Source organism: Phacochoerus africanus, chromosome 2 (assembly GCF_016906955.1).
Source record: "Phacochoerus africanus isolate WHEZ1 chromosome 2, ROS_Pafr_v1, whole genome shotgun sequence".
Classification (NCBI taxonomy): domain Eukaryota; kingdom Metazoa; phylum Chordata; class Mammalia; order Artiodactyla; family Suidae; genus Phacochoerus; species Phacochoerus africanus.
In genome coordinates this window covers 118,970,876-119,042,964 of record NC_062545.1, presented here as the reverse complement: position 1 = coordinate 119,042,964, position 72,089 = coordinate 118,970,876, and positions in this window count along the sequence as shown.

Here is a 72,089-nt window from a genome sequence, read left to right as displayed (position 1 = left end):
TTCTTCGTCCTTCTATTTCATTCAATGGCAATAGTACCTATATTAGCTATTAGTATTACTATTGATTTATTGAGAACACCTACCCCTCATTTTTCCCTTCATATCATTAGATAATAATTTCCACTGAATTTAGACCTCAGGACTCTCACAAATAATTAGACACACACATATATATACACATATATGATGTAAAATCACCATGAATGCTATTATCTGACACAAATATATTAATAGATTGTCTTTATCTGTTTAACTTGTGTTTACTATGTTTCCCACTTTTTGAGTCACCCCCAAATTTCATACCTACTCCTTTTTTTCTGAAAGTCTGGAAAACAACTATTTATTCCCAAGAATTAAGCTCTTACTTGTTTCCTTTGATCATAGGAAATAGGTAAGGATGATAGAAGTTCTGTGGTCCTCCTATATCTATCTGTATCACTCACAGTCTGACTAAGCACAAGAAAGGGAGCAATACCCTCCCTGGCATGCATCTACTGTTCTGAGCTCAGTGTTTCCAGGTCTCCTGTCCACTCTTCACCACAAATAACTATTGCTTTTCCTATGGGACTTAAGGAGAAAATTCACATTGCACTCATAAATAAACTTGAGTACACATGGATAATTAGATCTAGTAAATGATGAGAGCATATAAATTCCAAATCCATAATGGCATAGTGGAGGAAAAAAAAACACATGAGACTTGTCCTAAGATCCTGTTACATGTCCAGTTATCACCATTGGATGACTGCATGACTGCTGGCAAATCATCTAACCATACTACAATGCCCAGTACTTACTTAGTAAATACTCAAAAAATACTACCTATTAGTATTATGACTGCAATAGTCATAAAAACCCCTGAACCTCAATTTCACCTTACTGAAAATAAAAGGGGGAGGAAAGATACCTCCTACACCCAATTCCCAGAACTTTGGCAAAAATCAAATAAAACTGAACATGTGAAAGCACCTTGAACATGGTAGAACTCATGCAAATGTGAGATATTAATATATTGCATAAAAATAAACATCCCTAGTGTTTTTTTTTTTACATTGTAATTCAAACATAGTATTATAACAACTTGGCTGTAAGAAATTTTACACATTCATCTACTTACACATCACCTAAGTACAAAGTCTCAAAATTACTTGATGAGATAGGCAGGGGAGTCATTAACAGAGTCATATTCCCAAACATGTTGATGGACAAACTGAAGCCATGAGCGGACAGCAAATGCCCAAAAGAAGCCAGTTCTCTGATTTTAGTGCAGTGTACCCCTGCATCACATGAACTTCCATGAACTATTTATGGCCAATTATTTGCAGATTTATAACAATTCACTGAGATTTTCTATGAGTGTGCATAATTTTTAAAATACATTTGCTTAATTCTCTTTCCAAAATTAGAATAGATGAAACTCTTTCCCCTGGCTCTTTTAAGTTTTGATTCATGAGGCTTGTTGTGTGCTAACCAGTTAGGTAGAAAATATTTAAAGCACATCATTAGTAATAAGAAATTCCATCAATACTGAACCCATGGAAGATTTCCAAGTTAATAGGGAATATAGTATTTTATATATCATGTTAAATCATAATAGATGAATATATATGTTTTATTCATTTTGAAATAAATATTTTCATTTATTTGCACTCAAATCTGCTCATTTTTTCTCACCATTAACTGAATGAATCAAATAAAATTATGCATAATATCACTTCTCAACCACCATTCTTAAAAAATTGAAAATATTTTATATACAGTTTTAGATTATCTGAATAAATTTTAAAATGAAAATATATTAATTCTATAAGCTACTATGTAATTCTTATTAACAAATTAAGACAATGCAGAGAAAAATAAATCCTGCTGTAGTCTTACATAGAGATAAAAAATGTGAAACTTTGCTATATATCCTCCCAGAGTGTTTTCCTAAAGTTACTTAACATGATTTTACTTTTCTATTCTAGAAGGAAAATGTTGAAAATTATATCAGCATAGTTTTGACAAGTTCTGAAGAGGAAGCAAAAATTCAAGCACAAAAGAAAATTTCATAGCTAAAAATAAAACCAGGTTGGGCTGTGTTTAGGAAATCATGAGGTAATTTATGAAAATAACACCGGTGTCTCATTGGACACAAATGCAGGGATGTAGGTGGCCCACAAGACTGGAGGCAGCAGCTGGAAAGTAAGAGGAACCCAGGTGAACTTCACTTGATATCTCTAGTCTCCGTATGTCCATTTCACTAGCTCTTTTAAACACCAGCTTTCTCTCTTTCTAGGTTTATTCACATAGTGTAAAGTGACTCCATAACAAAAATTCTCTTATGACTGCTATTTAAGAAACCAAATCTGGAACTTAGGCTTGAACCTTAGTTCTAAGTGCAAATGAATAGAGCACTCTGTATCATTCAGGGTCCCAACAGAAAACAAAAGGGTTACTATGGAGGCTGTTATTTCTCAGCAGAAATTAATTAAGGGCATTTAAGGGTGTATTTCATAAGAAAAATTAAAAGAACCAATAATGGAGTTTAAGGCACCCCAGATCTAGCAACAGGAGGAGGTTTTTATCACCACTAGGTCTAAGGGAGCAATGGGGTTTAAGGTTTCCCCCAAAAGAACTCTAGTTAAAACAGACACCTCAAATGTATGAACCAAAGTGATTAGACAGAAAGAGAACAGGGTAAAGTCCAGACCTCTGTCTCCATACTCCAGATCTACTGGAAGCCAGAGGTCAGAGCCCCCAGTAACACAATTTATAGTCACCAGTACAATGGCCACAGAGCAGGGAAGGGAAGGATAAAGAAGGAACAGAATTGCAGGGTGGAGAATTGTAGGATGGAGAGATAAGTGGCAAAAGCAGAATGATAGCATAAATTCTAGTGATCTACGTGACTGGGATTCCTTCTTTCCCCATTCAACCAGTTATGACCAAGAGGTTAGATCACTAAAGAGTGACTCAAGAGTGCTCTTTTAACATCCTGCACTTTTTTCATAGCAGTTATCCCATTTGATGTACAGTTCTTACTGTTACTATTTGCTTAATGTCTGCTTCCCACCATGCATTTTCCCTCAGGACATGACCATATTACTTCTTTTCACTACAGTATCTCCACTGTCTAAGCTTAGAGCCAATCTCTTGTGCTCGCTCGACAAATATTTGGAAATGGATGAATAAATGAAAATGTTGGGCAAAATTATCCCTTCTTTAATATCTTCACAGTTCAACTTATTCAATTATTTTATAGGTTTTCAACATTTTATTTGGAAATAATCTCAAATATAGAAATAATTTCAAAATACAGAAAAGTTACAAAAATAAGAACCAACTCGTATACCTTTTACTCCAATTCATCTGTTGATAACATTTTACACCAATTAATTTACTATTTGTGTCTTTGTGGTTAGGTATGCACTTTTTTCTGAGCCACTTGATGCTAAGTTACGCACATCATGTCTTTCTACCCATACATAGTTTAAATTTCATTTCCAGAGTTACTTTGTGACACAATGGGTTAAGCATCTGGCATTGTTATCATAGTGGCTTGGGTTGCTGCTTGGTGTGAGTTCAATCCCTGGCCCAGGAAATTCCACATGCCATGGGTACGACCAAAATAAGTTAAATGCATTTCCTAAGCATAGAGATATTAAATGGCCATGGCACAGTCACTGGCTGGAATAAATTTAATATTGATAGGATAATTTACCACTCAAATTCCATTTGTGTACATTGACCCCTTTTTTTTCCCTCTAGTACAGGATTCAATCTAGGTTCAGGAATTACATTTAGTTTTCCTCTTTCAGTTAACCTCCATTAATTTGAAACATTCACACAGACTCTTGTTGTTGTTCTTTTGTATTTAACAATATTAACATTTAAAAATAAGACAATTCTTTTCTCTTTTAATGGGAAGTTCCTAACTATTGGTTTGACTGATGTTTATCCATGATCACATTCAGATTAGACATTCTAACTCAGAATACTATATAGAGATGTGTCCTCAAAGTATTAAAACTGGAGGCTCAGGATGACCATCTGTCCTGTATTAGTGATAATTACATTTTGACCACCTAGTTAAGAGTTTGACCAAATTCACCATGGTATAGTTGCTATTTTTCCCTTGGAACAAATAAGAATTCTTTGAGGGGGAGCACTTTAAGAGTAAACAAATATGCTGCAGCCCATCATCTGGACAAAACTACAATTGAAAAAAAAAAAGATACATGCACACACAGATTCATTGCAGCACTATTCACAATAGCCAAGACATGAAAACAACCTAAATGTCCATAAACAATGAACGGATAAATAAGCTGTGGTACATAGTATAATAGAATACTACACGCCATAAAAAGAATGGAATAATGCCATTTGCAGCAACATGGATGGAACTAGAGAATCTCATACTAAGTCATAAAGAAAAAGGCAAATACCATATTAGATCACTTATTTTTGAAATCTAACGTATGGCACAAATAAGCCTATCTACAGAAAAGAAACAAACTTACAGAAACAGAAAACACACAAGGGGGAGGGGAAAGGAAGTGGGATGAATTGGGTGTTTGGGCTTAGCCTATGCAGGCTATTACATTTAAAATGATTAAGCAATGAGGTCTTATTTTACAGCACAAGGAACTATACCTGGTCTCTTCAGATAGACCATGAAGGAAGCAAGGGAACATGTGTATCTGTGTGTGTATGACTCTGTCACTTTGCTATGCAGCAGAAAATGACACCACATTGTAAATCAATTATGATAAAAAAAGTTCTTCCTAGATTTAGCATTTCTCTTAGTAAAAGTGAAATTTACAATATTTTTATGTGCTTAAAGATCAATTTTTCTTTTTGTGAATTTATGGATTTTGCCCATTTTTCTCTCAGATTTTCAGTTTGTTACTCCTCTATTTTTAAAAGATATGTGTTTTTATCTCTATAATAAAGGCCTTTTGTATAGGTTTTTTTTTATTTCTTTTTCCAATGTATTTTGAACTGAGAGTGTTATTTCTAATACTTCTACTTATTACATATTTCTACGTTTAGTAATGTTTCTTTGCCTTTGTGTGATTAATTTTGTGAAAGTTCTGTATGTTAGAAAAGAAATAATATTTTTTAGTATTTGGGTTCAATCTATATGCAATAGATCTTATGTCATTGAGAAGTTTTATAACCTTACATGTTTGTGTACTTTACCTGTCCTACTGAAAATGATATTAGTATCAACGGCTACTATGTTTCTATTTATTTCTCCTTGAAACTTTTGGGCAATTTTGTTTTATGTAGGTGTTTTTACATTATTTTGTGCCGAGATATTCATTGCTATTGCATTTTATTTTTATAAGTCTTATTAAGGTCAGGTCAGGATTGCAATAATTTTTTTTTCCACTTACCTGGTAAATCTTTGCCAACTCATAGTTTGACCTTTATGATTCACTGCTCTTTGGGTATATCTAATGTCTAATATAGATTTTTTTCTAATAAATCAATTTGAAAATCTGTTTTTAATAGGCAAATTAAATGTATTAACACTAACTTCTACAGTTGTGTCAGTTTTATCAAATTATCTTATGTTGTAATTATTATAGGTATTGTGTAGTATTTATTGAGTTTTGTCTCTATTTGTTGTGTCCTCTTCTTTAAAAAAATATCTTGTTACAATTCTATTTTTATTATTCTTATTACCTTATTTAATACCTTTTTCTCTTATCCTTTTGCTGATATAACAGTTACAGATGGTATCATTTGATTCCATCTGTCATCTATATAACATTTAATGATCCTTATCTCCTCCTTTTTTCTCTTTTCTCATTTTGCCATAACATGCAATATTTATATAGTATTCTATTCACAACCACACCCTTAGCTCTACAACTAAATATATGAAATACTATCAGTGCTTTGGTCAAAGTTTTTCTGATTCAATGAAGCTAATATAATTTTCTGGAAGGCACATGTGCACAATATTCCCTGAGTTCTGACACCATAAAATTAAATGTATATATGATTAAAGGAAATGGAAAGATACCCCATGTTCTTGAATTCTAAGAATTAATATTGTTAAAATGGTTATACTACCCAAAGCAATTTAAAGTTATAATGTTATTCCTAAAAAAATTACTTAGGACATTTTTACACAGAACTAGAAAAAATAATCTTAAAATTTATATGAAAATAAAAAAAGACCCAAAATTTCCAAAGCAATCCTGGGAAAAAGAATAAAGCAGAAGCATAACCTTCCTAGACTTTAGACAACACTACAAAGTTACAGTAATCAAAATCGGATGGTATTAGCATGAAAATAGACATACAGATCAATGAAAAGAATTGAGAGCCAGAAATAAACCCAAATACCTACAGTTAATCTTTAACAAAGGAGGCAAGAATAGATAATAGGAAAGAGTCTCTTTAGCAAAGGGTGTTGGGAAAATTGGACAGCTGCATGTAAATTAGTGAAATTAGAACACACCCTCATGCCATGCACAAAACTAAACTCAAAATAGCTTAAAGACTTAAACAAAAGATAGCACCATAAACTTCCTAGAATGGAACATAGGCAAAACATTCTCTGACATCAACCATACCAATGTTTTCTTAGGTCAGTCTCCCAAGGCAATAGAAACAAAACCTAAAATAAACCAATAGGACCTAATCAAACCTACAAGCTTTTGCATAGCAAAGGAAGCCATTAAAAAAAAAAAAAAGGCAATCTATGAACTAGGAGAAAACAGTTGCCAAAGATTATGGAAATTAAGTACTTGTTGGTCTCCTAATATACAAATAGCTCATACAACTCAACAACAATGACAACAACAAAAACCAAACAACCCAATAGAAAAATGGGCAGTAACCTAAATAGATATTTCTCCAAAGAAGACCTATGATGGCCAGCAGGTACATGGCCAACATCTTAATTATTAGAGAAATGCAGTGAGGTACTGCTTCACACTGGTCAGAATGGCCATCATTAAGAAGTCTACACATTGCAAATGCTGGAGAGGGTGTGGAGAAAAGGGAACCCTCTTACCCTGTTGGTTGGAATATAAATTAGTACAGCCACATGGAGAACAGCATGGAAATTCCTCAAAAAACTAAAAGTAGAATGGCCATATGATCTAGCAATCCTACTCCTGGGTATATATCCAGAAAAAAATATATACTTCAAAAATATACTTGCACCCCTATATTTATAGCAGCACTATTCATAATAGCCAAGACATGGAAACAACCTAAATGTCCACTGACAGATGAATGGATAAAGCAGCTATGGTACATGTATACAAGGGAATACTACTCAGCTATAAAGAAGAATGAAATAATGTCATTTGTAGCAACAAAGTCAAGACTTAGAGATTCTCATACTAAGTGAAGTGAGTCAGAAAGAGAAAGACAAATGCTGTATATTACTTATAAGTGGAATCTAAAATATGACATAGATGAACTTTGAAACAGAAACAGACATACAGACATAGAGAACAAACTTGTGGTTGTCAAAGGCAAGGGTTGGGGGGAGAGCAATAGACTGGGTGTTTGGGGTTAGCAGATATAAGCTTTTATGTATAGAATGGATAAACAACAATGTCCTATTTTATAGCACAGGGAGTCATATTCAAAATTCTGATAAACCATAATGGAAAAGAATTTTAAAAAATTAACTGTCTGTAGTTTTTAACTTTGAAGAATATCTTAGATGTTTAGTTCACTTGGTTTCTTTAAGTATGCTTTAACTTTAACTCCATTTATTCCTCCCTATGCTATTGATGATTATTGCCATGTATTTTAATTTGTTATATTTTCATGCATTTCAGGTACTTGTTTATGTTTAGTAATTTTAAATTAATCTGCAAATTTACTTTTTATCATTTCTCTTTATTATTTCCTGTATCTTGGAACTTTAATCTGTTCTCATTTTTCTTCTGCCTGAATAACTTCCATTAGTATATATTTTAGTATGGCCCTGTTAAAAGTTTGTCTAACAATATGTTTACTTTCTTGTAATTTTTGAAAATGAAATGAGCATTGAACTGTATAGAACTCTAGGTTGCCTGTTATTCCCTCTCAATAATTTCAAGATATTCCATCTTCCTATGGCTTCCGTCTGTTTTAGAAATCTACTATCATTCTTATTGCTATTCCTTTGTGGTTATTTTGTCTGTTTCTCCAGTAACTTTAGAGATAATGTGCCACAACTAAAATTTCTTTTTATTTAAAGTACTTGGGGCTTGAATCTGTGGTCTCATGTATTTACTCAATTCTATCATTTTTTTCTTCATGTATTTCTTCTGCCCTACTCCTTTCTCTGATACTTTAATTTTGCATATGTTATATCTTTTAACTATATGATATGTCTCATAATTTTTGTATTTTGTACAGTTGGATGAAAACATCTATGAATTTTTGCTTATGATTTATTTTTTATTTCACTATTTCCTTCTTCAGTTGCATCTAATATATAGTACAATTATTCATGGAGTTATTCATTTCAATTATGTTTTTAGTTCTAGGCTTTTAATTTAGTCTTTGTCATGTCTTTCATTTTTGTAAAAATTGTCCCCTAAAGCTCTTCATTTAATCTTTTAATTTATTGAACATGTTAATCAAAAATCCTCTTCAAATTTTACCTGAAAACTTCATTTTATGGAGTCTGTTTCAGTTACCTACTATGTCTCATGCGTTTCAATATTTTGTCTTCTGTTATATCTAATTATTCTTTATGGAACCCTACACATTACAAATGAAAATCAGTAGAGGTGGTTTAAGTCTGCATGATATAAGTTATTTTCTGACAGAGAAGACTTAATTCTGTTAGAGATATCATAATCTAAGATGATATTAATTCAATTAGAAAGTGATAGGATATGAAGCTTGGCTTCAGGCCTGTGAAGACTGAACTATTACTGGGTTCACTATTATTCCTATGAAAGAGCATTTCAAAATTTTATGAGTTTGGGATATTTGTCAGAGACCACTCCCTGTCAAGCCCTAAACAATTATTGTTTTCTCTCTAGGTCTAACTTCACCATGTCTTCTCTGTTAAATGCTGAATTTTTCTCAGAAAGCTAATAAATCACTTCTGATCCCCACTAGGATCACACTTACCAACAAACTTTATTTCTAAGCAATCTCCAACCTCCACTCCCTTAAACAAATATCTACTGGAGCAGTTATATGGGAATCAAATAATTCTTAATATTTACTTTTCGAGCCACAGAAAAGAGCAGATTATGATTCTACTACTCATAAGTTTAAGAAGTAGATTTTGAAACTTTCCCCACACAATTTTCTACATAAGAATGAGAACCAGTGAGTGATATCTAAATTTTTTATTTTAAATACTAGATTCAAACTGAAATTGCAGTTTCATGATTCAAAGGTTTAACTTACTCAAATAGAGAAAAAAATCATCAGGGATGGAGAAAAGTTATGCTTAGTTTTATCATGTTTTTTTCTCACAATTAATTGAACTAAAATCTTTAAAACTGGGAAGAGATTTTACTGTTATCATTGCTTAAATCATCATCATAATTACATTCATCACCACCGATTGAGAATTTTAAATATATAATCATAATCTGACGATTAAGACTGTACACAAAATCTATTTTTAAAAATCACGACACAAAATAAAAACTAATTGCAGCTTGCATGCTCCATTAACTTATCACTCATGTTATTGTCTTTAAGTGCTAATAAGAAGTTAATCAACAGATACTTATTAGGTACCTATGCACCAAGGACAGTTTGATGCTCAGAGTATACAGTGGTGAGCTCAAAGTTTCATCCCTTATGGAACTTACATTCTCATTAAGAAGGGCAGGCAATGAATAAACACAAAGATAGATACAAAATACATTTTATCAGAGGATGGCCAAGGCTATAGAGAAATAAAAGGTAGAAGGGATTCAGAAGAATAGGCAAGGAGTGATAAGGCTTTATTGTCCAGCTGATAGAGGGACATTTGAAAAAGACCTGAAGGAACTGAGAAAGTGAGCTATGCAGACATCTGAGGGAAGAGCACTCAGGGCAGAGAAAAAGCGAATGCAAATGCCCTAAGGGGGGAGCATGCCTGGGAACAGTATGTAAACTAAAACATAGGTGCTCTATCTGAGGTTAGAATAGAATGCATGCAGCTATAATATTTTGTGCCTCAGAGTCTATTACAAAGACTTGGACTTTCACCCCGGATTACTGGAAGGCACTGAGAAGTTTTAAGCAGGTAAGTGAACTGATCTGCCTCATACTGTTAAAAGCCCAATCTGATTTCCATGTTGAAAGTAAAAGGCAGGAGACCACCTTTGGGGCTATTGCAACACTAAGAAATGATGGTGCTTGAATTGAAGTATTGACATAATAATGGTGACAGGTGGTCAGATACTAAATTTTTCTGAAGATAGAGCCGATAGCTTTTGCTTAATGGAACATGGGGATAATAGATGACTTCATCATTTTTGGCTTAGGCGAGAAGAATGAAAAAGTTATCAATTGAGATGTGAAATACAAGGCTGACTAAAACTACATATGGTGTAGCTGGATCCCTTTCTAGAAATGGTATATTTTAACAGCTATTAGACATTTGCAGGATGATGTTGAACGCAACATAAAATAAATGAATCTGTCTTCCAGGAAAAATTTGAGACATAAATTTGGAAGTCTTCAGAAAATTGATAATATTTAAAGTCTTTACAGTTGGATAAGATCACATTGTTAGGGAGTATTAAAACAGAACAGCAGAGGTCTGATGACTAAACCTTGGGATACTCCAGTATTGAGAGGTTTTGGAAATTCGGAAAAGGTAAATTGACAATTAACCACCAGTGAAGTAGGAAAACCTGAAGCTGGTATCTTGAAAGCCAAGTGAAAAATATTTTAAAGAAAACAGAATGATCCAGTGATCAAATAAGGCTGATAAATTAAGTAAGATAAATCCTAGGAATTGACCATTGTGTTTAACAACATAGTAGTACCTTTTGAGACTTCTTTAGAACAGTAGACATGAGGCCTGATTAAAGTGAATTCAAACAGGAATGGGAAAAACAAGACTATACATATTGAGACAGCAAGTATAGACTACTATTCTGAGTATTTTTCTGAAAACAGCTTAGAGAAATAGAACAAGATATGAGGGGATGTGAGGTTGTAAGATTTATTTTTAATTGAGAATATTACTGCTCATTTGAATAAACCAGTAAAGGGGGAAATGAATGAATCAAAAGAGGCAGGCAGGACTATCACTTGAATTGTGTCCTTGAGAAGGGATGGGATAGAGTGTAAAAGGGTTGACCTTCATTAGAGGAACAGACATTTCACCAATAACAAATAAAAAGCAGTGTATACAGATACCAAAGCAGTCAACATTGTTTTAGCTCTATGGAATAGGAAGATAACTGGATTTAGCCAATTTTCTGAATTATCTGGAAGCACAAAATATAGGAAGAAAGAGGCCATGAAGGCACATGCAACACAGTGATTATGATAATGGACCATAAACTCTATGTGAAAGTAGAAGTGAGGACGTGGGGTGTGTGGAAATATTACAAAACTACTAAAATCAGTGGGTTGCTGAGGCTGGTAGTGTTTAGGAATGGAGTGAGCTAGAAAAAATGGAGTGGTGTTTGGAGAATATGATGCTTAAAATGAAGATTATAGAGTATAATGACTGGTAATGTTATGACTGTAGATGTGAGGGCCTGAGAGAAGATTATGGAAATGATCACCACAGGAGAGGAGGTTAGGGAACTGAGATGGCAGATATTTAGACAGTGAAATTGCTTAGTATCTAGCAAATCCATTCCCTCTCTACATACACAAAATTTATATATATATATATATATATATATATATATATATATATATATATATAATTACACACGTCATACACACATTGGATAGAGAGATTGAGAGAAAGAAAGAGAACAGAATGAATATGGGAAATTTGCTAGACAGTAAGAGTTTGAAGGAATGTAGGGAGAATGAGACCTGAAGGTCTATAGATTCTTGCAGCAAGGTGAATAAATGAACAGCATAATCGGATAGCTTGAACCTTAATCTGAGTAGTTTATTAAGGAGAATTGGTCTGAAAGTTACCAAGAGAATAGCTAACTTCGGGCCCAATGGAAGAAAACTACAGAGGAAGAAACAAACACTCCCAGATTAAAAGGACTCATGGGAAGAAGTTTGTTGAGAGAGATTCACGTCTCAGAGATGAAGGTGAAAAAAATGTGTGGCAAATAGGTTAAAAATTCAGAGAGTTTTGCTAATAATAGAGAGTCAAGAGTATTCATTGGAAAGTTTGGGGAGTAAGAAGGGAGAAAGAGCCTTTTTGGAATAAGGAATTAATACGGATGATGGAGCATGACTGGAAATATTGGGGTTCACAGAGTAATTGTAGCAATTAGAATGAAGGACACAATCTGACTAGTTCTGGATAGAGAGGCAGTGAATATTGGTGAGAAGGGAGAAGAAGTTCTGAGCAAGAGTATCTAAAGCCCTGAGATGCCCTCTCCAGTCTGACAGATGACAGTGTCAATGCTAAAGAAGCCTCATTTGATATACACAGAAAAAATGTTAAAGTACTTAATGCAGCTCAGTTTGAGCCAAAGTATCATAGGGTCTATGGAAAATCTACTATTAAAATTTTGGTTGAATATATATGCATAACTAGGTCACTTTGCTGTACAGCACAAATTGGCAAAACAATGTAAATCAGGTATAATTTTAAAAAATTAAAAAATTTTAGTTGAAAAATACAAAGATAAAAGAGGAATGGATAAACAAGGTCCTATAGTATAGCACAGGGAACAATATTCGATATCCCTTAATAAAGTGTAATGGAAAAGAATATAAAAAAGAATGTGTATATATGTATGTGTATATATATATATAAAACTGAATTATTTTGCTGAATATCAGAAATTAACACAACATTATAAATTAACTATACTTCAGTAAAATAAATTTTTTGACTGCACCCTTGGCATGCAGAAGTTCCTGGGCCAGGGATTGAACCTGTGCAACCACAGAAACTCAAGCCACTGCAGTGACAATGCTGCATACTTAACCTACTGCACCACAGGAGAACTCTAGAATTTTGGGGGGGAGGAGGTTAACAAAGATAAAAAAGGCATTTTGCCCTCACTAGCATTGAGAAAATAAACTGGTCTCAATTTTCACTTCATTGTCAGGCTCTCCACCTGTTGACTGGGTACTTAAATACAATAAACACATTTTTTGATCATCGGCATAAAATACCCACAATGCAAACACACGGAGAATCCAACTTTGAATTGAAGATAATTCTTAAAAACATTTAGCATTATAGAATACTCATCAATCCAGACATCAGTCTTAAACTCTGCATCCCATATGACACTTGAAACAGACTTGTGATACATACTACTGATTTTTCAGAAAAAATTCGGACATAGAGAAATAAACCTGTCTTAGGTCATACAGTGAGTAAATATTTGAAGGAGGGTGTGTCTGTGTAGAGATCACTATTTGAAAACAAGATCTCTTCCCAACATTATGTCACATGATCCCCATGTTCTCCTTCACCAGGGTGTTAATATGTGTGTCTAAAAAACTGCTCACAATCTCTTCTATCCAGTGTTGGGACTCATGAGTTCAGCCATCTTATACTATTTAGGACTATGGATCCCTCTTCTGCCAAGTTGAATAGGAGGTGATCAGAATAGTATATAAATACTGTTTAAAGCCAATGAGCTAGGTTAAGTCACAAGGTATAAATTTTAAAAAGAAAAGAAGGCCTGGCAATGAAGTATAGTAATGATCCATCAGGAAAAGCTGAAGAGTATCTTGAGAAGTAAGAGGAAAATCTTGGGAAGTACCTTGAAAAATAAGAGTTACCAGCATGGCTCAGCAGAAATGAATCCAACTAGGATCAATGAGGATATGGGTTCAAATCTCAGCCGTGCTCTGTGGGTTAAGGATCTGGTGTTGCTGTAAGTGTGATATAGGTCGCAGATGTGGCGCAGATCTGATGTTGCTGTGGCTGCAGTGTAGGCTGGCAGCTGCAGCTCTGATTTGACAGTTGGCCAGGGAACCTCCATATACTGCAGATGCAGACCTAAAAAAAGGTAAACTGCAGAGTATGGCAGCCAAAGGAAAGAATATGTCAAGGAGAGACTATGCCAAGAAGGGGATAGGTCAAGAAGAGGGTTTTAAAAATACTTTTAACACTATCATAAAAGTTAAAAGATTATAATTTGTTAATGGATACACAATACAAAACCCAAATAAACAAAATAAGAAATGAAAAAGGAGAAATCACAATGGATACTGCAGAAATACAAAAAACCATAAGAGAATACTACAAACAATTGTAGGCCAACACATTTGACAATTGAGAAGAAATGGACAACTTTCTAGAGACTTAAAGCCTGGAAAAACTGAATCAAGAAGAAACAGATCAACTGAACAGACCAATCACTAGAAACGAAATTGAATATGTCGTAAAAACACTCCCTACAAATAAAAGTCCAGGACCAGATGGCTTCACAGGCAAACTCAACCAAACATACAAGAGGAACTTATACTCATCCTCCTTAAAATTTTCCAAAAGGTCGAAGAAGAAGGAAAATTCCCAGAAACATTCTACAACACCACCATCACACTAATACCAAAATCAGGCAATGATACCACCAAAAAAGAAAACTATAGGCCAATATCTTTGATGAATATAGATGCAAAAATTCTCAACAAAATTTTAGCCAACTGAATTCAACAACATTTTAAAAAGATTATATACCATGACCAATTGGGATTCATCCCAGGTTCACAAGGATGGCTCAACATATGCAAATAAATCAACGTCATACATCACATTAACAAAAGAAAAGTCAAAAACCACATGATCATCTCAAGAGATGCAGAAAAAGCATGTAACTAATTCTAACATCCATTCATAATAAAAATTCTTACCAAAGTGGGTATACAGGGAGCATACTTTAACATAATAAAAGCCATTTATAACAAATCCACAGCAAACACAATACTCCATGGAGAAAAGCTGAAAGCCTTCCCACTAAAATCTGCAACAAGATAAGAACACACATTCTCACCACTGTTATTCAACAGAATACTGGAAATCCTAGCCACAGAAATCAGACAAACACAAGAAATAAGAGGCATCCAATGGGAAGAGAAGAGGTAAAATTGTTACTGTGTACAGATGACGTGATACTATATATAGAAAACCCTACGGACTCAACCCCAAAACTATGTGAACTGACCAACAAGTTCAGCAAAGTAGCAGGATATAAGATTACCATTCAGAAATCAGTCACACTTCTGTGTACTAACAATGAAATACTAGAAAAGGAAGACAAAAATACAATACCTTTTAAAATTGCACCCCAAAAAATCAAATACCTGGGAATACACCTGACCAAGGAGGTAAAAGACTTATATGTTGAGAACTATAAAACATTAATCAAGGAAATTAAAGAGGATACAAAGAAATAGAAACATACTTCATGCTCCTGGGTTGGAAAAAAATATATTGTAAAAATGGCCATATTACCCAAAGCAATCTACACATTCAATGCAATCCCTATCAAATTACCCATGACAGTTTCACAGAACTAGAACAAACAATCCAAAAATTTATGTGGAACTATAAAAGACCCAGAATTTCCAAAGCAATCCTGAGGAACAAAAACCAAGCAGGCAGCATAACTCTCCCAGACTTCAGGCACTATTACAAAGCCACAGTCATCAAGGAAGTGTGGTACTAGTACCAAAACAGACAGACAGACCAATGGAACAGAATAGAGAAATGAGAAATAAACCCAGATACCTGTGGCCAATTAATCTTTGACAAGGGAGGCAAGAACAGAAAATGGGAAAAAGACAGTCTTTTCAGTATGTGGTGCTGGGAAAACTGGACAGCTGCATGCAAATCAATGAAACTAGAACACACCCTCACACCGTGCACAAAAATAAACTCAAAATGGCTTAAAGACTTAAATACAAGACAAGACAGCATTAAATTCCTAGAAGAGAACATAGGCAAAACATTCTCTGATATCAACCTTACAAATATTTTCTCAAGTCAGTCTCCCAAAACAACAGAAATAAAAGCAAAAATAAACCAATGGGATATAATCAAACTGACAAGCTTTCTTGCACAGCAAAGGAAACCATAAAAAAAAGAAAAAAACAAAAAGACAACTTACAGAATGGGAGAAAATAGTTTCAAATGATGCAACTGACAAGAGCTTAATCTCTAGAATATACAAGCAACTTAGACAACTCAACAGCAAAAAAGCAAACAACCCAATTGAAAAATGGGCAAAAGACCTGAATAGACATTTCTCCACAAAAGATAAACAGATGGCCAACAAGCACTTGAAACAATGCTCAACATCACTGATTATTAGAGAAATGCAAATCAAAAATACCATGAGATACCACCTCACACCAGTCAGAATGGCCATCATTAATAAGTCCACAAATAAATGCTAGAGAGGGTGTGGAGAAAAGGGAAACCTGCACTGTTGGTGGGATTGTAAATTGGTACAACCACAATGGAAAACAGTATAGAGGTACTTTAGAAATCTATACATAGAACTACCATATGACTCAGCAATCCCACTCTTGGGCATACATCTGGACAAAAATTTCCTTAAAAAAGACACATGCATCTGCATGTTCACTGCAGCATTATTCACTATAGTCAAGACATGGAAACAACCTAAATGTCCATCAACAGATGACTGGATTAAGAAGAAGTGGTATATATACACAATGGAATACTACTCAGCCATAAAAAAATAACAAAATAATGCCATTGGCAGCAACCTGATGGAACTAGCGACTATCATACTAAGTGAAGTAAGTCAGAAAGACAAATACAATATGATATCACATATCCAGAACATAACATATGGCAAAAATGAACCTTTCCACAGAAAAGAAACTCACGGACATGGAGAACAGACTTATGGTTGCTGAGGGAGAGGGGGAAGGGGAGGATGGACTGGGAGTCTGGGATTAATAGATGCAAACTATTGCATTTGGAGTGGATAAGCAATGAGATCCTGCTGTAGAGCACAGGGAACTATATCCAGTCACTTATGATTGAACATGATGGAGGATAATGTGAGAAAAAGAATGTATATGTATATGTGTGACTTGGTTACTTTGCTGTACAGTAGAAATTGACAGAACACTGTAAACCAACTATAATGGAAAAAATAAAAATCATTAAAAAATTAAAAGTCACAAAATAATAAAGAAAGATAGCAATAGGAGAAGAGAAGGATTATAAAACAAACAGAAAACAATAAACAAAATGGTGATGTCTTCACCTATCAATAATTACTTTAATTGTAAATGAATTTAAAAAAAACAGTGATATACTATTAGAGACTCATTTTACTTTTAGAAACACATAGGCTGAAAGTTGAATGGAAAAATATATCTCATGAAAACAGCAAGAAAGCTAGAATGGCTATACTTACATCAGACAAAACAGACTTAAAACTCTCTGTGGAGACCAAAAAGATCATTACATAATGATAAAAGGCTTAATTCAACAGTAACTGTAGCAATTATCAATATGTATGCACCCAATATCAGAGCACCTAAATATATTAAACAAACATTGACAGATCTGAAGAGAGAAATTGACAATACAATAATAGGAACAGAATTCAATATCAACTTCCAATAATGGATAAAAATTTAGACAGAAAATAAATTAGCTGATCTGAATAACATATAAATCAAATGGACCTTAGCAGACATATACAGAACTTTATACTCAATAGAAAAATAGTACACATGTTTCTCAAGCACTCACAAGACGCCTCCAAGAAAGACATTAGTTTACAAGTCCTAACAAATTTAAGAATATCAAAATCATTGCATATATGTGTGTGTGTGTGTGTGTATCCCTAAAGATTCAACAAGAAAAAAGTGCTGGAATAAACTAATTCAGTAAAGTTGGAGGCACAAATCAACATACAAAAGTTAATCACATTTCCATACACCAATAACAAAGTAACCAAAAAGAAAATTAAGAAAACACTCCTATTCACAAGAGAATAAAAAAATGTAGACAATTAAAATACTCAAGGATCAATTTAACCAAAGAATTCAAAGACTAGTACATCAAAAATTACAAAATGCTGATGAAGGAAATTTAAGAAGACAACAGATAAAGACATACAATATTCGTGGCTCAGAAGAATTAGTATTTTTTTTTGAATTTTTTTAAAACTTTTTTTTACAGAATACGTATATTTAAACATGACTACATTCACACATTATTATATTATGGATCTTAAGAAACAGATTAAGTGACTCCCTTTGGAGAAGTGGAATGGAAAATATGCTGAGACAAATAGGAAGTTTATTCTATGCTTTACCCCATTTTGTATGGCTTTCATCTTTACTATTTAGTATTATCTATTACATTTCAATTTTTCCTTAAAAATTAGCATTATATTAAAATTGTCATATTATGTAACTAAAATTTATAAAGAAAGACTTCTATATCATCAAATATTTTATATAGCATAATAAAAAGAATAACTGGTAAGAATAACAAAAATAACACACCCTCTGAAAATAAGTAAAATAAAAAATGCATAAATTGGTTAAAAAACAGTGTAACTATATAAATATGTCCTCATAATTTGTTACATCTTATTGATTCTTCAATATAGGCATTACACCATTCTAGGTGATGTGATAAACAAGACATTATAGACCTTACATTGTACCATGGAGAGAAATGGTTATTAATAATACAATTGTAGAACTGTATTATTTAATTGTACAGTGGCATTATTTAATTATAATTATCACAAATTCTTTGATGGAGAGGAAATCAGAATCAGATCTAAGAAGACTCCAGCATTCCAAGAATGATGTCAAATTATCCCCTTCATGGTAGATTATGCACTTATTTACTATGAGATATATTTCTTCTCCAGAGATTCCTTGTTTGTGTATCAATTGTAGATTTTTGGTTTGCAGTTATTCTGAAGTTTTGATATGAGTCTATATGTATATGAGATTGTTTTAAGTTGTTGTTCTCTTAATTGCAAGTTCATCTCCAGTGTCTGCATTTGTACCCACCTCTTCTCATGAGTTCTGATTTTGGTGGTATAATTGTGCATGGACGATTTCATATCTTTACTATATATATACCTTTACTGGTGAGCCTTGTCATTTGTGGAATTTTTGTTTCCTGTTGCTGTCTTTTCTCTTCTGCCTAGAGAAGTTCCTTTGGTATTTGTTGTAAGGCCAGTTTAGTGCTGCTGAATTCTCTCATCTGTGAAGGTTTTGATTTCTCCTTCAAATCTGAATGAGAGACTTGCTGGGTAAAGTAATCTTGGTTGGAGGTTTTTTTCCTTTCATCATGTTAAGTATATCATGCCACTCCCTTCTGACTTGCAGAGTTTCTGCTGAAAAATCTGCCAATAACCTTATTGGGGTTCCCTTGTATGTTACTTGTTTCTTTTCCCTAGCTGCTTTCAAGATTTTCTCTTTGTCTTTAATTTTGGTCAGTTTGATTAACATGTATCTCTGTGTATTCCTCCTCAGGTTTATTTTATATGGTATTCATTGTGCTTCCTGGATTTGAGTGAGTGGTTCCTTTCCCATGTTAGGGACGTTTTCTGCTATTATCTCTTGGAATATTTTTTCTGTCTCCTTCTCTCTCTCTTCTCCTTCTGGCACCCCTATAATATGGATGTTGGTGCATTTAACATTGTCCAAGAGTTCTCTGAGACTTTCTTCATTTGTTTTCAATCTTTTTCTCTTTTCTGTTCTGCACTCATAATTTCCACTAATCTTTCCTCCACCTTGCTTATTCATTCTTCTGCCTCCTGTATTCTGCTATTAGCTGCTTCTAATGAATTTTTTTATAGTTATTGTATTTTGCATCTCTTCTTGTTTAAGTTTTATATCTTGTATCTCTTTGGTCAGTGTTTCCTGTAAGTTATCTTTTTCCTGGAGGCTGAGAATCTCCTCATCACTTAGCTGTTTTTATGGGGTTTTTCCTTTCTCCCTCATCTGAGTTACAGTTCTCTGTCTTTTCATTTTTATATGTTTTTGGTATGGTGATCTTTTTACAGATAATAGAGCTGTAGCCTCTCTTCCTTCTGGTGTCTGCCCCCCTTATGGCTGAAGTCTGTATGGGGGCTTGCTGTAGGCTTCCTGATGGGAGGGGCAGATGCCTGCCCACTGGTAGGTAGAGCTGATTCTAATCCCTCTGGTGGGTGGGGCTTAGTCTCTGGATGGGATTAGAGGCAGCTGTGTGTCTGAGGGTTCTTTAGGTAGCCTGTTTACTGAAGGGTGGGGCTGTGATCCCACCTGGATTGTTGTTTGGCCTGGGGCTTCCCAGTGCTAACTGATTGGTGGGGCCAGACTTTCCCAAAATGGCCACCTCCAGAGAAAGGCACACTGCTGAATATTCCTAAGAGCTTTGCTTTCAAAGTCCTTCCCTCACAACAAGCCACATTCACCCCTGTTTTCCCAGGAGGTCCTCCAAGACCTGAAGTCAGGTTTGACCCAGATTCCTATGGAGACCTTGCTCTGCCTTGGGACCCAGTGCACGTGAAAGTCCATGTGTGCCTTTTAAGAATGGGGTCTCCGTTTCCTCCAGTCCTGTGGAGCTCCTGCACACAAGCCCCGCTGGCCTTCAATGCCAGATGCTCCAGGGGCTCTTTCTCCCAGTGACAGATCCCAGCATGTGAGGGCTTTGATGTGGGGCTCAGAACTCTCATTCCTGTAGGTGAGTCTCTGTGAACTGGTTAGTTTTCAGTCTGTGGAGCTTCCCACCCTGGAGGTATGGGGTTGTTTATATCATGAAATCGCCCCTCCTACCTCTTGATGTGGCCTCCTCTTTTTCTTCTGGAGTAGGGTATCTTTTTTAAGGTTTCTGGTCCATTTGAGTGGAGATTGTTCAGCCTTTAGTTGTGAATTTTGTTGTTTTTAGGAGAGAAGTTTGACCTCCAGTCCTTCTATTCCACCATATTATTTTTTTTTTAAGAATTAGTATTCTTAAAATGTGTATTCTATCCAAAGTGATCTAGAGATTCAGTGCAAGTCCTATAAAATACCCAGTAGCATTCTTCACAGAAATAGTAAAAGCAATCCTAAAGTTCCTATGTAACCCCAAAGATCCTGAATAGTCAAAGCCATCTTGAGAAAGAACAAACCTGGATACATCATACTTCCTGATTGCAAAATACAAAAGCACATAATAAAAACAGTATAGTACTGGTATAAATATGGATATATTTACTCATGAAACAGAATAGAGAGCCCAGAAATAAATCCATATATATAAAGTCACATAATCTTTGAAAAAGTGTCAAGAACACAAACTGAAGGAAGGATAACCTCTTCAGCAAATGGTTCTGGGAAAACTACATACTTAAATGAAGAAGAATGAAATCGAACCCTTATAATACACAAAAATAAATTCAAACTGCATCAAAGATATAAACTTTAAGTCCTAAAACTGGAAAATTACAAGAAGAAAACACTTCTTGATACTGATCTGGGAAATAATTGTTTTTTAATATGACATCAAAAACACCAACAACAAAAGCAAAAATAGATAAGTGGGATTGCTGCAAATTTAAACGCTTATGCACAGCCAAAAAAAAAGCTATCAACAAAATTAAAAGTTAACCTATGCAATGGGAAAAAATACTTACAAACCATGTATTTTTTTAAGAGGTTAGTATCCATAATATACAAGAAAAATCCAAAACACAATAGCAAAAGCAAAACAAAAACACAAATAATCCAGCATTAATCTCAATCAAAAAATGGTCAAAGGCCTTGAACGGAGATTTCTTAAAAAGAATACATACAAATGGCCAACCGAGATAAGAAAAGGTTTTCAATATCATTAACTGTTAGGGAAATAAAAAATGAAAACACCTAATACCTGCTAAAATTTCTATCAAAAAAATCAAAGGTAAGTATTGCTGAGAATGTAAAGAAAAGGAAACCATAGTACAGTGTTATGAGAATGTAAGTTGGTACAGTCATTATGCAATAGAGATTTTCCTCAAAAAATTAAAAGCAAAACTACCTTATAAGCCAGTAATGCCACTTCTGGGTATATACACAAATTAAATGAAATCAGTATCTCAAAGAGATATCTGCACAGCAATGTTCACTACAGCATTATTTACAATAGCCAGGACATGGACAAAACCTAAATATCCATCAATGGATGATGGATAAAGACAGACACACACACATACACACACACAATTTATTATTATTCAGACTTAAAGAAAGAAAATTCTGCTATGGGGGGTTTCTGGAGGACACTATGCTAAGTGAAATAAGCCAAACATAGAAAGACAATGCATTATGATTTCTCACAGGTACAATCTAAAACAATCAAACTTATACAAGCAGAGAGTATAATGATGGTTGCCTGGGATTGGGGTAGGAAAAAACTGAGAGGTATTTGGAAAGGGATGCAGAGGTTTTTTTTTTTTTTTTTTTTTTTTTAATGAAAAAAGACTCTGTTCTGGAGACCTAATGTAGAACAACACAATTATCACTTACAATACTGTACTATATACTTGAAATTTGCTGAGAAAGTAAATCTTAAGTGTTCTTAGCAGAAAAAAAAAGCTAACTATGTGATGTGATGGATATTAGATGATTATGGTGATGATTTTGCAATATATACATGTATCAATCCATAAAATTTGGTGTCTTAAATATATAAAATTTTATTTGTCAAAAAACTTCACTCAGTTGCATTTAGTAATATTGAAGTCATTGGTGAACAAGGCAAAAAAAAAGGGAGTATTAGAGCTGAAATTAAATTGAAATGAACTGAAGAGTGAATGAGATATGAGGTTTTGAAGATATAAAACACTTTTAGAATTTTAGTGAAAAGGGGGAACAGAGAAATAGGTCACTAGGCAGAAATTTAGAATCAAGGGAAGAAGTTTATTTGAATTCTGATAAGAATAATCCAATAGGGAAAAGGTTTGATAATGCTAGAGAAAGAAGGGATATCCAATAAAAGGAAGTCCTTAAAGGGCAAGGTGGAATAAAATACATTTGCAGAGAATGGTCTTTGAAAAGAGTAGGAACTCATCGTGCCTGTGATTGGAAGGAAAAAAAATATGAGTGTGAATCCTGGTATTTTCTAGATTTGATATTAGAAGGAAGAGAGAGTTCTTTTCTGGAGGCTTCTATCTTCCCACTGAAGTTGAGGAAATTATAGCAGCAACTCAGAGCAGGAGTTTGAGGACAGAGAAAGCAGTATAAAAGGGTACATGTGGATTATTTCAAGTTTTGCTATTGTCAATAGTGTTGCTATGAATATAGGGGTGCACATATTATTTTGAATTGTCATTTTGTTCAGATATATGCCCAGGAGTGGAACTGACTGATCATATGGTATTTTTGTTTGTTTGTTTTCTAAGGAAGCTCCATATTGTCTTCCATAATGGTTGCATCAAAAATAATATATATATATGTGAAATACTACTCAGCTATAAAAAATAATTTGCAGCAACATGGATACAATTACAGATTACAATATTAAGTAAAGTAAGTCAGAAATAGACAAATATCATATGATATCACTTATATGTTGAATCTAAATTATGGTACAAATGAACTTATGTCTGAAACAGAAACAGACCCACAGACATAGAGAACAGGCTTTTGTTTGCTAAGGGAGAGAGAGGTGGGAGAGGGATGGAGTAGGATTTTGGGGTTACAGATACAAGCTATTAGAAAAAATAACCAACAAGATCCTACTAGATAGCACAGGGAACTATATCCAGTATCCTGGGATAGACCATGATGGAGAAGAATATTTTTAAAAGAATGCATATATGTGTGTAACTGAGTAACTTTGCTGTACAGCAGAAATTAGCACAATATAGCATACCAACTATAATTTTTTTTAAAAAAAGAGTTCATGTGGAGATGGATCCCATTTGAAAATCATGGCAAATTTCAAAAGTTAGTGATTCTCAATTAAATCAGTCATTAATTGCCTGTAAGCTACAAATATCACAATAATTGTTACTATTTCATAAACATCTACTATCACTTCACATATATCATCTCTTTTCATTTAGACTTTAAAGAACTTTATGATGTTGAAATCATTTTCTGTACTTTATATGTAAGGAATTTAAAGTTTAGAAAGCTGTGTAATACATCAAGTTAGTAAGTTTCAGGGCAGTGAAATAAATTCAGCTTTACTTAATGTGAGCTATAGCACACCATAACAATGTAAGTTATAACACACTATAACAGTGTTTCTCATACTTCAGTAATGCAGACAGTACTTAAAGGGAAACAATCCTCACAGACTCCTAACATTTACTGAAATATTTTATTTAAATATGTACAAATATAAAATGATAATACTCTACTCACAGCTCTTATGAAACTAGGAAACCATATAAAATTTATGATCTGCAACAACAAAACTATTAGACCAATAAAATTACAAGTACCAACATTATTTCAAAGTGATACATGTTAAAACAGATTCATTTGTAATAAATTTAATAGTAAAGTAATATTTTGTATAGTGTTTAATCTTTGTGAATCTTTTTATTTTGAACATAATAGACTATCACTTAAGATGCTATCAGTATCATTTTTCTTTTCTAATGATACTCATTCCTAATTATCAATCATTACTTTTTATTTATAATGATGGGTTCATTTCTAACTACCAACTATTATTTCTAACACTGAATTCTTTAGTAGAGCACATAAAAATACAATAGTGAAAAAAGTTTTTAAAAATCTTCATTGCGTATTTACTATGCTTACAGCTAACAAGTAATTTTAAGATAATGCTTTTCAAGGTGATATATGTTTATAATTTTCAGATATGATCCTGACTACCTTAGTGGAGGTACAGCTTAATGAACTAATTTTCCCATTGACACAATCCTCAATCCCAATACTCTGCTTTCAGTTCATTTGGTCATCCCCTGACACCAGAGCATTTGTAAACTAAAATACAAGTATGCAGGCACTGAAATTGTTTAAAAACACCATTTATAAGGTAGCTATTCAAATGCGCTAAAGTTTGTGGTATTAAGCCATTTCTCTCATCCAAGCTCAAATGCAAATCCTTCTCTTAACAAGATAATCACTATACCCCCTCAAGTGGGTACTCGGATTTGTGCTTAGTATTTTAAATTAAGGCAATGAAAATATTCGTTTGAGAGAATACAAATTTCCTGTAGCAGAGAGGGAACTTCCTAAATCTAATGTCTTTACTCATCACAAAACTACCACAGAGAGAAACGAAGAAATCAAATAAAAACCACCCATAAAACATGTCAAAGCATCAACTGTGAGAAACAAGAATGCAGTATAATTCAATATACATGTAGGTAAGGCAGATACCTGAAACTAATAGTCAGTTTTGAACTCCACTTGAGTTGAGAGTGAGGTAGAGATGGCAAAGAATAGAGGAGTGGGCAGTGGAGGTTTAACCCTGGTGGAATACAGATAAAACCAACCCTAGAGGAAGTCACATGTTTAATGAGGGAAACCCCTAAGAACAAGTCTTAGACTTTGAGGATCAGAGTGCTAGTCCCACCATGTGGGACGAATGGCAGCAATCTTGTGGAGGGGTGTTTCCTAGGGCTTGTGAAGAAGAACTGAACAGTAGAAACATGGTTTATAAAGAAACAAAAGACAATCACAAAATTAAAAGACATGTCATCCCCTTATTTCATCATCCCTCCTTCAAAGAAGATCTACTAGAGATTTTACATAATAGAAAGAAGAGGGTGTTCTTAACTAAGACATCTAGAACAACATCCAGATTTCAGAGCAACAGCAAGAAGCATTTATTACTGCTACTCCAGGAAATGTAATGTTTAAAATAAATGACAAATGTTGAGGTAGGTTCCCTCTATGCCCACTTTATGAAGGGTTTTTATCAGAAATGGGTATTCCAGAGAAAACCATGACTCACAGACACATGTATTCTGATGTTTATTGCAGCACTATTTTCAATAGCCAAGGCATGGAAAATGCCTAAGTGTCCTAAATGTCCATTGACAGAGGAGTGGATCAAGAAGATGTGGTACATATACACAATGGAATGTTACTCAGCCATTAAAAAGAACAAAATACCAGCATTCTTAGAAACATGGATGGACCTAAAAACTATCACGCTAAGTGAAGTCAGCCATACAATGAGACACCAACATCAAATGCTTTCACTGACATGTGGAGTCTAAAAAACGGACAGACTGAATTTCTTTGCAGAACAGTTACTGACTCACAGACTTTGAAAAACTTATGGTCTCCAAAGGAGACAGTTTGGGGGGTGGGAGGATGTGCTGGGGTTGTGGGATGGAAATCCTATAAAATTGGATTATGATGATCATTGTACAACTACAAATGTAATAAATTCATTGAGTAAAAAAAATTAATTAATTAAAAAATAAATGACAAATGGTAGAAGCCATTCCTACAAAGCTATTCTATGAAAAAAAAATTTCACTGATAAAAATCTCCTTTAAATGTGTAAACACAAAGCACCAAAAGGTTGAAATGAAATAATTTAATAAACACAATAATTTAAGTAATTTAAATGAGTCCAGACTTATCTGGATCTTCCCATTCATAGGAAAGCACTAAAATGATGATCTTGAGATATTTGGGGTTTTTTGTGATTAGCCATAAACTTTTGATGTTTGCCCACTTTTTTTTTGTCTTTTTGCTTTTCTAGGGCTGCTCCCTGCAGCATATGGAGGTTCCCAGGCTAGGGGTCTAATCGGAGCTGTAGCCGCCGACCTACACCACAGCCATAGCAACACAGGATCCGAGCCGCATCTGCAATCTACACCACAGCTCACAGTAATGCCGGATTCTTAACCCACTGAGCAAGGCCAAGGATGGAACCTGCAACCTCATGGTTCCTAGTTGGATTCATTAACCACTGCGCCACGACGGTAACTCCTGGTCACATTTTTTTTCAGCAGAAATTCCTATATATCCTCGATCCTCCCTTACCTACTCAAAACAAATCCTCAGATCTATTTAAGAAGATGTCTCCCAGACTATAGTCCTCATTTTGCCCCAAATAAAACTTAACTCACAACTCTTAGGTTGTGTTTTATTTTTTCCTGTCAACAGGTATAAAAGGTATGATGTGGGTAACAAAATATGTTCCTTTGAAGCTGACAAACCAAAGAAACTGTACCCAAACCAAAGTTCAAATAAGGAAAAAGTACTAAAACTACCATTAAAAATATTAGTATAAAGAACAAGAATAAAAGTTCAAACTTGCCAATACAACAAAAGAAATTTGAAAGGAGCTTTAAAAAGCATGTTTCATAGAGAAGAAAGATATTATAAATCAATATAAACAGAAAAAAAATAACAAAGTTGAGATTACATTCATAAATTATCATAATAATTATAAATGAATTTGACTCACCTGTTTTTAAGAAAAAAAAAATTTCAGGATGATTTTCAAAGCAACCACATTAAGCAACAGGCATACTTATCACAAAATGATCCAGAAATAATAAGAATAAAGGGCAATAAATGGGAAAAATACATAAGGCCAAAACTGATATCACACAAAAGGTAGAATCTATCTCAAAAAAAAAATCAAAAAATTATAATCATTAAAACTAATTTATAAAAGATATAATAGTTATGAATCTATATACCAAATCAAAACCTCACAGCACCTGCATTTATAAATAGAAACTACAGACATGCAAAAAAGTGTGACAAACACACTCACCCGAGGCTTTGCCATGCTAGTCTTAGCCTAACACAAGTCAAGTAGAAAAAAATATAGATATAAAAGATTAATTATCACTAGGTACATCTCACTGATATATGTATAATCAAACTTTATAATCTTAACATGAAAAAATAATTTTTAAAAATATAATCCCCAAAATGTCCATTAGCTCCCCAAAATATAAATAATAGGAACAATATTTCCTTATTAAAATGCTACAAAATAGGAAGTAGTAAGAAATTTTAAAATGTCCTTTCTCAAAGTTGAAAATCTCTCTATCAAAAAATTTTTTGGATAGAGGATAAATAATAGTTGAATAAATGAACAAAAATTTTATATAAAAATAAATTCAATTCTCAACTCAAAATAATTGAAAAGAAAGGAAAACAAATCAAAGGAAAGATTAAGGAATGGAAAAAGTGAGATAAAAATTTAAAAACAAATAGGTGTTATACATCAAAACATCTGTCTATGAAAAAAAGTAAAATATATAAGTCAACTAATAAGGAGAGTAATATAAAGACAAAAATGATATGAGAAAATAGTAACTGAAACTTTTTAACCATAGAGATTTTATACAACACTGTACAAAGAAATTTAAAATCTAAGCTCAGTACTATACAAAAGGTATGTGAAAAGATACTCAACACTCAACATCACTAATTATCAGAGAACTATAAATCAAAACCACAATGAGGTATCACCTCAACCTATCATAATGGCCATCATCAAAAAATCTGTAAATAATAAATGCTGGAGAGGGTGTGGAGAAAAAAGAATTTGCTGTTGCACTGCTGGTGGAAATGCAAATTCGTATAATCACTAGGCAAAAAAAAAAAAAAAAAATGGATGTTCCTTCAAAAACTAAAAATAGAACTACCATAGGATTCAGCAATCCCACTCCTGGGAATTTATCCAGAGAAAGTCATAATTGAAAATGTTCATTGAAGCAATATTTACAATGGTGAAGACATGGAAACAACCTAAATGTCTACGGACAGATGAACGAATAACAAAACTTCTGCAATGACAGAAATGTCCTACATCTGCAGCATCCAGTACACACGTGTCTGTCAAACACTTGTACACTTAAATGTGGCTAGTGTTACTACAGAACTGAAATTTATATTTGATTTACTATAATTTAAATATGAATAGCCTCACACAGATAGTTATGGCCTTATTCAATAGCACATAAGGTGATAAAAGTGAAAATTTCCTAAGAGCATTTAATTTATCAAATTAGTCCCAATAGAGCTATTTTAAATCTACAAAGCAATTCTATAAAATAAAGAATATTATCAAAAAAACTCTCCCTCTCTGACACTGATACATGATGGATGTCCCTTGGGATGCATGATGATACTCAGGTGAATTCTACCAAACCATCAAAAAGTGATTAACTCCAAATCTAAATTACTTTCAAGAATGTCTAAACTTTTTTTCCAACTTTATTAAGATATAACTGATATATAACAATGTATAGTTTAATTGTACAAAGTATCAATTTGATGTATTTGTATATTGCAATAGAACTATCACCACAATGTTAACTAACATCTCTGTCATGTCACACAGTTGTCATTTCTTTTTTGTGGGAGAACACTTAAGATCTACTCTCTTGGCAAATGTCAAGTATATAGTAATCTCTAATCAAATCACAATGCTGTGCATTAGACTGCCAGAACTTATTCATCTTCTGATAGTTTGTACCCTTTGACCAACATCTCTCCATTTCCCCCAACCCCTATTTTGTGTAACTATCATTCCACTGTTTCCATGAGTTTAGCTTTTTTAGATTCCACTTATAAGTGGCATCATGCACTATTTGTCTTTCTGTGTCTGACTCATTTTGTTTAGCATAATGTCCTCTAGGACGACCCATGTTGTTACAAATGGCAGGATTTCATTCTTTCTTGTGGGTGAAGAATATGTTATTGGGTTTACAGTATATCAGCTTTACTTATTCATCCATTAATAGACACCTTGGTTGTTTTCATAGTTTGGCTATTGTGAACAAGGCTAAGAATACAAATATCTCTTCCTGTTTTCATTTCCTTTGGATATACATCCAAAAGTGACATTGCTAGATCATATGGTAGTTCTACTTTTAAGTTTTTGAAGAACCTGCAAAATCTTCCCAAGTGGATCCATCATCTTGCATTCTTACCAAAAGCTCAGCAGGGTTCCCTTTTCTACACCTTCTCAACACCTGTTTAATCTTTTTGCCATTCACAACACCCATTCTAACAGGTATGTGCTGACATATCATTGTGGTTTTGATTTTCCCTGATGATTAGTGATGCTGAACACCTTTTCATGTACCTACTGGCCACTTTGACGTCTTTTTTGGGAAAAAAAAAACTATGCAATTTCCTTTGCCCATTTATTAAATGAATTATTTATTATTTGTATAAGGTTTTAATATATCTTGGGTACAAACTCCTTAACCAACAAGTGGTTTGCATATATTTTCTTCCATTTGGTAGGTTGCCATTTTATTTCGTTGATGGTTCCTTTTGCTTGAAGATACTTTTAAAGTTCAGTGTTGTCCCATGTACTTTTTCTTTGTTCCTTGTACTTGTGGTGTCATATCCAAAAAATTTTTGCCAGTGGTTGTTTCAAGGAGCTTATTCCCCATGGTTTCTTTTAGGATTTTATAGTTTCCTGTCTTATATTTAAGTCTTTAATTTATTTTAAATTTTCTGAGTTTTGAAAGATAATGAGTCCAATTTCATTCTTCTGCATGTGGATGTCCAGTTTTCCCATTACTATTTATCAAAGAGATTATTCTTTCCCAATTGAGCATAGTATGAAAGAAATCAGGAATTGCTTTGTTCTTCTTTATCAGGATTGCTTTAGGTAACTGGGTTTTTTTTTTTTTTAATGTGTGTGGTTTCAAATTCTACAACTATTTTTTTCTATTTTTGTGAAAAATGACATTGGTATTTTGATAGGGATTACAATGAATCTCTCATTGCTTTGGGTAGTATGCTGCATTTTAACAACATTAATTCTCCCTATTCATCAACATGGATATCTTCCCATATAGGTATGTCTTCAATTTTTTTCATCAGTCTTATAGTTCTCAGTATACACATCTTTCACATCCTTAGTTAAATTAATCCCTAAGGATTTTTTTATTGTTTTTGATGCTATTGTGAATATTACTTTATTTTTCAGATATTTTGTTCTTAGATTATAAAATGGAACTAGTTACTATATGTTAATTTTATATCCTGTAATTTTACTGAATCCACTCAATAGTTCCAAAAGTTTTTTGGTCTTTAGAGTTTCCTATACATAATATCACACAACCTGCAAATAAAGACAATTTTACTTCTCTCTTTTAGATGCTCTTTTCTCCTTTTTCTTGCCTGATCACACTAAGATTGCCAAGACTATGTTTAATAAGAGTGGTGAGAGTGGGCAACCCTGTCTTGTTCCTGATCTTAAAGGAAAAAGTTTTCAACTTTTCACCATAGAGTGTGATATTAGCTATAGAATTGCCATATAAGGTTATTTATTATATTGAACTATGTTCCCTATGTACCCAGTTTGTTGAGTTTTTATCATGAAGAGTCTTTGTTCTTTGTCAAATGCTTTAATACATCTATTAATCTAATCATATGATTTTTAACTTTTATTCTATTAATAAGGTATATCACATTGATTTTTTGATCCTTAAATATACTCAGTTTTATTTTTATGTTGTTTTTCCTTATTATTAAAGTACAGTTGATTTACAATGTTTCTTCAAATTTTGTTGTACAGTAATGTGACGTAATCACACACATTTCCCTGTGCTATACAGTAGGGTCCCAATGACTATCCATTCAAATATAACAATTTGCCTCCCCCAAAACCCCCCAAATGCCCATCCATCCCACACCCCTTCCCTTTCTCCCTAGGAACCCCAAGTCTGCTTTCCTTGGCCATGATCTGTTTCTGTTAGTTTTTTTTTGTTTTGTTTTTTGGGTTTTTTTTAGATAGGGTCAACTGTTTCACGTTTTAGATTCCACAAAGAAGTTATATCATACGCTATTTGTATTTTTCTTTCTGGCTTACTTCACTTAATATGAGAGTTTTTAGTTCCATCCATGCTGCTGCAAACAGCATTAGTTTGTCCTTTCTATGGTTGAGTAATAGTCTATAGTATATATATACCACATCTTCTTAACCCATTCATCTGTTGATGGACATTTAGGTTGTTTTCATGTCTTGGCTATTGTAAATAGTGCTGCAATGAAAACAGGGATACATGTATCTTTTTCAATAAAAGTTTTGTCCAGATATACGCCCAGCAGTGGGATTGCTGGATCATATGGAGCAGCTCATGCAACTCAACAACAAAAAAAACAAACAACCCAATTGAAAAAATGGGCAAAGGACCTAAATAGACATTTCTTCAAAGAAGACATATGGATGGTCAACAGGCATATGGAAAAAAAATGCTCAATAGCATAAATTATTAGAGAAATGCAAATCAAAACTACAATGAGGTACCACCTCACACCATTCAGGATGGCCATCATTAACAACTCAACAAATAACAAATGCTAGAGAGGGTATGAAGAAAAAGTTACCCTCCTTCACTGTTGGTGGGAATATAAATTGGTACAACCGCTATGGAAAATAGTATGTAGGTACCTCAGAAAACTAAATATAGAACTACCACACTGATTGATTTTTGTATGTTGAACCATTCTTGCACCCCAGGAATAAATCTCACTTGATCAGGTGTATGATTCTTTTAATATGCTGTTGAATTTGAACTTGACTTGTTAATATTTTGCTGAGAACCAAAAATTGTTCTGTTGCTGTGCCTACAGCATGTGGAAATTCCTGGGCCTGGAATTGAACTGAGCCACAGCAGTAACCCCAGCCACAGCAGTAACAATGCTGATTCCTTAACCACTAGGCCACCATGGAACTCTGAGAACCAAAATTTTTATAGAAAGTTTATATAAAGCTTTATTTAAATAAGTATAGCCGGACACCTACCTTAAAAAGGACAACAAAAATTAAATTCCATAGTGATCACAATTACAAATAGGATTTCAAAAAAAAAAAAAACCTAGGTAAAACTTTAAAAAATGGGATCCAATATTAAATTTTAAAAGAATGAATGTTCTAGAACTGCCAAAATTTGTTATCACTAGAAAATGCATTACCTGTTAATGATGGCCATTCTGACTGGTGTAAGGCAGTACCATGTAATTTTGATTTGCATTTATCTATTAATGATGTTGAGCATATTTCCATGGGCCTGTTGGTCATCCATAAGTCTTCTTTGGACAAATGTCTATTTAGGTCTTCTGCTCAATTTTCAATCGGATTTTTTTTGTTGTTGATGTTGAGTTGTATGAGTCATTTGTATATTTTTGAGAATAGGCCCTTTTCTGTTGCATAATTTGCAAAGATTTTCTCCATTCTGTGGGTTACTTTTACTTTTTTAATGGTTTCCTTTGCTATTCAAAAGCTTTTGAGATTAATTAGGTCCCATTGGTTTATTTTTGTTTTTACTGAGTTTATTCTAGGAGGTAGAGCAAACAAAATATTGCTGTGATTTATGTCAAAGAGTGTTCTGCCTATGTTTTCCTCCAGGAGTTTTATAGTATCTGGCCTTATATTTATGTCTTTAATCCATTTTGAGTTTATTTTTGTGTATGGTTTAGAGAATATTCTAATTTCCTTCTTTTACATGTAGCTTCCCAATTTTCCCAGCACCACTTACTGAAAAAACTATCTTTATTCCAGTGTATGTTCTTGCCTCCTTTGTCAGATTAGTTGACCATTGATGCTTGGGTTATTTCTGGGCTTTCTATGCTGTTCCATTGATCTATATTTCTGTTTTTGTGCCAGTACCACATTGTTTTGATAACTATAATTTGGCAGTATTGTCTGAAGTTAGGGAGCCTAATTCTTCCATTTCTGTTTTTCTTTTTCAGTTGCTTTGGATATTTGGTGTCTTTCATATTTCCCCAAACACAAAATACAAATTTTAAGATATTCTGTTCTGCTTCTGTGAAAAATGTCTTTGGTAATTTGATAGGCATTGCATTGAATCTGTAGATTACCTTGGCTAGTATTGTCATTTTGCCAATATTGAGTCTTCCAATCCAAGAGCATGGTATATCTTTCCATCTGTTTGTGTCATCTTTGATTTCTTTCATCAAAGTCTTAGAGTTTTCATAGTATAGGTATTTTGTCTCTTTAGGTAGGTTTCTAGGTATTTTATTCTTCTTGATTTGATGATAAATGGGATGGTTTCTCTGAGTTTTCTGATATTTCAGTGTTAGCATATAGAAGTGCAATCAATTTCTGTGTATTAATTTTTATATCCTGAAAATTTTCCAAATTCATTGATGAATTCTAACATTTTCCTAGTAGTGTTTTTAGGATTTTCTAGGTATAGTTATCATGTCATCTGTAAATGGTGATAGTTTTACTTCTTCTTTTCCAATTTTGATTATTTTTATTTCTTTTTCTTCTCTGATTGCTGTTGCTAAGACTTCCAAAACTATGTTGAATTGTACCGGTAGAAGTGGACATACTTGTCTTGTTCCTGACCTTAGCAGAAATGTTTTCAGTTTTTCACCATTGAGAATGATGTTAGCTCTGGATTTGTCATATATGGTTTTATTATGTTGAGGTAGGTTCCCTCTATGCCCACTTTATGGAGGGGTTTTATCAGAAATGGGTGTTGAATTTTGTCAGAAGCCTTTTCTGCATCTATTGAGAGGATCATATCGTTTTTATTTTTCATTTTTTTTGATGTGGTATATCACACTGATTTGCAGATATTGCATTCCTGGGATGAATCCCACTTGATCATGGCGTATGATCCTCTCAATGTATATTTGTATTTAGTTCTCTAATATTTTGTTGAGGAATTTTGCATCTATGTTCACCAGTGATATTGGCCCATGATTTTTCTTTTGTGTGTGTGTGTGTGTGGTAGACTTGTCTGCTTTTGGTATAAGGGTGATGGTGGCCTCATAGAATGAGCTTGAGAGTGTTCTTTGTTATTTTTTGCAATAGTTTAAGATGAATAGGTGTTACCTCTTCTCTGAATGTTTGATAGAATTTACTGTGTAGCCATCAGGTCCTGAACTTTTGTTTTTTGGAAGTTTTTTAATCACATTTTCAATTTCAATACTTGTTTTTGTTTGTTTGTCTGAACTTTTAGGGCCCCATCCATGGCATATGGAGTTTCCCAGGCTAGGAGTCTAATCAGAGCTGTTGCTGCTGGCCTATACCTCAGTCACAGCAGTGCCAGATCCGAGCCGCGTCTGCAACCTACACCACAGCTCACAGCAATGCTGGATCCATTGACCCACTGAGCAAGGCCAGGGATCAAACCCACAACCTCATGGTTCCTAGTCGGATTTGTATCCACTGCACCACAACAGGAAATCCCCCAATTTCAATATTTGTGATTGGTCTATTCATATTTTCTATTTCTTATTGCTTCACTCTTGGTAGATTGTACCTTTGAAGAATCGGTCCATTTCTTCTAGGTTGTCCAGTTAATTGGCATATAGTTGTTCAATCTCTTATGATCCTTTCTATTTCTATGTAGTCAGTTGTAGTTTCTCCATTTTCATTTCTAATTTTATTGATTTGAGCCCTCTCCCTTTTTTTCCTGATGAGTCTAGCTAAAGGTTTATCAATTTTGTTGATTTTTCAGACAACCAACTCTTGGTTTTGGTAAGAATAGCCATCATTAACAATTCAACAAATAACAAATGCTAGAAAAGATGTGGAGAAAAGGATACCCCTCTTCACTGTGGTGTGAATGTAAATTGGTACAACCACTATGGAAAACACTATGGAAGTACCTCAGAAAATTAAATATAGAATTACCGTACAGGAAGTTCCTGTCATGGCACAGTGGTTAACGAATCCAACTAGGAACCATGAGGTTGCGGGTTCAATCCCTGGCCTTGCTCAGTGGGTTAAGGATCCAGTGCTGCCATGAGCTGTGGTGTAGGTTGCAGACACGGCTTGGATCTGGTGTGGCTGTGGCTCTGGTGTAGGCCAGTGGCTACAGCTCTGATTACACTCCTAGCCTGGGAATCTCCACATGCCATGGGAGCTGCCTTAGAAAAAGGCAAAAAGACAAAAAAAAAAAAAGAACTACCATACAATCCAGCAATCCCACTCCTGGGTACATATCCAGACAAAATATTTATTCAAAAAAATACATGTACCCCTATGTTCATTGCAGCACTATTCACAGTACCCAAGACATGGAGACAACCTAAATGTCCATTGACAGATGAATGGATTAGAAGATGTGGTACATATATGCAATAGAATATCACTCAGCCATAAAAAAAGACAAGCTAATGCCATTTGCATCAACATGGAAGAAACTAGAGATTCTCATACTAAGTTAAGTAAGTCAGAAAAAAAAGTCAAATACTATATGATATCACTTATTTGTGGAATCTAAAATATGGCACAGATTATCCTATTTACAAAACATAAACAGATCACAGTCTGAGAGCAGACTTGTGGTTGCCATAGGAGAGGGTGAAAGGAGTGGGATGGATGAGAAGTTTGGGGTTGGGTGGATACACTGTTATGTTTGAAATGGATGGGCAATGGGGTCCTACTGGACAGCATAGGGAGCTGTGTGTGACTAGGTCACTTTGCTGTACAACAGAAATTAAAGAAACATTATAAATCAACTATATTTTAATTTTAAAAAGAAAAGTGTGATACTATAACTAAGTGGATTTTATGCAGTCACTAAACATTAAAACTATGTAGAAACAATTCCATCAAATAAAATGCTAGTGATAGAATATAAAGCAAATAAAGATGACTGTAAAAGGTATGTCAGCTTGCATATCCACTTTCTTAAAATTGGACTATATGTGAATAAGTCTTGGAGAGGAACAGAGAGGGGGGAATAATGTGGTAAGAGGTGCTGAGGATGGGTTTTTTAAAAACATTTTTCATAAATTGTACAGGCTACTGGTTTTGATTTTGGCTCTGAGAGATTTCATGGTCACTTGACAATTGTTCTAGACCAAGGAAACCAAACTGCTCTCTGACAAGTAAACATAAATTTCTCCAATTAGTTGAGCAATAACCCTAAAAAAAATGCATTACCATATTAATAGTTATAAAGAGAAAAATCATGTTATTCCAAGAGATGTTGAAAATGACTTATAAAATTCAACACTTATTAGTAATTTTAAATGTAAGAGTTGGCAAATATTTCCTTAACATGATAAAACAAATATATCTCAGTTCCAAACCAGCATCTGACTTCATAGAGAAATATCAAGAACATTTCATTTATGGTCGGGAAAAAGAAAAATGCAATCAAATGAGAAACATAAAAATTGGAAAAAAGAAATAAATCATATCTATCTGCAGATGATATAATAGTATGTCAGTTAAACTAAAGCAAATCAATTTCAAAAAACTAACCAGAACATCAAAATTCCAGCATGGTAATGGGATATAAACTTAATATTCAAAAATCAATAATCTATACATACACACAATAACCAGCTAGAAGAAGTACCAAAAGAAAAAATTTCATCAAGATAAAGTTTTCACCCATCAGGTTTGTAAAAATAAATTTCAGTAAACTGTGTATTGATAATGCTATGGCAAAGAGATAATTTCATACACTTCTAATGGGCATTCAAAAGGGTTCACCCACTATGGACCAGATTTGGCAAACCCAACAGATCTATATGCATGCCATTGACCCAGAATTTTATTCCTAAGAATTTTACCCTGCACAAATAGCTTCAAAATTATGAAATATTTGCATACTGTTACTCATCATGGTTTTCTTCTAATTTAAAGATTTTTATTTTTTTTCCATTATAGCTGGTTTACAGTGTTCTGTCAATTTTCTACTGTACAGCAAAGTGTCCTAGTCACACATATATACATTCTTTTTCTCACATTATCCTCCACCATGCTCTATAATAAGTGACTAGATATAGTTCCCTGTGCTATACAGCAGGATCTCATTGCTTATCCATTCCAAAGGCAATAGTTTTGCATCTATTAACCCCAGATTCCCAGACTCATCATGTTTTTATCTGTAATAGCAATATACTGAAAGTCCTAAATGACAACCCACAGAAGACAGGGTGAATATTCTAAGCTATATTAATATAATGGAGATTTACAGAGCCATTAAAAGGGAGGAGGAAGAACTTTAAGAATTAATATCAATCATTTTTAAGACAGTGTTAAATGGAAAAGGTATAAAGGAGCACAAACACATATAAATACTTACGTATAATGCTATTATAAATGGAAAATAAAAATAAATATGTATGTGTTTAGGTATGCAACCATTCATACACACATGCATGCATTTTAGTTATTTTTTCAAAAAGAAACAGGAATTATAGGCCAAAAAGTAATGAAAATGGTTACTGACAGAGTGAGTAAAAACCAAATGAAAGGGATAGCATTAAGATTTCTATGGGTATACTATTTTTATTATTTTTATTTTGAGCTATGTAAATAGCTTTCATATTCAAAAACAAAATTAAGTAAAAAAGAATAAAATGTCAAAATTCAATAGAAATAATTTTCACCTAGCTATACATTAATTTGACAACCACACACCTGTAATTCAAATAACATAGCATGCCATATACTTTAAGTAAGTTCTTTAATAGGAAGAAAACAGATATAAATAAATCTTCAAATTTCCTGAGTTTCGTTGTTCCTGGACATAGTATCTGTGAACCTATTTTTGCAGGTACTTTAAGATACAGCAAAAATGTGTTGATGTTGAGAGCCAAGTTTGTCAATTATGGAAGAAGAAAATAAGCAATGAGAAAAGCTGAAACATACATTTCCTAGCTCTGGTCACTGAAAGTACACAGAAGTGAGGATACATCAGTACAAATGAGCAAATGCAGCTCCTAGTGCTGATTTTCTAAATAACATTCATCATTAGAAGAAAAGTGGGCTCTGTAGATAAATTTTTTTCCAAATTTGAGGATGGAAAGAACTAAGTAGTACCCAAAAAGGAAGGAAGTAGCTAAAGACAAAAAGAGAACTGTTAAAAATTACAGAAACTGTTGATCCTATGGACAAATTGGGATCATTTAAGCATCAAAAGGAAAAAATGACCATAAAGGATTATTTTACATTAAATTAAAAAAGAGTCCATGTGCTATAATCACACACACACACACACACACACACACACACACACACACACACACACACACACACACACCACCCAAAGGGAGGGAAAGCTGTTCTGCATAATCTACAACACAGGTCATCAAATTACTACAGATGGCCCAAATCCTACTACAGGCTGTTTTTGTGCAGTCCATGAGCTAAGAATATTTTTTTTGTATATTTTTAAAGAAAAGAGGAGTAACTGTCGTCGCTCAGTGGTTAGCAAATGCGACTAGGAACCATGAGGCTGCAGGTTCAATCCCTGGCCTTGCTCAGTGGGTTAAGGATCCGGCATTTCAGTGAGCTGTGGTGTAGGTCGCAGATGCGCTTGGATCCCACATTGCTGTGACTCTGGTGTAGGCCAACAGCTTTAGGTCCAATTAGACCCCTAGCCTGGGAACCTCCATATGCCGTGGGTGCAGCCCTAGAAAAAGACAAAAAGGCAAAAAAAAAAGGAAAAAGAAAAGAAAAAAATAACATGCCACAGAGAATGTATGTGGTCCACAAAGCCTAAAATATTTACTAACTTGCTCTTTACTAAAAAATACATAAACCTCTGATCCAGAAAAATAATTGGATTAAATAATCACCACTTTGCAACCACCAATGTAATGCAAGTGCAGGTAAGAAAATAATGCTAAAACCATAGGCTAAAATTTGCTAAAAACAAACCAACAAAAAAGGATATTCAAGAATCTCCAATTACTACTCATTGGATTTAATTACAAGTTGAAAATCTACATTACAATGAATAGCTTCAACATGATTAGGACAAACTGACATTATGAACTTTCTGGTGGGAAATACGTAGTATTTTGCCAAAACATCTTAATCATAATCTGATGCAAAAGAAACAATTAGAAAATTCAGCTTGTAGAACATTCTACTGGACAGTTGGTCCAGAATCATCAAAAATGACAATGTTTTAGAAGGCAAAAAAAAAAAGAAAAAGGCAAGAGATGAGCTATGTTCTAGATTAAAGGGATTAGACACATGTTGAGAAAATCTGAGTTCCCTGAGATTAGTAGACATTTGGTCCTTCCTAAAGCATCTGTTGAGATATTTGGTCCACACCAACTGTCAATTTTTGATAGGACCAAATTTCAAGGACATTTTGGTATGAACCAAATATCTCAATGGGTATTTTAGGCAGGACAAAATGTCCTTGAAATCTGGTCCTGTCAAAAATGTCCACACTTTAAAAATGTCACTGGGTTCAAATACATATGACTGTGTTGTGGCTATATTGCTAACAATAATTTTTCTTGCCTTGGTAGGGCACCTAGAGTTAGGTAGATGGGTAAGTGTTCAAATCTTGCAAAAGGGTGGGATTTATGTTAACTATGCATACCAAGGAAGAATCCTATAGTCAAAGAAATGTACAAAGGACAAGTCTTGGATGAAATCTCATGATGCCTACTTCATTAATATGTGACTGGGCATTTTGTTAGATGTGGCTGGGACATTCGGTAACAGTGAACTTTGAAAGGAGGAGTTTAATCAAATCTCTGTGTGAAGCAAACAATGAACACATTGACACAAACCATTATTCAGTCATGGTACTGTCAAGATAGCACTGATATAGTCCACTCAGTTACCACTATGCACAGTGTAGTACTGAGTTGTACTATGCCACTGATTTATACATTAACAATGAAAAGATCAGAAGACAGAGACAGACAGACACATACACACACACGTGAACACACACAGGCACAAACATGAGAAAGTACTTAGATTAGCATGGGAATAAAATCTCAACATTAACATTTCATTGTTCATGGTGGATTTCAAGATTGCAAATATAAATGCAATCCAACTACCTCTACCATGTGGACAAGTAAGGAATGCTTGTTTCACTTTTCATAATCACTGTGGTAAAAAAATCTTTGGGTCTTACACACAATAAGACAATGCAAAATAACAACCATAAATATGCATCCGTGTTATTTGGACTTTGATTTATGTCTTTAGAAGATGTAAATAAAACTTTTAGGTATATTGTGGGGAATGCATAAGAAAATTTAGATGACTTAGTGGATTGAGAGAGCTCATGTTCAAGGAAGACATGGCAGGAGCAGAAGACAACCAGAAGCTCCAAGATTTTCACAGGAAACTCAGAATGTTCATAACATAGAACTTGAATGGCAATCACAGGACAAATAACGCAGCGTAAGGCTGGTAAAGCAAGTTTCAAAAGCTGATGGTAGTGCACCATCCTTGAAGATTTATGGAAGTTTAAAACATGGACAACAAAGCAATGAACGGTTTATCACCAGGTTCTTAATGATCACACTCAAACACAGCTATCAACATCAGGGCAATAGTGACAAAAAGAAATTTGTATAACTGAAATTGTCAACAGTGTAGGGAAGGAAAATTTTTCTTCTACCCTGATAGGTTCTTTTAGTTGGTCTAATAATCAAATTGATATAATATGGATTAACATAAGAAAAACAAATTTAATTTCATACTTACAGAGGCCTCACAGCTATGGGACCTGAGAAGTGACTGAAGCATGGTGTTTATATAACTTTTTTAGACCAAGAATTAATTATTTGTAAGATTTAGCAAAACAAAAGAGTTTTTGCTTGGGGTAGCAAACTAATGAAGAGTAACAAAGCTTGTTTATACAGCTTTCTTAGCCTCAAACTCTCCATCTCTGGAAACAAGCATGCCCTCCATCTTCTTGGCACAGGGAGAATAACTTCCCATGGGAGATTTGCTTTCCACTTCTAGGGAAACAAAGGAGGAGAAGATATTCTTCCTGTACCAATTGTTTCTCAAGTAACTTTTAATTCAAAATAATTGATATGCCTTCTTGGCATAATTTGGGGTGGCCTGCCTCCATCAACAGTTATAATAAAGAACATAACAAGGACTTTTCAGCTTGGACCAAATGTCTCATTAGATGTTTTGGACAAGCCCTTGTCCTAGAAATGATTCCCAATTGATATAAAAAATTGCATAGATGGGGAGTTTAGGATTGGTAGGTGCAAACTATTGCATTTAGAATAGATAAGCAATGAGGTCCTGCTTCCAGCACAGGGAACTATAACCAATCTCTCAGGAGAGAACTGGATGGAAGATAGCATGCAAAAAAGAATGTATATAAATGTATGACTGTGTCACTATGCTATACAGCAGAAATTGACACAACACTTAAATCAACTATACTCTAATAAAAATTAAAAACAAAAGAATAATTTGGAAAAAAGCGACATTGACATTTAGATTGTACATTGCACAATACCAATTATCAGTGACAAATGTCTTTTCTGTGATTGCTATTGTAGCTAACTCATGAGAATGTATTTGTTCTTAGGGAAAAGACCTAAAGTACTTCAGGGTGAAGTGTCTTGATGTCTGTAATTTACTTTCAAGTAGTGCAGCTCTCCCAAGTGTGTGTATGTGTGTGATTAGAGAAAAAGAGAAAGCAAATGCCAGAAAAGTCTGGCAATTAGCAAGCATAGTTAAAGGGTACACATATCCTTATTGTACTACTTTTTCAACTTTTCTGTGGGTTCAAAATTTTATTACAAGTTGAGAAATTTTACAAAGGCATTTCTTTGCTAACTGAACATTTTTTAATGTTCTCATACCTCTTGATTGCTTTATGACTAAAATAAAACAGCCACAAAAGAAAAACAAGCTATCCATGTGACACAAAAGCCAAACACTTGTTCTACTGAGTAGGAAAAAAAAATCACCATCGTTAAACTTATTGGCAAGTTATATTCTTATAAACTGTTTTTCTCCTAATGCCATGTAACTATTTATTGCTTTGTGTCAGCATTTACTAAAAGGGAGAGACAAACAGGCAGAATTTATGCCCAATTACACTGTGGCAAATTTTTTATATTCTAAGAGGAATAGCATATCAAACATTAATAAAAGAAGATACAGGAGGTTTTTTTCATAATTTACAGGAGAGGAAAACATTATCTCTATTACATGATTAAATATTGTGGAAAGCATACATTCAGGTTTATAGTTCTAATAGGCAGCTGCACAAGGTGTAAGCAATACTGGGGTCCCTCACCATTACCATCATCCAGGTCTCTAATGGAGCAAAATGTCACATACAGAAAGGGGCAGAAGACCAAGGTTATGGCTTTAGCTCTGCTTCTAAATAGGTCATGATTTTCAAGTGGATCACTTTCCTTCTCTGAGCTTCGATTTCTTCCGTAACATGAGGCACTTGACTTATTAAAAGTAGAGCATCAAGGGCTGTTTATTTTTTCAAGGAGTAGGTCTGGAGAAGCCACATTAAAAGAATCACTTTGTAAGAAACAAAAACTCAATCTGATGTAGATATTACTCCTAGAACCAATGAGGTAGATAAGGGAGGTGGCCTGGATGTTCATAAAACTGATGAGCCTGAGGGAGTTGGGCCTTCTAAAACTAGGGAGCTGCACTTGGGGAGAGGATCACTTGGCCAGAAGGCCACCCTGTCAAAGTTCTGGGTGAGGGGTAGCCCCAGAGAAATGGTGGGAATTAGATGAGGTCAGCAAGTGGCCTCTGACAGCTGTTAAGTATGACCTCTCTACCCAAAACCACAAAAATCCTTACATACTTGGTGTGATTAGTTTTTTTATTATGAATTATAGAAATAAACAATCTTTTGAAACCAGGTAGCAACAGAAATTGAAAAGCTCCCCCCCTCCCCCGCACCAACAAAAAAAGAGAAGAGTAACACTGAAGAGGTCAAGTCAGAAATGGTAAAAAAAAAAGAAAGAAAAGAAAAGAAAATGCTGGAACTTGAGTTCTAAGGAAATTTTGCCTGAACTTTTGAGGATATGATGACTCCAAGTGAGTTAGATTAGCAAAATGCTGGGACATGGATTACCTAATTTTGAAAACTTGTCTGCCTCTCATCGCTTTGCTATTGAACATATTTTTTAAAGCATACAGGCAAGTTTTCCTTCCTAAATGCAATCTCCTGAACATTACTGAATGGTCTTTTGATTGTTTTAGATCCTTCAGTACTTCAAGTCATTATTTTAAACATCATTACCTCGGCACAGGAATTAATAATATGGGATGTGCTACATTGGACTGAATCATTTTTGGCCTCATGCATCCCTGGAAGATGCTTTTCCAGAGAAAAATCTCTCGAATATAAATGATGTCTTCCTCTTTGCCTCCTTCTCATAAAATAAAAATGTGGCCCCAAAATATTCAGATAATTGAGGATTTTGATTAGTTTATGTCCCTAAGACTGCTCTCTTTCAGCAGAATGATTAGCAATGTTTCCTTGTCCATGTATTTTCAAGAAAGTTCCTGAGGCTTACAACTGACAGCTCATTTTTTAAACTCCAAGAATGTGAAAGTAGAAATTCTACTCATAATTGAACTTTCTTGAGTTTGCAGACACAGTGTTTCAGATTCTAATTCTACTAGGAAGCAAACCAAGATTTAAAAATTTAGGATGAATAAGGTATATTGTTTGTATTGGGAAATTGTATCCATAATGAGAGATTTTTGAAACACAATTGCCAAGACCAGCTCAGCAGGTTGGGGCTGAAGAAAGGATGCTGTGAAACAAGGAAAAAAGTTGACATGAAACAAGACACAGAGACATTTATCTTAAGTAAAGGGACCAAGAGCACCACCTCAAGAAAGCACACTGCTTTTATTGTGCTCTTTAGGATTACATCAAGTGAGGAGGGGGCTATAGGTGCAGGGTATAGTTTTTTAAAATTTTTTTATAAGTTCTTTTATTATTTTAAAAGTCACATAGCTGGTAGGTGGTTAAGATTTTACTCTGACCTTCAGGCATTTAACAATCATTAGCATTTGAGGAAGCTTGGGTCAGCTATCTATGCATAGCATTCCAGAGAATCATCACTGTGCTTCTGCAAATGGCATGCCTATCTGCCCCAACCCAGGGGTGCCTAGATTTGAACCTTGGTTCTCTTTGCTATGCTAAAACATATTCTGCTAAGGACCACTCATAAACAACTCAGGGCCATGAGGTTCCTCTTTCTCTTATTCTTAAGAGGACATATCATGCTGTGCAAACTGTGTACCTATCTGCACAGATCAGCATCTGTGCACACATGCATAACTCTGTGGCAACACGACATAATCAGTATTTATGTGTGCATATGTAACTGTAGCATAGACCATCCAGTCAAAATGTGTGTTATCCTATAAGGAGGACAAAGGGGAAACTAACAAAGGGTATACAAGGCAATGCCCTGCTGCACTTGGGGCTCTGCCTATGGATATGAATCCACTGAGCCAGTGCCGGCATGAATAAATGCTGCATCCTGGCAACCCTAGGTGTCACATCTCTCTGTACACAAGTCCTGCAGCAGCACAGCTTTCATTTCTCCCACTAACCTTTTTTTTTTTTAAAGTTTCTACCAATAAAGTGGCCAACCAGAGTCCTTAAGGAGCTGCTCCCAAAACTTATGGGAGACAAGAGGATCCAAGGGCAAGACAAGGATGGTTGTGAAGGCTACACTTCCTGCCATCCACTTTAGGACTGAGGGACTTATTTCCCCTGCTGAGCATGACCTCAAAGAATGAAATTCCTTATTCCCCAGCCAGCCCTGAGCCAACGATTGGCTGACATGGGGACATAAGGGCCCAGCACTTCCACCCAGAAAGGAACAATGCTGAAGGGGCTCTCTCAACATGAGAGTCAAGTCCTTGTTGTGACTACATCACAGGTGAAATCTTCCTATTTGCTGCTTCCTTCCCTTCCCTTGACTGGTGCTGATTCCAAGACCATTCCCTAATAAACTTCTTGCAACCTCATTTTCACCTTAAGAGACTGCTGTCTTGGTAAACCATCCCCAACAATAACCTTTTCCTAAGGAAGCTGTTACATACCCTTGCCAGATAAGAACAAAAAAATAATCTATTTTACTTAGACCAAAGTATTTTTATATTCTGCAGTATTTTTTCTTTTTCCTCTAAGGTCTTTCAAAGAGCAAAGAAAATTTCCCCCTCAAGTGTATCTATAGACTAACAAGAGCTGCACTACACAAGATTATTTTTTAAATAACCCTCAATTCCACCAATATAGTCACATACATAAGGGAGTTAAAGAACCAAGACAAATAGGACTAAATAATCTGACTGTAGAAGAAAATATTTGGGATTTTGTGGTGAAGAAGTCACTAAATGTTTATTGTATGTAAATGGCACATAACCTTAAATTGATTCAATACATCAGAAATCAAATAATTTTTATGCTAGAATCAATTTTAACACCATTTGCTAGCCCTTCTTTGTTTTTACCTCCCTTTCTCTGCTCATCTCTCCATCTATGGTATCTGTTTTAAACCTAAAATCCTGGTAACTCTGCTCTCCTTCAAGTTATTATTTACATCTGAAAACTGATGGCCATCCTGGGTCTGCCAGTCTGCTCCATCAGCTAGCTATTCACCAACTTGAAGTGCCTGCCACCCAGACCTCCAATATCCAGCAATGTCTGGTGTCTGCCTTATTTAAACACCTTGCCCCAGCCAAATATATGTCTTCTCAATTATAATACAGTGGAGTCACAGATTACTCCCAGGTTAGGTTCTAACATAAATCTGTGCAGCAGAAAATATGACATCATTACCCTTGCAAATCCTGTAAAAATGGAGAGAAAAAAAATCTCCATAAATGAATCATGGATGTTTTTCCTTCCAGCATTCAAACCAATCATTCTCAAATGTTTGGCATTCGTTTAAGGGGGAACTCTGTCCCCTTAAAACAGTACTGTGATTAAACACTAAAGTTCCACTTTGGTTACCAAGATGCTGACTATAAAAGGCATAAGAAACTTAAGGCCCATTCAGGGAAAGGCCATTTCTGTTCATTGAGGGTGATCACTGGTGTCCTCACTTATACCATGTAAATGATCATTTTTCCTTGGTCTTTTTTTTTTTTTCTCTTTTGGTTCATTTGTTTTCATGATGATATAGGCTTAAATTCTTGTCAATGAAATGCATGCATTAATTGATATGACATGAATGGAACAACCTGGGGATAAACTCAGCCTTGCAGTTGGCAGATTCTCACCATGCAAATGCAGCATCTTACTGAAACTCTATCCCTGAGCTGCTTTCACGGGACTGCTTCAACTTTTCTAGATTATTTCAATGCATGTTTCCACCCATTCATTTCCACCCATGTATGAAATTCTACCTATTCCAATTTAACTTTAGCACAGGTCTAGTTTTTAACTTTTCTATTTTATGTAAGCATTGACCCCATAAAGGAACCTCAGATCCATTTAGCTACTGGACTAGTATATAAGAGAAAAATAAACCTAATATCACATTTATATAAACATATTTGCTTTTTTATTAGCTCTTTTTTGGCCACCCCGTGGCAAATTCCTGGGCCAGGGGTCAGATCTGGACCCTAGCACTGCAGAGATGCTGCTGATCCTGTTGCACCACAACACAAACTCCTCAACACATTAGCTTTTTACAAGTCAGATCAACCCTGGAAGAGTATATTGCCACCCATCTCTTGGTTCATTAATGCTGTAACCAAATTCATTCCTGTGGGCAGACTTTAAACATGAGCAAAATTAACACAGTTTCACTAATGCAATCACAATGTTAATAATTTATATTGTGAGAAAAGAAATTGGTAAACCACATAGGAGTTCATCCTAACATATTACTTATGTAACACTATAAAACTTGCTCACTTAATAATTAATCTGGGTAAGATGATTTAGATAAATTATAGTCACTACATTATAGTTGCATCCCTTTCTTTCAGCAATACTTTTTCCCTATCCTATTGGACAGCTGTAAAAACCTCCCCTGGGGTCAGATACATTCATTCTCTCCAAACTTAACAAGCTGTATGTGTTTTTAAAAGTTAGTTCAATATGTTACCAATCAGAGAATAAATTACACCATAAACTGCATATCTGAAAGCATTACTCTATGTTCATGAATTTCATATTTGCTTCAAAGTTACATAAATGAAGAGCTATACAGTAGCCTGAAAATTTAAAGCATGTTAAAGTCAGCAGCACCTTGGATATTTTAAGAATTACATATTTCTAAAAAATGTGAAAGCATGTTACATTTGTGGAAAGTACCAGCAAAGCTCCTAATAGTGTTAAAGATTTTAAAGGAAGTATTTTTCCTATTGTTTGTTTTCTGACAGACATATGTTCAGTTTTGTCCATGTATGGGTGTGTGTATTTTATAATAGTCTTATTGATAAATCTAGTTTAAAAGTCACAAGACAGATACTATATATTCTGAAGTCATCCTGGTTTTTTACCAAGTTGGATACTTAAGGAAGAATACTTGAAAGTCTTAAAGACCACCACACTGCTGTGTCAAAAAAAAAAAAAAAACCCTAACATTTATATTGTCTACTACAAAGTTTTCCCATGTGCATCAGCCTGTCTAATCACTTGACAAGTTCATCTAGATAGGTATTATTTTCTCTACTATACAGTTTAGGAAATAAATAGTATAGAGATTTTGACTTGCCCAAGGTCACACAGTTTTTGATTCTGGAAATCTTCCTATGCCCTCTTCAGTTTTTGATAACATCATTTTTTGCTATAGTATGAATGAAGTGAACATGGCTTGTTTACATTTATTTAAGAGCATAGAGCTGTGCTAGATACCCAGTATTTTGGTTGGTGAATGAATAATTAAAGAAATCGCCAAGTACCTGAGCGACTGCTGGGATCTACAGCATGAAAAATGGCAAGGTGGCTCTTTAGTAAGAGATGATGCTTTCATCTCACTGTAGTGGCACTCAGAGCTCTAGAACTCTCATAAGCTTTACATGATTCCTAAAATATGAACACCTAAGAACCCAAATTCTCAAGTCAAACGCTTGTTTCCTTTTACTGAAAAATCTGTAGGCAATGTTTCCTAGTGACCCAAATAAACTTCAGAGGAGAAAAACTATCATTTGGTTTGACATAACTATCAAGTCAAAAAACAATCTGCCTATGAATTGACAATTTCAATGTCCTAGGCCTTTCTAAAAATAAGCACTAGACAACCCAAACCTTGAATGGAATTGAAATTGGATCCACTCCAATGTTTTTGTTCACTAGTAAGTGTGGGAGTTTTAGAAATCACAATGATTTTTATGTGCTCATAAAGTACATTCAATAATAGGGGTCTCATTAAAATGTTTCCAAACTTTTCTGCATGTATAATTATTAAATAGTATGAAGTAAATACTCAATAATTCACCTGAAATATTCTTATCTAGCTACTGCAAATTTTAGATTTTATTGTGTTAATATTGATTTATATCATTATGTAAGTTTTCCTGTGTATAACACTATATTTCTACTTCTGTATATCCTACCACACTCTCCCCAATCAAAAATGTATTTTCCATTCATCACCATACAGTTGATCCCCTTTTTCCATTTGTTCTCCCCCACACTCTACATTTTTCCCCTTAGGTAACCTGCCCTCTGTTCTTTGTATCTACATGTTTTTGTTTGGTTTGGTCTGCTCATTTTTTTGTTTTGTTTTGTTTTTTTTATATTCCACATATGAGTGAAGTCATATAGCATTTCTTTCCCCACCTGACTTAGTTGAAGGAGATTATTTAAATCCATCTAAGAATGCAGGGTGGGTTGAATGCCCATTGCCTGCCCATCAAATATACCCTGATATACACCAGAACTCATGTGCATTTAGATCAGGAGGACAGTAGAGTTATTCCTGCTCACTTGGATAACATGTGCTCTAATTCACCACTGTGAGACAGGGCAAAGATGAGAGAAAGTGAAATGGGCTAAAAGCCCTCACAGAAATAAAGCACAGCTAAGGCAGATGGCCACATGCATTGAGATCTTTATTTGAGATACTAGGAGGTTTTCTTCTCAAAAAGATCAGCCTATTTTCCTCACAGAGGTAGAAGAGGGTATTTGGGGGGTAAAATCATGTGATTAGTATAGGAATAATATGTTCTAATTCAAAATCGCTTTTCAAACAGATTGAAATTAAAACATCAAGGCAGGGTCATCATGACTAAGACCAAATAGGCAACAATAATACTCAACATCATTTATTGGGCTATGATACACCAACAGTAGGTTGCAGTGCTTTGGAGGCACCCTCACAAAACCTGCATGAGCCAGGTACTCTTATGACCTCTATTTCAGTCAAGGAAACTAAAGCTTAGTCCAACATTTCTAAGTTAGCATACAGAGAAGAGACTTAGCCTTGAAATGAGATTTGAGAGGCCTTTGGATTTTAAAAAAATGAAGTGTTACAGGAGAGAGAAAGAATATAGCAAAGAAAAGAGAAAGCAAACAAGTTGTATTTGAAGCATAATTAAGAGAGCAACAGCATCAGGGGAGGGATGTGTATTGAGGGATGCTAGGAGGCATGCTGAAGATAAAACACTACGGGACATACTAGTTAAAGGTGTTTGAAGGTCAGGCTAAAAAGTGGGAGAGTCCAAACTGTTGAACATTTTTGATCAATGAATCAAAGGCTTGTTTGGAAAATCTTGTGCTTGTTTTAGGCAAAGAAATCACAGAGGTCCATTAAAATTTATAGCTAAAGTGAATCTTAGGTAGATCATTTGTTTAAACACATTCACTTTAGGGATTAGACACTGAGATGTGAGATGAGGATCCCTGCTATATGGTTCTATGATTAACGTAAAACTCAAAATAGGATAACATTTTATATTCACCTAAGAAATAACCAGTAGCTGCCTTTTGAACACAATCTTTCTTGTCACTGTTAATGACATTTGGCTCCCTGTGAAATCAGTGACCCTACAAAAAAGTAGGTTCCTGTCCTTTTGGTAGGACTTTTATAAATGCATACATTGAGTGAGTAGGCAGTTAATGTAAGTGGTGCCAGCCACAGAAAGCACAAATTATAGGGAAGTCATATGCCTCCATAAAAGGAAGATAACCTACCTCTACATAATGTTAGCTGCAGCTCAGATTCAACCCCTAGCCCTGGGAACTTCTAAATGCAACTGGTATAAACATAAAAAGGAAAAAAACAAAAACAAAACAAACAAAAAACATCATATGATCATCTTGAAAATGCAGAAAAACTTTTAACAAAACCCAATACTCATTTCTGACAAAGACTCTCCAGAAAGCAGGCATAGAGGGAACATACCTCAACATAATAAAGGCCATATATGACAAACCCACACTTAACATCATTGTCAGTGGTGAAAAACTGAAAGAATTTCTGCTAAAATCAGGAATACGACAGGGATGTCCATTCTTCACAAGTTTTCTTCCAACACAGTTTTGGAAGTCCTCACCATAGCAATCAGAGAAGAAAAAGAACTAAAAGGAATCCAAATTGGAAAAGAAGAAGTAAAACTATTGCTATTTGCAGATGACATTATACTATACATAGAAAATACTAAGGATGCTATCAGAAAACTAGTAGAATTCAGTAAAGTTGAATTCAGTAAAGTTGCAGGATACAAAATTAATGCACTGAAATCTCTCACATTTATATACACTAACAATGAAAAATTAGAGAATTTAAGGAAAAACATCCCATTTACCATTGCATCAAAAAGAATAAAATACCCATGAATAAACCTACCTAAGGAGGCAAAAGATCTGTGTACTGAAAATAATAATGATGAGATGAATTGAAGATGACATAAACAAATGGAAAGAGATACCATGTTCTTGGACTAGAAGACTCAACATTGTCAAAATGACTATACTAGTTCCACTAGCCTTCAATGCCAGATGCTCCAGGTATGGGGATTTGATGTGGGGCTCAGAACTCTCACTCCTGTAGATGAGTCTCTGAAGTACAGTTACTTTCCAGTCCGTGGGGCTTCCCACCAGGGAGGTATGGGGTTGCTTATATTGCATAATCACCCCTCCTACCTCTTGATATGGCCTCCTCTTTGTCTTCTGGAGTAGTATATCTTTTTGAAAGTTTCCAGTCCATTTGGTTGATGGTTGCTCAGCATTTGGTTGTAATTTTATTGTTTTTATGAGAGAAGTTGACTCCAGTCCTTCTATTCTGCCATCTTAATCCTATCTCCCCCACACTGGGTTTTAAGATTAAAAATCAAAGTATAGATTTCTAAGGTATCTCCAAACTGTTCTCCATAGTGGCTGTACCAGTTTACATTCCCACCAACAGTGCAGGAGGGTTCCCTTTTCTCCACACCCCCTCTAGCATTTGTTATTTGTTAATGATGGCCATTCTGACTGGTGTGAGGTGGTATCTCATGGTAGTTTTGATTTGCATTTCTCTTAAAATCAACTATTTTGAGCATTTTTTCATGTGTTTGCTGGCCATCTGTATATCTTCCTTGGAGAAATGTCTATTCAGGTCTTTTGCCCATTTTTCCATTGATTGATTGGCTTTTTTGCTGTTGGGTTGTATAAGTTGTTTATATATTCTAGAGATTAAGCCCTTGTCCGTTGCATCATTTGAAACTATTTTCTCCCATTCTGAAAGTTGTCTTTTTGTTTTCCTTTGCTGTGCAAAAGCTTTTCAGAATTCCACTCTTGGGCATCTATCCGGACAAAACTCTACTTAAAAGAGACACATGCACCCGCATGTTCATTGCAGCACTATTCACAATAGCCAGGACATGGAAACAACCCAAATGTCCATCGACAGAGGATTGGATTCGGAAGATGTGGTACATATACACAATTACTCAGCCATAAAAAAGAACGACATAATGCCATTTGCAGCAACATGGATGGAACTAGAGAATCTCATCCTGAGTGAAATGAGCCAGAAAGACAAAGACAAATACCGTATGATATCACTTATAACTGGGATCTAATATCCAGCACAAATGAACATCTCCTCAGAAAAGAAAATTATGGACTTGGAGAAGAGACTTGTGGCTGCCTGATGAGAGAGGGAGGGAGTGGGAGGGATCGGGAGCTTGGGCTTATCAGACACAACTTAGAATAGATTTACAAGTAGATCCTGCTGAGTAGCATTGAGAACTTTGTCTAGATACTCATGTTGCAACAGAACAAAGGGTGGGGAAAAAATGTAAATGTAATGTATACATGTAAGGATAACTTGATCCCCTTGCTGTACAGTGGGAAAAAAAATCAAAGTATTTTTATTTCAATAAATAGATTATTTTAAACAATTTAAGAAGGACTTTTTCGTTTGTACAAATCCATCAAACTTATCTAAGAGAACAACCACCTTCAACTCATTTACCTGCTTCTAATATTTAAATTGATATTTTAAACTAAGCTTCTCTTGTGCTATTTCTATATTGCACAGATCGTTTTATAAACTCTTAATGGTTTCCTAATGTGGTATATAAGGACTTTACCTCACTTAAATCTCTCTTTCAGCTTCCCAATGTAATAGTTTACCATTTTTCATTTATTATTTATTGCCACAAACGTGTACATATTGCTTACTGCAGAAGCAAATAGTATCTTATGACAAACATCGCTATTTTTATACAATTTTCCTGACATTAATCATTGTCTCTTTCATTTATTCATTATTTTTGAATACATGACTGAGTCTTCCCATACCTATTAATAGCTCTGTAATCATACCTCATGGTACAACTTATCACCTAGTCCAACCTGTTAAATAAAAATATTAACAAAGATCATTAACAACAATTACTAAAAGCTTACCTACATGCCACACACACGTCTGAGGACTTCATATTACTTCTCGTTTAATCCTGACATCAACTCGATAATGCAGAAACTAGTATTAGCCCCATTTTATACATAAAGAAACCAAGGTAGCAGGAGATTAGGCCAATTGTCCTAATTTGTAGCAAGCCATAAAGCTGAGATCAATTCTCATACCTCAGTGAGGCTCATTTTGTAGTGGCTTTTGAGGAAGGTATTTGGGAAGAATATTTTTTTGAATACTTGCACGTTTGCAAGTGACTCCATTTTATTCTCATACTTGAAATGTAGCTGGATATACAACAATAGGTTGAAAAATACTTTCATTCAGATTTTTATAGACATTGATTTCAGTGTTATTATTGGCAAAGTTGATGTCATTCTTATTTTCATCGTTTGTCTTTTGTTCAATTCTTTAAGAACTGTCTTTTGTAAAGGACTGTCACCAAGATGATGACATAGGTCATTCATGACTTCACTCTCATCTCACAAGAACAATTACTAAACAATGATTCATGAACAAGACACCACTGAGAAAACCTCAGATCATGGGGGTGTAATGCTGAAGCATCCCCTGCACCACAGAGACCAAGACAGACTGCATTAGGAGGACAAGCAGAGTCCTGACCCAGCAACACCTCTCAGTTTGGCACAGCACCTTGCAGAGTGGGCTCCCTCAAGTCCACAGTTAGTTCCTCCACTGTGAAAAGAGCACCAAGGGGAGACATCCTGCTCCCCCACCACTGTGAGTTACTTCTTGGAAATCCCTGCTCCAGTGTCACATGAAAATTGCAAGGGAATCTCCAGGACTTGACCCCTGGGAATCTGATTGTGAGAAAGAAGGGGGAAGAGGCTTGGAACAACCATCACTCAGATCTAGACAGACTGAGTTCCTTCCTGCAGAACCCAAATAGTAGCCCCAACCATCAGCTTTGCTCACCTGCAGAAGCAAGTTGATGTTGCAGCATGACAAGAGAACTATAGCTAGGACAACTGTCCAATGTAGCCCCATGATCCCTTCTGACTGGAAAAGCCTCCAAGAGCACCTGAAAGCTGTGTAGCCCAATTACACTGTATCAGAGAACCCAGCAGATAGAGTTCATGGCCCACAGAAAAAAGCCAGGGCTGTGTGTGAAAGATTCCTCTTCTACACGCATGAAGGGGAGTTAATCCTTAGCCCAACCCAATATTGAGGGTAGCTCCAGGCTCCTCCTATCCAGAAAGTCAGACAAAAGCATGTGGATGCTACATAGTCTAGGAATGCTCAAGCATAGAAGCTAGCAGGCAGATATGCAATGCAAAGCAAGTAGTCTTGTTCAGTCAGGGAACTCGGGCATGAGTCAGCTTAAGTTAATAACACAAACAGCTATACTGGCTCTCTGGCTGTGCTTGGGTAAAGAAACAAATAGCTGCCTTATTGCCAAAAAAAAAAGAAAAGAAAAAAGTAAACAAAGAAAAGCCTTCAGTCCTTCTGACCAGGAATTTTGACAAAAGTATATAGGAAGCTGCATAGCCCATCCAATAGTCCTGCTTTCCATGACACTTGAACAATGACTGCAGCCCATGGCTTTACCCATCTCCAAACTAAAACTGGTGGCCTTGCTTGGCCAGAGAATTCAGTGAACATTTTTTACCTAAGTCACCAAATATCATACTATACAGGCCCTGGGCCATCTTCCACCGCCCCACCAAGGCAGGGAAGCTAATTCGCAACCCTCACTTACTACTGAATATCAAGTCCCCGTCCGTGGATTTGAGGATTGCTATAGACCAAATGAACCTAAATACATATGTGACACATCCTGACAATAGCAGATTACACATTCTTCTCAGGTGTACCTTGAACATTTTCTAGAGTAGATTATATGTTAGACCACAAAATAAGTCTTAGCAAACTCAAGAAAACTGAAATTATACCAAGTATCTTCTTTAACCATTATGGCATTAAGCTAGAAATAATTAACAGGAGGAAAACTGGAAAATTCACGAACACATGGAAATTAAACAACAAGCTCCTAAACAACGAATGAATCAAAGAGGAAAATAAAAATGAAATAAACCATCTTGAGACAAACAACAGAAACACAACATACCAAAACTTATGGAATGCTTCAAAAGCATTTTAAGAAGGAAGTTCATAGCAATAAATGCTCTCATTAAAAAGCAAGAAAGAACTCAAACAAACTAATTCTATGATTTCGAGAGCTAGAAAAATAAGAACTGAGCCTGGAGTTAGCAGGAAAAAGGAAATAATAAAGAGTCAAACATAAATAAATGAAATAGGTAAGAGCAAAATAGAAACATTAAAAAACTGACAATACTTTAGCTAGACTAAGGAAAAAAGAGAAAACTCAAATCAACAAAACTGTAAATGCCAAAAGGTGACATAGCAGTTGATAGCACAGAAAAACAAAGGATCATAAGAGGAGGCTATGATAAATTATATGCTGACAAACTGGACAAATTAGAAAAAATGGAAAAATTCTTAAACACCTGACAACTACTAAGACTGAATTAGGAAGAAATAGAATATATGAACAGACTAACCGCTAGTAAGAAGATTGAAACAATAATCAGAAATCTCTCAAGGAAGAAAGGCCAGGACCAGATAGCTTCATGGGTAAATTTTATCAAAATTTAAAAAAGAATTATTGTCATTCCTTTGGAAAGTTTTCCAAAAAAAAACTGAAAAGGAGGGAACATTCCCAAAGTCACTTTATGAGGCCAGCATAACCCTGATAGCAAAAGTCAGAAAACTTAGACCAGTATCACTAATGAATATAGATGCAGAATTTCTCAACAAAATACTAGCAAAACAAATTCAACAGCAAATTAAAAGGATCATTTACTATGACCAAATGGGATTTCTCCCTAAATGGTTCAGCATGTGCCTAATAATCAATATAATACATCACATTAATACAATTATAGAAAAAAATCATATGATCATCTCAATAAACACAAAAAAGGCATTTGAGAAAATTAAATATTCATCCCTAAGAATTCTTAACAAGTTAGGCATAAAAGGAACATATTTCAACAAAATAAAGTCTGTATATGAGAAGATCACAGCTATTATCATACTCAACAATGTAAGGTCACAAGCTTTTCCTCTAAGATCAGGAGCAAGACAAGGGTGACCACTCTCACCATTCCTCTTTGACATAATACTGGAAGTGATACTCAGAAATATCAGGCAAGAAAAAGAAATAAAAGGCAGCAGAGTTGGAAAAAAGAAGTAAACATCTCTATTTGCAGATTACATGATTTTCTACATAGAATATTCTATAAGTTCCACAAAATAAAAGCTGTTAGAGCTAATCAAAGCATTCAGTAAAGTTTCAAAATTAAAAAATTAAAATACCCAAATTAGTGTGTTTCTATCCACTAACACGTTATCTAAAAAGAATAAGCAAAACAATCGTACTCACACTAGCATAAAAACTGTAACTATTTTGGAAGAGATTTAACCAAGGAAGTGAAGTATCTCTACTGTGAAAACTACAAGACACTGATGCATGAAATCTAAGGCAACACAAATAAATGAAAAGATATGTTCATGGACTGGAAGACTGTTAAAATGCCGGTACTACAAAAAGCCATCTCTAGATTTAAATGGCATTTTTTACAGAAGTAAAAAAAAAAATCCTAAAATTAATATGGAACCACAAAAATCCTTAATAGCCAAGCCAATTCTGAGAAAGAACAAAGCAGGAAGCATCACCCTTCCTGATGTTAAGCTATATCGTAAACCCACATATATATATACACACATATACACATACATATATGAATGAATGACTGGGTTAACATGCTGCACAGCAAAAATTGACATGATACTGTAAATCAACTACACTCCAATTTAAAAAAAAGAAACCCTGAAAAAAATTAAAAATAAAACTCTATGGGAGTTCCCATTGTGGTTCAGCAGGTTATGAACCCAACTAATATCCATGAGGATGTGAGTTTGATCCCTGGTCTTGCTCAGTGAGCTAGGGATCCAGCATTTCCATGAGCTGTGGTATAGGCTGGCTGCTGCACCTCTAATTTGACCCCTGTACTGGGAACTTCCATAAGTGTGTCCCTTTAAAAAAAAAATCTAAAAAATAAAACCATAGTAAACCAAACAGTATAGTACTGTCATATAAACAAACATACAGACAAATGAAACAGAATATACTACAGAAATAAACCCAAGCATATAGAGTCAACTATGTTTGATAAGGGATCCATGAATACTCAATGGAGAAAAGATATTCAATAAAGGGTGCTGAGAAAAGTGGATATTCACATGTTAAAGAATGAAACTAAACTCCTTACAACTACTCACAAAATTAACTCAAAATGGATTAATGGTCTAAATGTACAATAAGAAAGCATAAAACTCCTAGACAAATACAAAGGAAAATAGCTCCTTGACATGGATCTTGGTAATGATTTTTTGCTTATGACACCTAAAACACAAATAACAAAAAGTAAGTTGGTGGGACCATATCAAACTAAAAATTTCTTCACTGCAAAATATACTATCAACAAATCAAAAAATCTACAGAATGGTAAAAATATTTGCAAACTATATATATGATAAGGGGTATGCATTCAATGTATATGGGGGACTCACACAACTCAATAGCCAAAAAAAACCCAATTTTAAAATGGACGAAGGACCTAAATAGACATTAAATAGACATTTTTCCAGAAAGATAATAAACATTCAACAGGTACAAGAAAAGATTCACAGCAGTCAAAAGCACTGTGAGATCTTACCTCACATCTGTGAAATTCAAAAAGACAAGAACAGCAAATGGTGGCGAGGATGTACAAAAAAGAAACACTTGTACTCTGTTAGTGGGATTATAAATTGGTACAGTCACTATGGAAAACAGAATATAGGGTTCTCAAAAAATTAAAAATAGAACTACCATGTGACACAGTAATTCTATCTGGGAAAAAGCTAACAACACTAACTCAGAAAGATACCTACATCCCCATGTTAATAGCTGCATTATTAACCTTAGCCAAGACATGGAAACAAAGTGTCCATCAATAGACAAGTGGATAATGAAGTTGAGGTGTGTGTGTGTGAGTGTATCTATAATTGTATATTGCATACTGTATATATATTACATATATGAAATATTATTCAACCATAAAACATGAGGAAATCCTTCCATTTGTGATAATACGGATGGATGTTGAGGGCATTATGCTAACTGAAATAAGTCAGATAAAGACAAATACTGTATGATCTCATTTACATGTGGAATCTTAGAAAACAACATCAACCAACCTAACTCATAGAAAAAGAGATCAGGAGTTCCCGTCGTGGCTCAGCAGTTAATGAGTCCGACTAGGAACCATGAGGTTGTGGGTTCAATCCCTAGCCTTGCTCAGTGGGTTAAGGATCTGGCATTGCCTGAGCTGGGGTGTAGGTTGCAGACGTGGCTCGGATCCTGCGTTGCTGTGTCTGTGACATAGGCCAGTGGCTCTATCTCTGATCAGACCACTAGCCTGGGAACCTCCATATGCCGTGGGACCAGCCCTAGAAAAGGTAAAAAGACAAAAAAAGTAAAATAGATCAGATTTGTGGTTACCAGAGGTGTATTTGGGGGACAGGGAATTGAATGAAGGTAGTCAAAAGTCATGACCTTCTAGGTGTAAGATAAATAAGAACTAAGGATGTAACCTACAACATGACAACTATAGTTAATACTGTTATGATATACAGACACACCTCAGAGATAATTCCATTCCAGGCCACCCTAATAAAACAAGCATCACCAAAACACAAGTTACACAAATTTTCTGGTTTCTTGGTGCATATAAAAGTTATGTTTACACTCTACTGTGGTCTATTAAGTGTACAACAGCATTATGTCTAAAATCAATTCATATACCTTAATTTAAAAATATCTATTGCTAGCCAAAACATGTAAACAACCTAAATGTCCATCGACAGAGGAGTGGATCAAGAAGAGGTGGTACATATACACAATGGAATGTTACTCAGCCATTAAAAAGAACAAAATACCAGCATTCTTAGCAACATGGATGGACCTAGAAACTATCATGCTAAGTGAAGGCAGCCATACAATGAGACACCAACATCAAATGCTTTCACTGACATGTGGAATCTGAAAAAAGGATAGACTGAACTTCTTTGCAGAACAGATGCTGACTCATAGACATTGAAAAACTTATGGTCTCCAGAGGAGACAGTTTGGGGGGTGGGGGGATGTGCTTGGGCTGTGGGATGGAAATACTGTGAAATCAGATTGTTATGATCATTATACAACTACAGATGTGATAAATTCATTTGAGTAATAAAAAAATAAATTAGTTGATAGGTGCAAAAAAAAAATGCTAACCATCATCTGAGCCTTCAGCAAACTGTTATCTTTTTGCTTGTGGAGGATACTGCCTCAGTTTTAATAGCTGCTGCCTGACCAGGGTAATGGATGCTGAAGATTGGCATGACTGTGACAATTTCATAAAATAAGACAACAATGAAGTTTGCTACATTGATTGACATCTTTACAGGAAAAACTTCTCTGTGGCATGTAATGCTGTTTGATTGTGTTTTACCTACAGTAGAACTTCTTTCAAAACTGGAGACAATCCTTGCAAAACCTGCTGCTACTTTATCAACTAAGTTCATGAAATACTCTAAATCCTCTGTTGTCATTTCAGCAATGGATTAAGTTTGTTGTCTTATATGGGTGTGGTTCATAGCAGCCCAAAACAATAATAGTAATATTAAATATCACCATAACAAATACAATAATAATGAAAAAGTTTGAAATATTGCTACAATTGCCAAAATGTGACAATGACACACAAAGTGACAAATGCATTTGGGAAAATGGTGCTGATAGAATTGTTCAACTCAGGGTTGCCAAAGACCTTCAATTTGTAAAAAATTCACTATCTACAAAACACAATAAAACAAAATGTATTTTTAAAAGGTATGCCTGTATATGCAAGTTGTTGCAAGTAGATCCTAAGAGTTCTTATCACAAGGAAAATAAGTATATACACGTAATTTTTATGTGTCTATATGAAATGATGAATATTAACTAAAGTTATTGTGGCAATTTTTCACAAAATACATAAGACAAATCATTATATTGTAAAACCTAAATTTATACAATGCAGTATGCCAATTATATCTCAATAAAACTCAAGAAAAAATTGTCTCTTTTTCCTTGATATTTCAAATTTCACAAATAAGCGCAGTCACTGGGTTGGGAATTTTCTGGGACTTTGCAACTTGAAAACTCATGTCTTTGTTCTGGAAAATGTCTAACATTGTTTCTTTGATCATTTCCTTTCCAGTGTTTCTTTTGATCTCTCTGAAACTCTCATTAGGTGGATATTTACTGCCTATATCTATAAAGAAATTTCCTATATTTAGAAATCTATTAACCACATCTTCAATGCCCATTTAGCTAGGAGACATACTATTTTCTAACATGTTCATTGAATGTTCATATTTTAGAGTTTATGGTTTTAACTTCTAAGGTAACTTTCTGGTTCTCTACTTATTCATTTTATGTAGAATACTGTTCACCTCATTGAAAGAACAAAGTCTATGGTAGTTCAATGTGTATTAAATCTATGGTTTTAATTTTTTCCTGCTCTTTTCTTTTCCCTCCACTGTTCTTTTCTAACATTTATTTGATGTGATTTCCTTCTGTCAGACAAGAAGTTTGTCCCATACGCCATGAACTAAAAAGCCAATTGGAAGTTCTGCTTTGGGGGTGGGTGGAGTTTTTAGACTAGTCTTAACTACAGGGTGATGGTATTGTTATCTGGTTTTCTTACTGGAGATATTATATACAAATATTAATTTCTATAAACATTTTCTGTAGAAGACGATGTTCAGATTAAAAGTCCCTCCAGTCCTAAGGGGAAGGTAGAGATAAAGAGGGAAGGAAGAAATTCAAAGTATTTAAGAACCGCTATAGCCCGAAAGTGACCAGTCAAAAAAGCCAGCTGCCAGGAAAGCTGAAGCAGAGTCCACAGCTGTGCCTATGTTATCCTTTTACCTGCCGGGGGCAGGAAAGGGGATTGTAAGCAACATGAGAGAAGTAAGGCCATACTCTTATACCTCAGGTAAATACAGGGAAAAATTTACAGGGGAGAGTCTATAAATAAACTTGGAATTCTGGAAAGGGGCGGAAAAAATGGCCCAAGGGTTTTTTATTCAGTTTGCAGCCTGATCTCCACATTTTCAGCAGGGCATCTAGCTGCCTCTATTCTTCCCCCAATATTTAGAGTCTTTTTGGCTCTAATTCTCAGAAAATAAATCTCCAGTCTCCTCTAGGAATAAGAGGAGAGGTAGATAATTGTGTGCTTTGGAGAGAGGGGTTATAATCAGTGCATATACAGATTTTCATATGATCCCTATTTTATATATATTTTTATATATATATATATATCCCCATAATCCTGAACATACAGTGCTTTATTTCTGGTCAAAATGTTCATTGACATCAACCCTACAGGAATTTACATTTGCCTTTCCTAATTTGTTTTCATTTATTATATTACTAGTTTATAGCTATCAGCCTATTTTCATTAGAATGGATATTTTGCCTGTTTCTTACTCTGCTTGTATGGAATAATTTTCAAGAAAACAGAGGGGCAGAAACTATTTTACTCTACCAACCTGAAACTGGTACACCTTATTTTGAGTACCCTCAATAGGCTTTGTCATGGCACTTCTCTTTCTGTGGCACTAGAGTTTTTATGCACATGTCTTATTTATACTTCTTGACCTCATACTTCTTAATAAAAGTTCATCTTTATCATCCTCAGGGCATAACACAGTGCATCTTTACAGGTCAGATTCTCAGTATATATATGTGGAATAAATAAATGAAAACAGGGGATTAAAACTATTTTTCATAAGCTTTTTCTGTTAAATTCTTATTCTATAGGGTACACAGGCTTTATTATTTCAAGTATTTTAGTGTTAAATAAAAAATATTTGACTAAGACTTAGCTCAGTTCTAGCATGAGAAAAAAAAGGCCAACAAAACATAACAAAGCAAAAGCACAATCAATTCCCTCAAAGAAGTTATGATCCTTTAGGAGTTACAGGGTTCACAATAAAATACCTAGGGAAGACTAGAAAAAAATATTTAATGAAACATTACATATTAAGAAATATAAATGCAGAAGTATAGGGGTCATATCTAGGATTCTGCAGCAGATTTCATAGTTTCAGTCATCTTTAATATAAATCCATCTGCTTTGTAAAATGATTCTAACATGTTCCAGAATCAGCTTATCTACTTAAAATTTCCCACTGAAGATTTTTAGGAACTAAGTATCTGGATGAAATTAAATTCTGTTTTATGGGCACTGACTTTCACTCCTTGGAACAACTGTCATCATCCAGTTGAAATCTTCAGTAGGCTGCATTATTTATGACTTTATAAATGCTTCCTCCTATTCCAAATGGCTCTGGTTAACTTCATCAATAAATCAATAAATCATGTCTGTAACTGGGAAAAAATTATCTTTACATATTTATTAATAGCAAGCCAGTTCCCAAGGAGCCAAAAATTCAGAAAGTCAAACAGCTTGGAAGACAATTATTTTTCTAAAGTTTGAGAGAGTTACTGGATTCATTTCTAAAGTTCCTTCTAAGTCCAGGTTTCTGTGATTAGATAATAGAAAGACACATATACACACATGTATATATATAAATTATATCTATGAATGATGGTCATTCATCTACTTTTGAAACATGTGAATTCCTTATAATAACTTCCATGTCAGCAGAACCATCCATATGGAATTGTGTGATATTCAAATGAATGACCTCTTGTTATTGAAATGGAGTAATAATTTACAGAGAGGTGTTAGATGTGGAGAGATGGACGAGTCAAACAGGCAGATTAAATCACGTAACAGCTAAGAACCTGGCCTTTGGAAACGGAGACCTGAACTTGAATCTCAGCTCTATTACTTGCTAAATATGTAGTTTGATAATTTATTTTTTATGGGCTTTGATATTCCCATCTGTAAAGTAGGCATGTTACTAAGTGCATTCTAAAAGAAATACTGAAATTTCTCTTCTACAAAAGAAAGAAGAAGAAATAGATTGAAGAAAATCATGATTGGAAAGTAATCACTTAAACCAGTATACAGATATAAAACGGGAAAAAAAAGAAACCTATTGTAAAAGTGGCTGTAAGCATAATTAACAGAAAAGGATAAACATGAAGATTTAAAAAAAAAAAAAAGGACCTCAAAATCATATAATGTGGGGAAGGAAAGTAAGAGAATCTAGACAATTTTTTTTTTAGAATGCGCCTGAGGCTATATGACTATCAAGCTAAAGCAAGCAGATATAGGAAGAGGTTAACATACTTGAAAAACAAGGCAATTACAAACCAAAACCAAACAATATGTTCACAAAAACCAAAATGAAGAGGATATAAGCACAAAATGAAAGGAAATCATCCAAGCAAAAAAAAAAGGAACAAAGGAGAAACATAAAAAAGTTTTAAAATGACAAAAATACATATTTACCAATAATTACCAATAAAAGGATCCATTCACAAAGAGGATATAAAACTCATCAATTTATATGTGTGTCTAATATGGCAGCACATAAACACATACAACAAATACTAACAGACATAAAAGGAGAAATTGATGGGAATACAATAGTAGGGGGCTCTAACACCCCACTTACATCAATGGACAGATCCTCTAAACAGAAAATCAATAAGGCAACAGAGATCCTAAATGACACAATAGAAAAGTTAGACTTAATTGTTCTTTTCAAGACATTATAACCAAAAAAATTAGAATATCCATTATTTTAAATTGTACAAGGAACATTTTCAAAGATTGACCACAAACTAGGGCACAAAACTAACCTTAACAAATTTAGGAATATAGAAATTATTTCAAGCATCTTCTCTGACCACAATGGCATGAAACTATAAATCAACCACAGGAAAAGAAATGAGAAAAAAAAACTGACTACATGGAGACTAAACAACATGCTACTAAAGAGGAAATCAAAAAGGAAATTAAAAAATACCTGAGACAAATGATAATGAAAACACAACCATTCAAAATCTATGGGCTGCCACAAAAGCAGTTCTTAGAGGAAAGTTCATAGCAATATAGGCCTTCCTCAGGAAAGAAGAAAAATCTCAAATCACCAACTTAACCTACCACCTAAAATAATTAGAAAAAGAATAACAAACAAAACTTAAAGTCAGAGGAAGGAAGGAAAACGTAAAGATCAGAGAGGAAATAAATAAAAATAATAGAGGGAGTTCCCATAGTGGCTCAGTGGTTAAGGAATCCAACTAGGAACCATGAGGCTGCGGGTTCAATCCCTGGCCTTGCTAATTGGGTTGAGGATCTGGCGTTGCCATGAGCTGTGGTGTAGGTTGCAGATGTGGCTCAGATCCTGTGTTGCTGTAGGCTCTGGCAAAGACCAGCGGCTACAGCTCTGATTCAACCCCTAGCCTGGAAACCTCCATATGCCATGAGAGCAGCCCAAGAAATGGCAAAAAGACCAAAAAAAAATAGAAAACATGAATAAAACCAAGACCTGGTACTTTGAAAAGGTAAAGAAATTGACAAGCCACTGACCATTCTCACCAAGAAGAAGAGATAAAAAACTCAAATAAGCCAAATAAGAATTGAAAACAGAGAAATCTCAACAGCTATTACAGGACACACACACACACACAAAAAAAAAAACACTGTAAGATGATACTATGAACAATTATATGCCAATAAATTTAGCAACCTAGAAGAAATGGACAACTTTCTAGAGACATACAGCCTGCCTAAACTGAATCAAGAAGAAATAGATCAGAGTTCCCATTGTGGCACAGTGGTTAACGAATCCAACTAGGAACCATGAGGTTGTGGGTTCAATCCCTGGCCTTGCTCAGTGGGTCAAGGATCTGGCGTTGCCATGAGCTGTGGTGTAGGTCGCAGACGTGGCTCGGATCCCGCGTTGCTGTGGCCCTGGCTAGGCCCACAGCTACAGCTCCGATTAGGCCCCTAGCCTGGGAACCTCCATACGCTGTGGGAAGCAGCCCCAGAAAAGGCAAAAAAAAAAAAAAAGAAGAAGAAGAAATAGATCAACTGAACAGACCAATCACTAGAAATGAAATTGAATATGTCATGAAAACACTCCCTACAAACAAAAGCCCAGGATCAGATGGCTTCATAGGTGAATTGTACATAACATACAAAGAAGAATTTATACCCATCCTTCTTAAACTTTTCTAGAAGGGTGAAGAAGAAAGAATAATCCCAAAGACATTCTATGAAGAATGTCTAATACCTAATACCAATACCCTAATACCAAAATCAGACAAAGTATTTATCAAAAAAGAAAATTATAGGCAACTATCTTTGATGAATATAGATGCAAAAATTCCCAAAAAAATTTAGCTAGCCAAATCCAACAACATATAAAAAAGATCATATACCACAACCAAGTAGGATTCATCCCCAGTTCACAAGGACAGTATAGCATACACAAATCAACATCATACACCATATTAACAAAAGAAAAGTCAAAAACCACATGATAATATTGATAGATGTGGAAAAAGCAATTGACAAAATCCAACAGCCATTCATGATCAAAACTCTTACCAAAGTGGGTATAGAGGGATCATACCTTAGCATAATCAAAGGTATTTATGACAAAACCACAGCCAATATAATATTATCCTAGAAAAGCTTAATGCCTTCCCACTAAAATCTGGAACAAGACAAGGATGACCACTCTCACCACTTCTATTCTACATAGTAATATAAGTCCTAGACACAGCAATCAGAGACAAGAAAGAAAATGTATCCAAATTGGAAAAGAAAAGGTAAAACTGTCACTCTATTCAGATGACATGATAACTATATATAGAAAATCCTAATGACACAAAAACTATTCAAACTGTTCAATGAATTCAGCAAGGTAGCAAGATACAAGATTACTTCAGAAATCAGTTTCACTTCTGTATACTAATAATGAAATATTAAAAGAGGAATATGAAAATACAATACCTTGTAAAACTGTGCCACAAAAAACCAAATACCTAGGAATAAACTTGACCAAGGAGGTGAAAGACTTGTGTTCTGAGAACTATAAAACATTAAACAAGGAAACTGAAGAGGATTCAAAGAAATGGAAAGATATACAATGCTCCTGGATTGGATTAATGTCATTAAAATGGTCATACTACCCAAAGCAATCTACAGATTCAATGCAAGCCCTATCAAATTACCCATGACATTTTTTTTGTCTTTTTTGTTGTTGTTGTTGCTATTTCTTGGGCTGCTCCCGCGGCACATGGAGGTTCCCAGGCTAGGGGTTGAATCGGAGCTGTAGCCACCAGCCTACGCCAGAGCCACAGCAACTCGGGATCCGAGCTGCATCTGCAACCTACACCACAGCTCACGGCAACGCTGGATCGTTAACCCACTGAGCAAGGGCAGGGACCGAACCCGCAACCTCATGGTTCCTAGTCAGATTCGTTAACCACTGCACCACGATGGGAACTCCCCCATGACATTTTTAACAGAACTAGAACAAACAATCCAAAAATATATATGGAACCACAAAAGGCCCAGAATTATGAAAGCAATCCTGAGGAAAATAAATCAAACAGGAGGCATAATTCTCCCAGACTTCAGGCAATATTACAAAGCCACAGTAATCAAGACAGTGTAGTTCTGGTACCAAAACAGACATATAGACCAATGGAATAGACTAGAGAACCCAGAAATAAACCCAGACACCTATGCCCAATTCATCTTCGACAAAGATGGCAAAATATAAAATGGGAAAAAGATAGTCTCTGGCAAGTGATCCTGGGAAAACTAGATGGCTGCATGTAAGTAAATGTAACTAGACAGCTGGATGTCAATCAATGAAACTAGAACCATGCACCATGCACAAAAATAAATTCAAAATGGATTAAAGACTTAAATATAAGACAAGACACCATAAAACTCCTAGAAGAGAGAACATAGGCAAAACATTCTCTGGTATCAGCCATAAAAATGTTTTCTCAGGTCAGTCTCCCAAGGCAACAGAAATAAAAACAAAAATAAGCCAATGGGACTTAATCAAACTGAGAAGCTTTTGCACAGCAAAGAAAAATCATTAAAAGAAAAAAAAAACAGGAAAAAAAAAAGACAACCTATGGAATGGGAGAAAATTGTTGCAAATTATGCAATCGGCAAGGGTTTAATCTCCAAAATATAGGAACAACTTATACAACTGAACAGCAAAAAAATAAAAAACCCAGTTGAAAAAATGGGCAGAAGACCTATAGAGCCATTCTCCAAAGAAGACATACGGATGGCCAACAGGCATATTAAAAAATGTTCAACATCACTGATTGTTAGAGAAATGCAAATCAAAACTATGAAGTACCACCTCACACTGGTCAGAATGGCTATTATTAATAAGTCCACAAATAAAAAATGCTGGAGAGAGTGTGAACAAAAGGGAACCCTCCTACACTGTTGGTGGGAATGTAAATTGGTACAACCACTATGGAATATACCTCAGAAAACTCAATATAGAACTACCATATGACACAGCAATCCCATTCCTGGGCATATACACAGACAAAACTTTCATTCAAAAAAAATAAATGCACCCCTATTTTCATTGTGGCACTATTCACAATAGCCAAGACATGGAAACAACGTAAATGTCCATCAACAGATGAATGGATTAAGAAGATTTGTATGTGTATACAATGGGATACCATTCAGCCATTGAAAAAGGACAAAATAATGCCATTTTCAACACCATGTATGGAACTAGAGATTCTCATACTAAGTGAAGTAAGTCAGAAGAGAAAGATAAATACCATATGCTATCACTTATAGGTGGAATCAAAAGTATGGCACAAATGAACCTAACTACAGAAAAGAAACAAACTCATGGACATGGAGAACAGATTTGTGGTTCCCAAAGGGGAGGATGAGGAAGTGGGATGGATTGGGAGTTGGGGGTTAGTAGATTCAAACTATTGCATTTGGAATGGATAGGCAATGAGATCCTGCTGTACAGCACAGGGAACTATATCCAATCACTTGTCATGGAACATGATGGAGGATAATGTGAGAAAAAGAAAATGTGTTTATGTGTTTGTGTGTGTGCGTGTGCATGGGTATCTGTGTCACTTTGCTGTAGAACAGAAATTGACAGAATATTGTAGATAACTCTAATAATAAAATATTAAATGAGATATTACATATTAAGTATATCAATCTGACTCATAATAAGTGCTCAGCAAATACTAGCTCATTAATTTAATCAAAACTTTCAAATATTCCAAAATGCAAATATTTATGAAAGATCATGATGTTGAGGGCACAGATGATATATTTTCCCTCCTGAGACCAGTGGGAAAAAAAAAGGCTGGTAGGCTGTGACAAATACTTTCAACAGATAAAAAAAGATCTGGGCTATCTGCCACATAATCTACTTTTACTTTCACAGTAATTCAAATTTCTTTCAAACTCAAAGAACTAAGACTTCCCCTCATGTGTCATTCTGTGCTGTACCTCCAGGTCTTTATAAAAGTTTTCTCTGACAAAAATTTACCTTTCCCACAACCCACTTTCTTGCTAATAATACTCCTAACAAACATTCCAAGAGCCAGCTCAGGCACTTCCTTCCTCTCGCCTGAAAAGCAGATCGCTCGCTACTTTTTTTATTCCACCATCTATATATCTTCTGTGGAGAAATGTCTATTCAGGTCTTTTTGCCCATTTTTAAATTGTGTTTGTTTTTTTGGTTTTTTTGCTATTGAGTTGTATAAATTGTTTGTATATTTTAGAGATTAAGGCCTTGTCAGTTGCATCATTTGAAACTATTTTCTCCCATTCTGCAGTTTGTCTTTTTTTTTTTAATGGTTTCCTTTGCTGTACACATGCTTGTCAATTTGATTAGTTCCCATTGGTTTATTTTTGTTTTTATTTCTGTTGCCTTGGGAGACTGACCTGAGAAAACATTTGTAAGTTTGATGTCAGAGAATGTTTTGCCTATGTTATCTTCTAATAATTTTTATGGTGTCTTGTGTTATATTTAAGTCTTTAAGCCATTTTGAATTTATTTTTGTGCATGATGTGAGGGTGTGTTCCAGTTCATTGATTTACATGTGGCTGTCCATTTTTTCCAGCACCACCTGCTGAAGATTCTGTCTTTTTCCCATTTTATGTTCTTGCCTCCTTTGTGAAGATTAATTGACCACAGATGTCTGGGTTTACTTCTGGGTTCTCTTTTCTGTTCCATTTCTCTGTCTGTTTTGGTAGCAGTACCACACTGTCTTGATGACTATGGCTTTGGAATATGGCCTGAAGTTTCTGAGAGTTATGCCTCCTGCTTGGTTTTTGTTCCTCAGAATTGCTTTGGCAATTCTGGGTCTTCTGTGGTTCCATATAAATTTTTGGATTGTTTGTTCTAGTTCTATTAAAAATGTCATGGGTAATTTGATTGCGATTGAATATGTAGATTGCTTGGGGTAGTATGGCCATTTTTACGATAGTAATGTTTCCAAGCCAGGAGCGTGGAATATCTTTCCATTTCTTTGAATCTTCTTTAATTTCTTTGATTAATGTTTTATAGTTCTCAGAACACAAGTCTTTCACCTCCTTGGTCATGTTTATTCCCAGGTATTTGATTTTTTTAGGTGCAATTTTAAAAAGTACTGTATTTTTGTATTCCTTTTCTAATATTTCATTGTTAGTATACAAAAATGTAATTGCTGACTGTTAATCTTATATCCTGCTATTCATGATTATTTTAATCCCCTAAATTTGTATTTCAAATGATTCCACCATCAAAATATCAAGAGAACATGGAAAAGAATTAGGACAAACCAGTACTTTAAAAGAAAACACATTTTAAAAGAAACCTTAAAAATATTTTCTGTAATGTTAAAGCTATGTCTAAATTTGTGTCAGCAATGGGTATTTTGAGTCTGCACTCTTGCTATCTCCACCAAGTTCCCCAAGACCAAATTAAACTGCTTTATTGATAGAGACCTTCAAGTTTTCCTCAGTCGTGTACTAAATGTGAGTAAAAATACTTCCTTAAAAAAAGTTTGCTAGTGAAACAAATATAGCTTTAGAACAGGCCCCCTCAAACTTCATACAACACTGATTATAATAGGGAAGAACAAATCTGACTCATATTAGATCTGTTTATTTTCCTTAAACTTTATTTAACCTTTGTCCTCTGTCACTTGTGCTTAGTCATCCTGGCTCTGCACCTTTGGCAAAAGGATGCTGCCTATAGCCTGAAATATAAAGGAGAGCCTATTCTTATGGCTATGACCTTTAACAGGACTTATTGTTGACATAATGCTATTGCAAATTTAATATACTATAATACAGCATAACATAACTTGTTCATACACTGGGGGAAAAAAGTGTGACTTTATTGTGTTATGTACTCTATTGTCTTGTTCTCAAACAAAACCTGAAGTATCACCAAAGTTATGTCTGTAACTTTTCCCTTCAAACACTTTGAACATGTTATTTTAACGTCTTCTAAATTCCATTGTTTTGAAGAAATCAGCTGTTTATCCATTCATTGTTCATCTGTATATGATGAGTTGTTTCTCTTACCACTTTCAAGGTTTCTCTATGTCTTTGTCCTTTAATAATTTCATATATCTAGGTGTAACTCTTTGTGTTTATCCTACTTGAGTTTTGTTGACTTTCTCAGATTAGTAGGCTAATAATTTTCATCAAATTTAAGATTTTTGTTACTATTATATCACATTTTTTGCCATCTCTCTCTCTTTTCTCCTTCTATTACTCCAATTACACATCTGTTGGTTTGTTCCTATTATCCACATATCTCTGAGACTCTGTTTATTTCTCATCTCTTTGTACTAAGTTCTTCAGATAGCATAATTTCTAGTGGTCTAAATTTAGGTTCAGTGATTCTTTCTTATGCTTTATCAAATAGTGTTAAGCTCCTCTAGTAAACTTTAAATTTCACTTATTTTCAAATTTTTCATTTTTTTATCATTTCCATTTTCTTGTTGTTGATATTCTCCATCCGTTGATTTGTTGACAAACTTTCTTTTTTTATAACAAAGAATTTTATAGCTATCTTGTACTAACACCTCTTAGCAGTTATTTAATCATAGTCATTTCAACCATTTACAAGTTGTTGCCAAACGAGCACTGAAAGGACTCGTCCCATCTCTGAACACAAATACATGTCAAAACATCAATCTGAGGTGTCTCTGTGAAGCCACAGAAAATAATCATCCCAAGGGACTTGGCAGTGCAGACACTGAGCTCATACTTCATACCTGCTGTTGCCAATTTCCTGCCCAAAATAAGTGAACCCCTGTGAGACTATTGTGTTTGTCTTTTTTTTATCTACTCACTTTTTATCTTCATTCCAGAACAATCCAATTAGATTTCAAGGTTCTGTCACATGAACATACATCAGAAAATTGAGCTGCTTCCTTAATTTATGTGCCTCATACCCCTATCCTTACAACTCTT